At 42.7% G+C, this 71,667-nt stretch overlaps 3 protein-coding genes and 1 long non-coding RNA gene across 4 annotated transcripts; all 4 read left to right on the forward strand.

Moving 5' to 3' along the window:
* Positions 1 to 10,322: 10,322 nt before the first annotated feature.
* On the forward strand, positions 10,323 to 10,597 carry LOC130238892 (uncharacterized). Its single transcript, XR_008838654.1, has 2 exons — positions 10,323 to 10,408; positions 10,487 to 10,597. It is a non-coding gene; the product is annotated as an uncharacterized LOC130238892 (long non-coding RNA).
* A 672-nt stretch (positions 10,598 to 11,269) lies between these two features.
* On the forward strand, positions 11,270 to 19,668 carry LOC130238891 (procathepsin L-like). Its single transcript, XM_056470007.1, has 8 exons — positions 11,270 to 11,324; positions 17,534 to 17,669; positions 17,810 to 17,932; positions 18,255 to 18,407; positions 18,599 to 18,823; positions 19,022 to 19,190; positions 19,311 to 19,428; positions 19,515 to 19,668. Exons 2-8 carry the CDS (start codon positions 17,547 to 17,549, stop codon positions 19,612 to 19,614), a joined length of 1,011 nt encoding a protein of 336 aa, XP_056325982.1. The 5' UTR covers positions 11,270 to 11,324; positions 17,534 to 17,546; the 3' UTR covers positions 19,615 to 19,668.
* Positions 19,669 to 39,906: 20,238 nt separating this feature from the next.
* LOC130238411 (procathepsin L-like) lies at positions 39,907 to 42,012 on the forward strand. Its single transcript, XM_056469412.1, has 7 exons — positions 39,907 to 40,032; positions 40,150 to 40,272; positions 40,586 to 40,738; positions 40,943 to 41,167; positions 41,366 to 41,534; positions 41,655 to 41,772; positions 41,859 to 42,012. Exons 1-7 carry the CDS (start codon positions 39,910 to 39,912, stop codon positions 41,956 to 41,958), a joined length of 1,011 nt encoding a protein of 336 aa, XP_056325387.1. The 5' UTR covers positions 39,907 to 39,909; the 3' UTR covers positions 41,959 to 42,012.
* Positions 42,013 to 59,753: 17,741 nt separating this feature from the next.
* Positions 59,754 to 61,839, forward strand: LOC130238410 (procathepsin L-like). Its single transcript, XM_056469411.1, has 7 exons — positions 59,754 to 59,885; positions 60,032 to 60,154; positions 60,478 to 60,630; positions 60,822 to 61,046; positions 61,247 to 61,415; positions 61,536 to 61,653; positions 61,740 to 61,839. Exons 1-7 carry the CDS (start codon positions 59,763 to 59,765, stop codon positions 61,837 to 61,839), a joined length of 1,011 nt encoding a protein of 336 aa, XP_056325386.1. The 5' UTR covers positions 59,754 to 59,762.
* Positions 61,840 to 71,667: the final 9,828 nt, after the last annotated feature.

The raw sequence follows: 71,667 nt of genomic DNA on the forward strand, positions 1-71,667 counted from the left end.
TAAAAAAACGAGGGACTGCTTCCTTGTCTACATAAATTTTTGCTGGTGGTCCCTTTAATTCCCCCAACTCCTCTTTAAACAGTTTGTCATATTGACTGAGAACTTGATTTTTTCAATTCAGTTCACCTTTACTTGTATAGCGCTTATACAATGTAGATTGTGTCAAAGCAGCTTCACATAAAAGGTCATAGTAAATAGGAACAGTGTAGTTCAGTTTGTAGTGTTTAAGTTTAGTTTAGCTCAGTTCAGTGTGGTTTGAAATCACCACTGAGAGTCCAAATACTGAAGAGCAAAACCAACGATGCGCAGCTCTATAGATCCCGAACCATGCAAGCTAGTGGCGACAGCGGAGAGGGAAAAAACCTTCACTAATTGGCGAAAGTGAAGAAAAAAAACCTTGAGAAACCAGACTCAGTTGGGCACGACCATTTTAATTTCTCCGCTGGCCAAACGTCTTGTGCAGAGCTGCAGTCTCAGCGGCAGAGGCTGGAAGCTGGCCTCAGTGAAGACTTGTCTGTCTCTGGAGCGTCACAGGAATCAGTCTCATGTTCTCCACTCCTCCATGACCACCACAGTAGCTGCTCAGGATACGGCCTGGTCCAGGATATGGAAACCTGGATATGGAAACTTGAGGTAAAGTTACTTTTTCAATTGCTTGAATCCTATGCAGGGCCTCCCAATCCATACCCAATTCCTTGATCCATCCTCTGCCCAATAAATTTGGCCCTCCTCCCGGAACCACCACTAACGGTAGATCTTTCACAGTGTCATTGTATCTGACTTTCACTTGTGCAGAGCCCAACACAGTCAATTCCTGGCCAGTGTAAGTTTTTAACTTTAAAGAACAGGTCTTTAATACAGGAATGTGATCTTCCTTCCACAATTTAGAAAAAAATCGACCTATTCATTATAGTCACACCGCAGCCTGTATCCACTTCAAAGTTAGCATTTGACTCATTAATGGGCAGTGTGATGGTTAATGGTGCTACTTTGGCAATCTCTGTCTCTTGCAAACTGTACACTGTAAACATACCTTCTTCATCCAATATGGTCTCATGGTTTTCCTCTCTGCTTACATAATGTGTCTTCTCTCCATCTGTATATCTTCCTCTCCTTTGGACAGTTGTTTCCCCCACAGTAGGTTTTGTTCTACAAACTTTCATTAGATGTCCTTGTTTCCCACATTTGTGGCATTTTTCAGAAATAAATCTGCATTCATTAGCCAAATGTTGCAAACTGCCACATCTGTAACATGCTCTTTTCTTACCATTATCTTGCCTTACTGTTGTTTTATGCACTCTCAATGAACTGGAAGCTTCCATTCGCTGACTTTGCAAGTCTTTAACATATTTATTTGCAGTTTCTATAGCTAGGCCTATTTTCAATGCTTTCTCAAAGGTTAAATCCGTTTCTGCCAACAGCCTACGTTGACTACGGTCTTCGTTTATGCCACACACCAATCTATCTCGAAGCATTTCAGTTAATTTTTCTCCATAATTACAATCATGAGCCAATTTCCTCAAAACTGCCACATATTCCAGCAGTTTTTCCCTCCTCTCTTGATCTTAAATTAAATTTAAATCGTTGTACAATTTCACTGGGTTTTGGGTTAAAATGCTCTTTCAATAACTCCACCAACTTCCCAAAAGTCTTTGTCCCTGGTTTAACTGGGCTTAACAAATTCCTTAGTAGACTGTATGTCTGGCTTCCCACCGAACTCAGCAAAATGGATTTTTGCTTAAGTGCTTCAGTAATTTCATTTGCTTCAAAAAAATGTTGCAAAATTTCACAATATTCCTCCCAAGATTGTGACTGTACACAAACCCATTAGTCTGCCCTCTACAGGTCAACATGTAAAACCATCTGACATTACAACATCCCTTTCCCCCCAAGCTGACTACATAATTATTATTTATTGGTTTTTTATTTATTTATTTATTTATTTATTTATTTTTTCAGTTCAGTTTAGATCAGTTCATAATCTTTCAAGTAAGCAGGCATCTTCCTGGTTCTTTGAGATCTTCTCACAGTTACCACCGGACTTAAAGATTTTTCCATTCCAGTGGTAATCTCAGAGTTTTCAGAACCATCAACCAACACTTCAAGGCAGTTAGTTTGACTAGAAAGGTCCTCAGTACCCCAGCTAACTGTCTCTTTATGCTCTGCAAATGTCATATTTTCAGATATATCAAAATCTGGAAATTTAGAGTCCACTCTCTCCTCTGGTGTATCTGCAAGCGATTTCCCTCGGGAATGAATCTGATCCACATGTCTACGGACTACTCGCCCATCACCCAACATCACCTTATAAGAAAGTGGGCCAGTCGTAACGTTAGCGCTTCAACAGTTGTTTAAATTAAAATTTGGAATTACAGTTATTGCCAATTTCCAATGACCACAAAATACGGTTTGTTTATTTATTATAGATAAATAGCAATTTGTGTAAATGTTCAGTTACATTTCAGTGTGGTTTAGTAAGGTTTAAAATAAAAGTGGTCCCATTAGGCCTAACATGATAGTGGAAGCCAATAGAAAACAGTGTCTTATAATTGTAAAATGGACTAACAATATGGGTTTAACGTTTCTGTTTAATAGAGCTAAAACTCAACAACAAACATTTATAAATCAACAAATTTTTTTTGTCTAATGGTCATTTGATATGTAATGTAACTGACTTCAATAACCCGGTTTGACCAGCGTGGCGCTGTAACGGAGACAGTTTTCAGCTCTTCTGGGTTCAGTTCAAAAGAAGAAGAGACCTTTACTCTTATGAATAACACACTGGACAACAAAAACGACAGCACTTAATCATAGCGATGTGATAATGGCACGATGTAATCTCTGCAATCGTCACTTCAACCACAGTACGTTCATTTATAATAAATTTATACAATAGATTTAAAGCAAACTTAATTACAGTATTAATCCTAAAGAATTAAGAGTGAAAAGTTTAGAAGTTATTAAGCTGCTCAAATATAAATGGAAAAATAATATTATTGCATGTGTAGGTAGTTTGGTTTTCAAAGATTAACCTATGTTAGCCCTGTTTTGATCGTTTTAACAGTTAAAAGGAATGTTCACACAAAAATTTATTTGTCATCAATTGCTCTTCCTTCATTTGATTAATTTATTTCTTCTGTTGAACACAAAACAATATATTTTGAAGAAACCTGTAACAATTGACTTATATAGTATTAATTTTGCCTGCTATGTAAATCCGTGGTTACAGGTTTACAGCTTTCTTCAAAATATCACCTTTTGTGTTTAGCTGAGGAAGTAAAATAATTGATTGGAACAACAAAGCCTCATTTGGATGATGGTTGGTCTTTCCAGCCAGCTTTTGAAAAGACAATCAAGTCCATTTGGGGATCCAGTGGCACAGTTGGGTGAGTGAGAATTAGCGTGGCTGGTAGTGTCGGCGCTCGACGGGGTACTTGGTGAGACCAAGGCCCAAGCCCGCCAAGCCCTGGGGAAGGCGTAGAAATGTGGACTTAGGTTTTGGCGGCTTTGCGTTTGAACGAACCAGGGGTTCAATGGCCAGGCTGGCTTACCCAGGAACAGTGCCCCGACCCCGGGCGAGCTGGTGGGCGATCGTGGGCATGGGGAAACCCAGCCAAGGGGTTGAGACAATGCAGGCTTACCCAGGAACAGTGCCCCGACCCCGGGCGAGCTGGCGGGCGACCGTGGGCATGGGGAAACCCAGCCAAGGGGCTGAGACATTGCAGGCTTACCCAGGAACAGTGCCCCGACCCCGGGCGAGCTGGCGGGCGCCCGTGGGCATGGAGAAACTCAGCCAAGGGGTTGAGACATTGCAGGCTTACCCAGGAACAGTGCCCTGACCCCGGGCGAGCTGGTGTGCGCCCGTGGGCATGGAGAAACTCAGCCAAGGGGTTGAGACATTGCAGGCTTACCCAGGAACAGTGCCCCAACCCCGGGCGAGCACTGTTGGCTCTGGTGCGGCGAGGGGGTTCCAGGGGCACCAGTGACACAGTTGATTGAGCGAGAATTAGCGTGGCTAGTGTCAACGCTCACCGGAGTACTTGGTGAGACCCAGGCCCCAGCCCGCCAAGCCCTGCCCGACAGGAGACCCCTTTTCCGGGATGTCCCGCGCCTAGAGGTGCCTGTCCGGGGCTGATTGTCTCTGACCTGCCATCTGGAATTCGGGGAAGGCGTAGAAATGTGGACTTAGGTTTTGGCGGCTTTGCGTTTGAACGAACCAGGGGTTCAATGGCCAGGCTGGCTTACCCAGCAGGAACAGTGCCCCGACCCCGGGCGAGCTGGTGGGCGATCGTGGGCATGGGGAAACCCAGCCAAGGGGTTGAGACAATGCAGGCTTACCCAGGAACAGTGCCCCGACCCCGGGCGAGCTGGCGGGCGACCGTGGGCATGGGGAAACCCAGCCAAGGGGCTGAGACATTGCAGGCTTACCCAGGAACAGTGCCCCGACCCCGGGCGAGCTGGCGGGCGCCCGTGGGCATTAAGAAACTCAGCCAAGGGGTTGAGACATTGCAGGCTTACCCAGGAACAGTGCCCTGACCCCGGGCGAGCTGGTGTGCGCCCGTGGGCATGGAGAAACTCAGCCAAGGGGTTGAGACATTGCAGGCTTACCCAGGAACAGTGCCCCAACCCCGGGCGAGCACTGTTGGCTCTGGTGCGGCGAGGGGGTTCCAGGGGCACCAGTGACACAGTTGATTGAGCGAGAATTAGCGTGGCTAGTGTCAACGCTCACCGGAGTACTTGGTGAGACCCAGGCCCCAGCCCGCCAAGCCCTGCCCGACAGGAGACCCCTTTTCCGGGATGTCCCGCGCCTAGAGGTGCCTGTCCGGGGCTGATTGTCTGACCTGCCATCTGGAATTCGGGGAAGGCGTAGAAATGTGGACTTAGGTTTTGGCGGCTTTGCGTTTGAACGAACCAGGGGTTCAATGGCCAGGCTGGCTGCCCAGGAACAGTGTCCCAATCCCGGCCAGCGCCATTGGCATTGGGGGCATGGGGGTCCCGCCCCAACCAAGCGGTTCAGACATTGAAGTCAGGCCCAAAGACAGTGCCCCGATCCCGGCCATTGCCGCTGGCATTGGGGGGTGGGGGTCCCGCCCCAAACAAGCGGTTCAGACATTAAAGGCTTGCCCCGAGATAGTGCCCCGATCCCGGCCAGCGCCGCTGGCATTGGGGGGTGGGGATCCCGCCCCAAACAAGCGGGTCAGACATTAAAGGCTTGCCCGGAGATAGTGCCCCGATCCCGGCCAGCGCCGCTGGCATTGGGGGGTGGGGGTCCCGCCCCAACCAAGCGGTTCAGACATTAAAGGCTTGCCCAAAGACAGTGCCCCGATCCAGGCCAGCGCCGTTGGCCTTGGGGGGTGGGGGTCCCGCCCCAACCAAGCGGTTCAGACATTGAAGGCTTGCCCAAAGACAGTGCCCCGATCCAGGCAAGCGCCGTTGGCCTTGGGGGGTGGGGGTCCCGCCCCAACCAAGCGGTTCAGACATTAAGTCTGCCCAAAGACAGTGCCCCGAACCCGGCCAGTGCTGTTGGCCTTGGCCTTGGCCTTGGCCTTGGCCTTGACCTTGGCCTTGGCCTTGGCCTCGGCCTCGGCCGGGGCGAACGTCCGACACTGGAAGAAGGCAAACACAAAACTCCCATATTGCACGCCCCTGGAACTATGTGCTGCTGGTGCACCCCAGCCGCCTCAACAAATTGAGCACTGCGCCGGGTGGCGGTAGTGGGAAACGCTGGTGCCCCCGAGCTATCTCTGTACCACAGTACGGGCGAGGTGGTGGAGAGGGTGGTTCCCCACATCCAGATGGTTCACCAACGGCACGTCTGCGTAGCGAGTGCCACTAGCTAAGTCAATGTTCGTGGCTTAAGTGTGGGGTGCCCGGGGTCTGCTGGTGAGCAGGTGTCAAACTAGAAGACCCTTTGGGCCCGGTGCTTGCCCCGGAAAGGGTGTGGGCCCTGGGGGAAAGGGGGTGGCCTTGGGAGTCAGGGGCTCCAGCCCCTCTAACTTGGGCCCTTGCCCCCGGACAGGGTGTGGGCCCTGGGGTAAAGGGGGTGGCAGTGGTGGCCTTGGGAGTCAGGGGCTCCAGCCCCTCTCACGTGGGCGCCTGCCCCCGGACAGGGTGTGGGCCCTGGGGTACAGGGGGTGGGAGCGGTGGCCCTGGGTGTCAGCATCAGCATTTGGGATGATGGTTGGGTCTTTCCAGCAAGCTTTTGAAACCAAAGTCCATTTGGGGCCATGAGGAAGATGGTTGGTCTCGGGAACGGCCGGTGGCAAGGGCTTGGCGACGCTCACCGGGGTACTTTGAGACCCAGGCCCCAGCCCGCCAAGCCATGCCCGAAGGGAGACCCCTTTTTCGGGACGTCCCGCGCCTGGAGGTGCCTGTCCGGCGCCGATTGTCTCTGACCTCCCATCGAGAATTCGGCGACGGCGAAGAAATGTGGACTTAGGTTCTGACGGTTTGGCAGCTTTGAGAAAGTTGGACTTAGGATTTGACCATTTCGCGCCTGCACCAAGCACGCTGATCGATAGGAGCTTGTTTTGACGCCCCATGGGTTAGGCCCCTGCCCGGCACACCTGCCCCAACATGGGTGGGTCGGCCTCTATGGGTGTGGTTGGTTCCTCCCTGCCTCGGGCGTGCTGTGAGGGAGGCGTGGGGGGGTGTCCCTCCGCACACAACCCCCCCCTTTCCCGCCTCTATCTGTGGGAGGAAAAAAAACTCAAATGGCCCGTCTGGTTTTGACCAAGAGCATGTCCGGCGCTCAGCCCGCCCGCCTGACCCCCTGTGCTTTGTCCCCCCCCCTGCTGATTCTCAGTCCGCGCCGCCCTCGCCCTGGACAAGGGCTGGGGGTGGTAGGTGAGCTCGGTAGAGTCTCCAGCGTGGTGTGTCGAGCCCAGGGGCCGTGTGGGGTACGGGCTGGTGCTGGCTCCAGCCCCTGTGTGTGTGCGTGACCAGTGCTGCGTCTCCTGCCCGTCCGCAAGCACGCCCACCCCTTCGGATTTATCCTTGCCGGCCCTCGGCGGTCTCCCCTGCCCCACCTGACCCCCCCTACCCCTCTCCCCCGGAGGTGTGTGGGGGTGGCTGGTGGAGGCGGAGGGTGGCCGCTAGTAGTCTCTGGCGAGGTGAAACAAGCCGGGGTCAGTGGTGTCCGGGCTTACGGTCTGGCCCCTCCTTTTTGATGGTTGCGGTTCATGATGCGGTGAGCCCCGGAAAAGGTGCGTGTTCGATGGGGTTCTACGACACTGCTTTGAAAGTGGGGAAAAAGCCATGTATAAAGCCCCCGCGGCTGGTGCAGTCCAAGCTGCCCAAAACGTTGCGTGTTCGACCGGGCTCATGCCATCCCTTTGTGGGGGCAGAAAAGGGAACTATAAAAAGGCTTTTTCAAAAAGCCCCCCCGCGGGCTGGCGCAGTCCAAGCTGCCCAAAACTGTGCGTGTTTGGCCGGGCTCATGCCATCCCTTTGTGGGAGCAGAGAAGGGAACTATAAAAAGCTTTATGCAAAAAAGCCCCCTGCGGGCTGGCGCAGTACAAGCTGCCCAAAACGGTGCGTGTTCGGCGGGGCTCATGCCCATCCCTTTGTGTGGGAAAAGGGGAATAAATCAAAAAGCAGTGAAAGTCCCCGCTGCTGGCACGGTGAGGCTGCCTGAAATGGTGCGTTGTTCCTGGGACAAAAATCCACCAAAAGTCGTAACAACTGCTTCCATACAAGTTGGATCAAAGGGATCTCGTAGGTATCGGTCCTTCCCCTTTAAGAGGGGGAGGGGGGACTAGCGTCGCTGACGCAGAAGCGGACGCTTCGTCCGCCATCTTTTAAACCGCTCCACGCAGCATGTGGGTCTCTCTCCCTCCAGCCTTGGTCTTGGACGGTCATGGCCGAATGTGCGCTCTGCTTCAACGTCTACAGCCGCCTCTCGCCGCACCTGTCTGCGGTTCACAAGGTGTCGAACGCGGACGAGAAGAAGCTTTTGCTGGTGCTCGCCGCTGGGCGCGTGGACATACGGAAGACGGCGTGCCCGGTGCCCGGCTGCCGGAGGACGCCGGCCCGCCTAGACAGACACCTGAAGCAGCACGCCGAGCTCTCCGTCTCGGCCAGGAAGAAGGCTATGGGCCGAGCGAGGCGTCGGAAAGTGGCTCGAGAGTTGCGGTGGTTGCGGTCCACTCAACCGACGGTACCCGTGGTGTCTCGGCTGGCGTCGTCCTCCGAGGAGGAACGGGAACCAGACGGCCCGGAAGCCGAGCGTCCCTGCGCCGACCCCCGCTGCAGGCTCGCAACGGAGCGCATACAGGCCCAGCTCTCAGAGCTCCGCAAGCAGGTGGACAAGGTGAGGTCCGCCCAGCTCCAATTCGCCCGCCGCTATCGAGAGTTGAGGAGGGGGGAAGAGGGGAGGAAGAGCAGGCGGGCAAGGTCGTGTCCTGCCCCGCCGGCACCATCCCCCGACCCCGCTCCCGGTCGAGGGCCGGCCCCCGGGCGAGGGGCGGCCCGAGGTCTCCGGGCGGCCTCCGGGCCTGTGGAAGCCTACGATCCAACAAAGTACCCGTACCCGGACCACGCCCGCGCCTTGAGTTGAGTATGGTTATGGCACTTCTCTGTTGGGCTGGTGGTGGGTGTATGTCGTCTAGGCTGACTTTTGACTTTCGCCCCCGTTCTGCAGACTTGCTTTTGGCAGAGTTCGAGGGTTTCCAATTGGGGAGCGAGCCCACCGCCCGTCTGCGGAATAACGTGGCCTCCAAACTGGCGAGGGTCAAGGCCTTCCTAGGCTTCATGGCGACAGGCCACGCGGACCCAGAAACCTTGTCCTTCCTCAACCAACCGGCGCGCATCCGAGCCTGGTCTGCCCTGCTAGGCCAAACGGGCATGGCCGAGCCCACGAGGCAGCACTACCTGAAGAACGTGGCGCAGTTCCTGGATTATCTCTCCGAAACCCCGCCGGCCTCCTGCCGCCTCTCCAGTACCACCCTGGTGCTGATTCGCAGGGAGCTTCGAGCTCTCATTCGCGGCATACGCCGCCGCGTCGTGGTACACGAGGTTAGGACCAAGCAAGCCAAAGAAGGCAGACTCATCTCCAAAGCCACCCCTGCTACGCTGTCATCGGACGGCTGGGAGAAAAATACCTGCCCTTCTAGGTGAGTGTTTGGTCCCCGCCGGTCTGCGTTTCCACCAGTGGCGGTGGAAACGCTGACCTGCTCTCCGTTCTTCACTCTTCTGCTCCAGGGCACCAACGGCTCTCGGTCAAACCGAGCCACATCAGCGTACCCACCCCTTAACCCCCGAATGGGGGTTAAGGGGTGGGTACGCTGACGTGGCTCGATGCCCCAAGGCAAAAAGATAATGTCTGCTCCGGGTCGCCAGCGGCTCTCGGTCAAACCGAGCCACGTCAGCGTACCCACCCCTTAACCCCCGAATTCGGGGGTTAAGGGGTGGGTACGCTGACGTCGCTCGGTTTGACCGAGCCGCTGGCGCCCCGGAGCAGACTATCTTTTTGCCTTGGGGCACCAGCGGCTATTGCTAAGTTTAAACCGTTGGTGGTGTAAACATGGTTTGTTGGAAAAGTCTAACCCCTAACCTCCCTCCGTCAGACAGCCTCGAGTCCAGCCCAGACACCAGGCAGCAGTGGCGCTTCTATGGCTACCTGACCGGCTACCTGACCTGCATCACGGGCCATCGCTGTGGGGTCTTCCAGAACCTGACCATCCAGGAGGTCCAAGAGGCTTCCAGAAGCCCGGACGAGTCCGCCTATGTCATAAACGTGAGTGGGACGTTGCATGTGGGGGCCACCAGTGGTAGGGCTCACTCATCTTCTCTCTGATTTTCCCAGATCACCACGCACAAGACAAACCGAGCCTTCGGCGCGGCTTAGCTGTCTCTCAACAAGGAAGAATACAGCTGGTTCCGGAGGTTTTTGCAGCTGCGGGCTAGCCTCCCCGGGGGGAGCCAGGCCTCCTATTTTTTTTTTACTTCCAGACCCAGTCCCTGTCGAACCCTGAACAAATATTTTCAATCTGCATGGACCAGCATGGGGCTTCCCGGCAAGCCCACCTTCACTGACGTCCGAACTGCCATCGCGACCCACGTGAGTATCTATGCCAGTGCCCCCCCGCTGACCCCCATGACTGCCAGCGGCTTTGACCACAAAAAGTCTCTGTCTGTCTGTCTGTCTCTGACGCAGGCAAAGAATTCACATTCTTCCGAGGATCGCAGGAAGGTGGCCCAATTCATGTGCCACGATACCTCAACCTCAGACAAGTTCTACGCGCTTCACCTAGGCCCTCTCCAAGCACGTGAGCACCGCAGACTCTTCGAGAGGGCCTTGGTGGAGGAGGAGGAGGAGGAGGAGGAGGAGGAGGAGGAGGAGGCAGCGGGCAGAGAACGCCACTCAAGGAAGGGGCGCCAGAGGGCAGAGAGTCCCGGGTCACCCATGGTAAATCAGTTCCTTTTTGGCATGGACCTCAACAGAGGGACGTGTGGTGTTAGGTAACTGGCCTTTTCTCTTTTTCAGGAGGGAACTAGCAGGAGGACGCTGCCATGGCCGCCTTCGAAGGGGAAACGCCCCCTCGAAGCAACCGAAGACTCTGAATCTTCCTAAATAAAAATTGAACAATAAAGGTCATATGGTGTTCAGTGTCTTTATTATTCCTCTATCTGTGTGATAAAACATAGCTTCGAATGGGACAAATGATCCCTATCTCCTCTGTTAGAAGTGTCGCGTGGGACGCCCGCGTCCAGGTTCAGCCTTTGCTAAGCCCCAATTGGGACAAATGATCCCTGTCTCCTGTGGTAAAAGTGTCGCGTGGGACGCCCGCGTCCAGGTTCAGCCTTGGTTGAAAGCCCATCGGGACAAATGATCCCTTTTTAAACACAAAGAGGTGCCAGGCTGGACGAGACTGTCCAGGTCTGCGCCGGCGTTGAACGGCCATATGGCCCATGGTCCAACTCTGGGTATTTGCAGGTGTCTCCCGGGACGGCTCGGTCCTTTGGGCTGCATAAAGAGGTCGGAAGAGGGCTGCCCAAAAGCGGGGGTTAACTTCTGTGAGGAAGTCAAAATGGTGGGTCTTTTTTGCTGTCTGAAAAAAAAAAAAAAAAAAAAAAACACCCTCATTTAGGGGGTTGGTAGGTCTTTCTAGCAAGCTTTTGAAATGCTGTCCGTTTGGGGGATGGTGGGTCTTTCTAGCGAGCATCTGGAACAAGCAAAGGTCCAGTGGGTAGATGGGTGGTCTCTGGAACGGCCGGTGGTGACGGCGACCACGCTCACCGAGGGAGTTGATTAGACCCAGGTCCAAGACCGCCAAGCAATGCCCGACTGAAGACCACCTTTAAGGGACGTCCCGCGGCTGGAGGTACGTGCCTGTTACCAATTGTCTCTGACCTGCCATCATCCTTTCGGCGAAGGCGTGAAATTGTGGACTTAAAGAGCCCATATTATGGGTTTTTGAAAATGCTCTTCCATATAGTGTGTAACACAGCTCTAAGTGAAGTGAAATGTCCAGCTAAGGCTTAAATCTGTAAGTGTAGTGTAAAACTGTTGATTCATCTATAAAAGAGTCGACTCATAGTGCTTCAAACGAGTCATCTTGATAACGAGTCATTAGGTGTTTCGTGATGACGCGGCTACGAAACACAAGTAGTTGCGCGCGCAAACCCGGGACATTTGAAACCTGCGGCCCCGCCCACTAACAGAAAAAAAGCCACACACACATGTCGCGGTTGAAATTGAAGACCGGGGGGGTATTCGCGGATATAACTGAGGACGCGGGTGGTGAGGGAGGTGTCGCCGACGCCGCCCTCTCTTTTCTGCCGCCCTAGGTCGCTTCTAGGACGCGCCGGCCCTGTGTGTGTGTGTCTGAAAAGAGCAGGTATACTGTGATGGGCTAGGAGATCTCCATGCCAGTTCTTGGACTTTTTGCTTAATAAAATAGTTAGTCGTCTGTATTTTCTAGTCCATCGTCTGTATTTACATTAACCCACTGGCAGCCAAAATCCACTATGAAGCGTGTATGCACTGTGACTACTTTTATATTGTTGATTAGCAGCTGGCCGTTTCACTCTGTCTCGCGCTGAAGCCTGTCAGTGTCGTCGACCTGTCGCAGCAGGCTGTCATCGGTCCAATCAGTGCAGATTAGCTTTACACTGAGGAGGGGTTTGGGAACAAATGAATTGCTAAACGATTCATATGGGAGTCGCTGGGATAATTAGGTAAAAATAAATTCAGATTACAAGACCATGAAAGTGTTTTTTGACCTTGCATGCATATTAGACTGTTGTTGGAGACCCTTACAACCAAAATATGACCCTATTTCATGTATAATAGGGGCTCTTTAAGTTTTGCCGGCTGTGCAGGTCAACGAACCACATGCTCTGAGGCCAGGCTTAAACCCGATCAGGTGCGTCCGTTTCCCGCGGGCCCTTGGCCGCGCGTCCTTGGCTCTAAGGAAGAGAGAACCAGGGGGTCTTTGGCCAAGCCGTCAGCCCAAGCTGGTGCGTTTGTTTTCTGCGGGCCCTTGGCCGCGTGTCCTGCATGGTTGAGAAAGAACCAAGGGGTCTGTATGTAAACTAGCTGCCCCAGCAAACACGTCCGAACCTCCGCTACTGGAGGAAGGCAAACATGAAACCTACATATTATCTGTTGCTAGAGCTACGTGCCGCTGGTGCACCCCAGCCACCTTGTAATATGAGCACTGGTCCTGGTGGTGGAACTGGGAAGGGCTGGTGCACCCATGCTTGTACTTTTGTTTTTAAAATGGCCATTGTTGATTATTAAAACTGATATTCAGCAAAAGAGGTGTATGTTTCGTATTTTCAATGAGAATGAAAGGAGGCAGTAATGTAATAGGCTTCGTTTTGTTATAAATATGCATGCAGTAAAGTGCAGTTTCATGCACTGCATGAAATCTGGTCGGGTCCCGCGACAATGCACAGGTACAGCCGCAGGAATGCATACAGCCGAGAGGTAAAGAGAGGGGATAAAAAGTCATGCCAGCAGGAGAGAGGAATAGTCATGCCAGCAGATGAAATGGGCCACCGTGAGAGAGAGAGAGAGAGAGAGAAATGGAGTACTTTCATTCCCTCAATCGCAGAGAAATAGGGGCTTCTACTGTAATTGTCAATGAAAGACTGTACAGAAATCACACACACACAGTGAAATTGTGCACAGTTGGCGCCAGGAGTGTTGTAAATACCCGTGCTCACCTCCCTCGCGACAGAGCGCATAAGAGCTAAATGACGTCAGTACATAATAACCGTTTATGATTATTGCTGAACCGATACTGAATTGTCCGCGTCTGCATCGCGGTGCACCGAAGAAACAATTATTTTGACACCCCTAGTGTATTATGTTAAGCGCATTTGAGCGTCACATATTATTTGCACATTTATTGAATGGAAATGTTACTGATTCATCCAAATTCGTGTTCAGATGGCGCCTTTATTGCAATGTGCATGCAGTCGATCGCTCCGGTGATCGCTGCAAATTGCGCTTTAATGTTTGGCTGGTCAACTGCATGGTATGGAAACCTTATAAATCTGCTAGACATGCAGATGATCCCATCCCATACAGCTGCCACTGCACGGCTCAAAGATACTTTGTAGTGTGCAAATTAACATAATTGCCTAGGAGTCGCCAATGAAAATAAAACAAACACACACAAGAAATGCACGTATGCCAGACATGAAGTTGGCGTGAATCAACGCACATTCTCATGTTATCTCTATGATGATCACGCATGGTCGGATCGATAAGATGTCTGTACAGTCGTACTGTTTCAGACAAAATCACTTCAAAGTGTTTCATATTCAACTCATATCAAACGCGGCGCCGCATAAACTGTTCACCTGACATCCTGTTGCGCGCACCCAAAGTGAACCTCCGCAAACACAGTGATAAAATCACATTCACTGCACGCACAGTTCAATAACAGAAAGCTGATTGGCTATTGAATGTTGGTCTCATTTGTAGTTATAATACTGCAAATTACATTAGGACTAGTGAAATAAAGAACTACATCACCACGAAAACTAAGCAACAGCAACAAAAAATAATTTAAATCAGCATTAGATGTAGCGTTATACATGAACATCGGAAAAATAAGACCTGTGCAAAAATATTTAAGACCTAGAACAGCGAATTTAAGACCTTTTTAAGACCTAAAATTTAGGTTTTTAAATTTTAGACTTTTTAAGACCCCGTAGAATCCTTGTGTAAGCCGGATGGCGCAACAGAGGGCAGGTTTCCAGCCACTTAATTTATGCGCTTTTTGTATATGCACATAAAAAAACGGTTGATGGAAACGCCATGGTGCGCATACATTTTGAAAATGTGTGTGAATGTGTGTGTGAATGGACAAACCAGCAGGCTGAGCACATTGTAAAATATCTAAAGTGTTGTTTTAGTCATTCTTAAACGCCTTAACCATTTCAGTATAAGTGTTATTATATTTTATTACCTCCAGAATTGTCAAAAGCGTCTGCACTCCATGTCTTACACCTTCAAACGCCAGCGCGCATCCACTGCGTGTCAGGACTACCTTCTGAGGTGCAAGTCATTTATTAAATAAAGAAAATGCTCACACAGCTTCTCCTACCGCAGCAAATTCAGTTTTTACTTTTGATATTTGTCGCCAGTTAATCAGGAAGTGGCGATTTTGTTCTCTTTGACTTTTGAGTTTTGGGCAAACATTTAAATAGCATGTTTAGATGATAACATAGCTATTCACACTGCATCAGAACAGCTGTCCCCTTTCTTCCCTATGTACCTGTAGGTGAACAGCTCCTCCGGGTGTGGTCATGGGCATTCATCCTCTGCTATTTCTTTGTCATTTCTACATTCTTCAGATTCAATTATTGCTGTCTTCTCTATATGTCAATCAATACCTTTATGACTGGTTCAAATAACGTACCAGGCTTTTCATAGGTCTGTTAAGATGAGATTTTTTTTATTAATTGCCGAAGTGAGTGGTTGAAATATTGATGAAATTACAGTACTCTGAACAAATTGTGATTTTAAAAGTAACAAAGTAAAATACTCAGCTTAATTTGTACTCCAGTACAAGTAAAATTACTGTCTTAAAATGATGCTCATGAAAGTACAAATACCCCAAAAATGTACTTAATTACAGTAACGTGAGTAGTTGTAATTCGTTACCTCCACCACTGTCAATCACTCATTCATTTTCTTTCGGCTTAGTCATCAGGGGTTGCCACAGCAGAATGAATTGATAACTTATCCAGCATACAGTATGGCCCAATTCCAATTCTTCCCCTTAACCCTTCCCCTTTCTGTCCTAATTCTCTTTAGCTTGAAGGTGTAGGGCTAAGGGGAAGGGGTAGAGACTTTTCAGGACCACATTCGAAACCAAGGGGTAAGAAAAATTTTAAGCCCTTCCCCTTCACACTCGGTTTTAAGGGCCATGGGGAAGGGATAGTGGTAGGGCTTCAAAAATAGAATAGGGCCTATGGTTTTACACAGCGGATGCTCTTTCAGCTGCACCCCAGTACTGGGAAACATCCATACACACTCATTTACACACATACACTATGGATAATTAAGTTTATTCAATTTACCTATACCACATGTCTTTGGACTGTGGGGGAAACCAGAGCCCCCAGAGGAAACCCACGCGAACATGCAAACTCCACACAGAAATGCCGACTGACCCCGCCAGGACCAACAACCTTCTTGCTGTGAGGCGACAGTGCTAACCACTGAGCCACCGAATTGCCCCACTGTATATATTTACACAGATGTATATTTTTTTTCTAAATTGTCAATTTCATTTTGCATAGAAAGTCTGCATGCAAAGATTTAGATTTTTTGTTGTCTTTACAAAAGTGAGGAACATTACGTTTCTGAAATGTGTTTGGACTGCAGCAGAAAGGCATATGCATTCCAACAGTGGTGTTTTAAAACACTTTTAAGCAAATGCTTACCGGCAACCGAGCTGTTTTCTTTATTTTTACTTAAAGCGGGCAGCACGGTGGCGCAGTGGGTAGCACAATCGCCTCACAGCAGAAGATCCATGTTTCAAAGCCTGGCTGGGTCAGTTTTTCTGTGTGGAATTTGCATGCTCTCCCTGTGTTCACATGGGTTTCCTCCGGGTGCCCCGGTTTCCCCAACAAGTCCAAAAACAAGTGGGATAGGTGAATAGGCTAAGCTAAATTGTTTGTAGTGTATAAGTGTGAATGAGTGTGTATGGATGTTTCCTTGTGATGGGATGCAGCTGGAAAGGAATCCGCTGTCTAAAACATATGCTGCATAAGTTGGCGGTTCATTCTGCTGTGGCAACCTCTGATTAGTAATGGGACTAAGCCGAAAAGAAAATTAATGAATTTATTAATAATATTTATTAATAAAACATCAGAAAAGACAAGCAATGCTAAAAAAAAGTTAATGGGGATAATAATCTTCTCAGGGAAAATAATCTGAAATCCCAGTTTATTATTTAAGAAAATGAGATTTTGTTAGAAATATGATTTGAAACAAGAACAATCTGTGAAATTTAAAGTTCACTTAGGAAAGTACTGTAACTTAACACCAACTATCATTTTAACTCTAAAAGTTTTTATTAGCCTAAAAGTATAAAGATTTTTATTTATTTACTGCTTTATGTTTAAATAAAGTAAGATGAATAAAGGATAAAATGGTAATTAAACAATTATCACTGTAGGGCAAACACACACATTTTTAAATGTGCAAAGATGTTCTCTCTCCTGCAGCCAGAACAGGATATATAAAGAACATATTAGTACTGGAAGTATTGTGTCTACTAATTTAGTCAGTCTAAATTATTAATAATAATTCGTATGTAGAGTGAAAATAATTAGCATTTAGTGTGAGCACAAAACAGAAGCCACTGATGCCATTTAAAAATGCTTAGTTTTCTAAATGGACTTTGTGTTTTCTCTTGGATTATTTTCTGTCTAAGCATGTGGGATTTGTCAAACACACCCTTATGTGACGAGCACAAACAATGATTAAAACAAACCTAACAAACAGACTGTAACAACCCCCCCAAAAATCTCTACATCACCCAATCAAGTGTAGCATGTTTTATTAAGCTTTCCACTTGTGTATTGTAAATGTTGATTTTATAAACTGTGGAAATAACAAAACATTTCTGATTACCTTAATCTTGTTACAGTAGACTAATAATATAAAGAATCGCCATAGTCCATCGATGAATACTCCATCTTGTGACGCTAGATCACATGACAAGATGAAGTTCTTGCTAGACCTGATTGGCTGTAAATACTTGTTTCATCATCACCGTCAGCCAATGAGAGACCACCTCTATGTTCAGACAGGCTTTAAAACACACTCAGTTGTAGGCAATCACAGTCAAAAATTTGGTTTGCTTGTGAAAGGTAAGAGTAAATCTTTCTTTTTCCCTCCTTCATAGGAGTCAATACTTGCATTATATTAACGTGACATTTAGCTCCACTAATTGTGCTGTGACTTTATTAAATGTTTTGTAAATGTTTTCTTTACATTGCATCAAATTGAGCTTTTTTTTACTATTATTATTTATTACTATTATTGTTTTTCCTCTTACAGTCTTCCAGGCAGGATGATGTTTGCTTTGCTCGTCACGCTGTGCATAAGTGCAGTGTTTGCTGCTCCAACTATAGACATGCAGTTAGATGACCATTGGAACTCCTGGAAGAGCCAGCATGGAAAAACCTATTATGAGGTGAGAAGACTAATAATAATTTATAATGATAACAATAATTTCTAGCCATATATCAGCTTAACATAAATGAATGATGCAATGCATGTGTTTATGCTGAACTGGTTCTTTGCAATGTCTGATATATCTACTTTCTACTCCAGGACGTAGAGGTTGGGAGGAGAATGATTTGGGAGGAGAACTTGAGAAAAATTGAGCTACACAACTTTGAGTACTCCATGGGAAACCACACATTTAAACTGGGAATGAATCAATTTGGTGACATGGTGAGCAGTTTAGTACTACAGTCAAGTTATTTATTTCTCCTATCTATATTGCTTTATACATTCTAAATTGTCAAAAAAATAAATAAACTATCAAAATGCAAGGATTATTCATTAGTGTGAAACCACATCAGAATGATGTTGTTTCTTTATTAAATGATTCAATTACAGTCAACAACATCCTGGATTGGAGATATAAGCTATGCGTGTTTTAATGAATCTTTAGCAAAATGACTTTAATTCCCAATCTGAGGTGCTATTGATACTTTCTAAAGTACTATTTGTAAGGCTGTATTTTAAAACTTTTCACAACATTCCCTTTTAGACAAATGAGGAGTTCAGACAGGCAATGAATGGTTATAAGCATGACCCCAACCGAAAGTCAAAGGGCGCATTGTTCATGGAACCCAGCTTTTTTGCAGCCCCTCAACAGATTGACTGGAGACAGAGGGGCTATGTTACTCCTGTCAAAGACCAGGTGAGTTTAAAGTAACTGAAAACTGCAAATCTTTTATGCTAAATTCGATAGTAGTTGCATATTTTACAATTAATCTATTTCCAGTTGAACAGGTAAACCCAGTTTGTGCTAAAATATAAATGGCTTTTAAATTTCAGTATGTGTATCTGTAGCTTTACTGTTTGGTGACTCTTCTGTTTTGTGATTTTTAGAAACAATGTGGATCTTGCTGGTCTTTCAGTTCAACTGGTGCCTTGGAGGGTCAGCTCTTCCGTAAAACTGGAAGGCTGGTTTCTCTAAGTGAGCAAAACTTGGTGGACTGTTCCAGACCACAGGGCAATCAAGGCTGTAATGGAGGCCTCATGGACCAGGCCTTCCTGTATGTTAAAGAGAACAACGGGCTAGATTCTGAGCAGTCCTACCCTTATCTCGCAAGGGTAAGAATCATACTGTGACAGTTTCTGAGCAAAAAAAATAAAAAATTCTTTTGAAGACATGGGGTTGAACTGCTGTATTTGCAGATTGTGAAAAAAAAAAATTAGTTTTTTTTAATGTCTTTAAATGAAGATCACTGAATATTTTGAGACTCCAATGTAGCATTTTTTTTTTTTATTATTTTAACTTTGCGTTTGCAGGATGATCTGCCATGCCGTTATGACCCCCGTTTTAATGTCGCTAAAGACACCGGATTCGTGGACATTCCCAGTGGTAATGAGCTTGCTCTGATGAATGCTGTTGCTGCTGTGGGTCCTGTATCTGTTGCTATTGATGCAGGACATCAATCCATACAGTTCTATCAGTCTGGTAGGTGTCTGATATCCATCAGTTTTAATTGTATATTTACTAAAATGGTGGTTTATGCATCTATTAAATTATTACTGAACTTACTTTGCCTTAATTCCTTTCTAATATTCTGAACTTTAGGCATTTATTATGAGCCGACGTGCAGCAGTAGTCAACTTGATCATGGAGTCTTGGTGGTTGGCTATGGTTATCAGGGTGCTGATGTTGCTGGGAATAGATACTGGATTGTGAAGAACAGGTATGATGCCAATAATTTTTAGTTTTGCAGGCACAAGCTTGATTGCATGTTTTCATATTTTATTATTTCTTTCAACCCTTTTTCAGCTGGACTGACAAATGGGGTAACAAAGGCTACATCTACATGGCTAAAGACAAAAACAATCACTGTGGCATTGCAACATCGGCCAGCTATCCCCTAATGTAAGGCCACTGGAGCCTTCTCTGCATTCTGAAACTGACAAGTTTATAGTTTCTCTGTTTTAATGTGTTTTTAAATCTTCTATTTAATCAAATTGTTCTGCTGTTAGGGCTGTGTTGTGTAGTAGTCTTTATGGAAAAATCTGCTCTCTTTCTTTTGTTTTATATATTCTTGTTTATCCAAGAATGAAAAAAATCTGTTCTTCATCTATTTGACCTGCAAATGGATAAATATTAAATTCTGGCATGGAAATCTTAAGTCTGTACTGTATTTATTTGCACGCCCTGTAGGAAATCCCATAATAATAATAAAAAAAAAAAAAGTTTTTAAAATTGTTTCTTACAGTAGGTCTGTGTTGAACTTAATTGTGCAAATTAAGATTAAGCTATTCTGATTATGCAATAAAATTCTGTATAACCGGACACAAAAATATTTGATATGCATTAATGGCAAATGTTTAATGCTAATTAAGTGTAATTTGTAGGTTAACCTATGCAGTTTATCTGAAAATGTTTTCTATAAAGAAAGGCTGGATGAGATTAAATTATTAAGCATTTGTTTTTCTTGAAGTAGAGCTGTTTACCCTCTTCATATTTGGTTAGAGGACAAAATTGTTGAGACCTTTACTGTGTGTACTGTAGTTTCAAATGGGGATATAAAGAGATTTTAGTTGCCCTTGAAGTCCGATTCAATGAAAAATTCAGCCTGTAGTTTATTACATTTCAGTATTTCCTCTAGGATTTTTTCCAGCTGTGGTGGCAGACTCTGTTGGGCATTTTACACAGACCTACCAACTACATGTGGCGTTATTTCATTGACAAATGTTGTGAGCGCAGTATTAAGTCGAGATCACATTCTTGTAATAACCTACGAGCATGTCAATCTCTGTGCTCAAGCTCTGATTTCCTCTTCTCGTGCACAAAACTTCTTGCGTGCCCTCCAATAAATGCTGCTGAAGTGCGATTTTAGTGCGTTTATGTAATGAGTATGTCTCCAGCATTTATTAGATTTGCTAGGAATATTTATGAATATCTCTAACAGACCTACATAGTGGCATTAATGCATCCTGAAGTAAAATGAAATGGCTATAGATAAGATAAAATGATTGTATGCAGAACCACAGTCCTTTATCTATAAATATAGTATAATTATGGAAACTGTGTTCATCATAACTGAAAGCTACGTCGTGTTTGCTGGCCTCACACACCTGTCTGTCTGTCAGTCAGTCTGTGAGCACGTCACCTTAAAGGGTTAAACAAAGAACGCACAGCACTACTGTTACAGAAGTTTGCGCTTTCATAATTTACTTACCTTTTAATACATTTTCGGTGCGATTATAACCTGCTTTAAAAAAAAAAAACAATATAAATAAATTTTGGTGTGGCACCCCGCCATGGACGAATGAATGTAGCGGAAACCATGCATTTTACAGGCTAATTCCTTTAAAACCATTTATAATGTAGGGTATAATATGTTGAGCATTATTAGGTGTGTAGTTATTTTCAGATAAACGCAGCTTAGTTGAAGGTAGATTTTGACCAGTAGTTCCAGGCAGACAAGTAGTTCCAGGCAGATTTAGACCAGATTACCATTCTATCACTACTCATTCTATAATTTTACCAGCTATTGGCCAAATCACCACCTCTGTTGTGCTTTTATTTTCTAAAAACTTAAACAGCACATCGTCTGATTAATACTCTATTAAGGCCCAATCCCAATTTTACCCCTTAGCCCTTCCCCTTACCCCTTGTTTTGCGTGATCCCGTGAAGGCTTAGGGGTGTCCCAAGGAAAGTGGTGAATAGCACCTTCGAATGAAAATTTTTCAGGACCATACTCGAAACCAAGGGGTAAGAAAATTTCCCGGAATACACCAGCCACAACAGCAGTATCGCAGCACTGTTCTGACTGCACTGTTCTTGTCGGTCAGACTTATTTGTGTTATTTATGTTAAGGTCTGTGCCAGTTCTGGATGCATATGGACGATAGATGTTTATTTTTTAAATCTACTTTGTGTACCATTTACCATTTTTACCTAATCACTTTTTTTTCTTAGGCTCTGCCTGAAACTATGTATTTTCATGTTTAAAATTAATATGCACACACTCCACAGTAATGCATAGAAATTTGCCTCAAGAGAGACAGTGCAGGGAGGGTTAAATTAGTTAGTTGGAATGTAAAAGGGATGAATAATAATGTAAAAAGTGTAAAGGTTTTTTCCAAACTGACGACGCTAAAGGCTAACATGTTTTCTGCAGGAAACTCACCTTAAGAACTCTTGCTATAAAAGTCTGAAGAGATCTTGGGTAGGTGTTCCATTCGGGATTCAACTGCAAAGCTAGAGGCGCAGCTATCTTATAAGAATACTCCATTTAACCCTTCTGAAGTTGTCTCTGACCCCAACGGTAGATATGTGATCGTGTCAGGCACTCTTTATGATAGTCAAGTGGTATTAGTTAGTGTTTACGTGCCCAACTGGGAAAACCCAGACTTTTTTTACCAAACTTTTTTCTAAATTCCCAGACTTAAATTCTTACCAATATTTCTTAGGAGGTGATTTAAACTGCATCCTAAATACTATTTTAGACAGATCATCCCCTAAACCAGCTACTCTATCTCAGTCTTCTAAAATCATGAACTCCTTCATGGAAGGATACAGAATGGTTGACATTTGGCGGTTAATAAATCCCTCCTCTAGAACCTTTTCTTTCTTTTCCGCTGTTCACCATACTTACTCACATATTGATTATTTTATCACTGACAACAAACTTATTGCCCGAGTACAATCTTCTCTTTATGACAGTATAACCATCTCTGACCATGCTCCAGTAATTCTAGAATTGACTCTCTCTGGATATGGAAGAGGCTCTCATATTTGGAGTATGAATGTCTTACTTCTTTCAGATGGTTATTTTGTTGATTTAGTTTCTGAAAAAAATCCTTTTTTTGAGACAAATGTTACAGAAGAAGGCGACGCAGTGGTGCAGTAGGTAGTGCTGTCACCTCACAGCAAGAAGGCTGCTGGGTTGCTGGTTCGAGCCTCTGCTTAGTTGGCGTTTCTGTGTGGAGTTTGCATGTTCTCCCTGCGTTCGTGTGGGTTTCCTCCGGGTGCTCCGGTTTCCCCCACAGTCCAAAGGCATGCGGTACAGGTGAATTGGGTAGGCTAAATTGTCCGTAGTGTATGTGTGAATGAGTTTGTGTGGATGTTTCCCAGAGATAGGTTGCGGCTGGAAGGGCATCCGCTGCATAAAAACGTGCTGGATAAGTTGGCGTTTCATTCTGCTGTGGCGACCCCGGATTAATAAAGGGACTAAGCCGAAAAGCAAATGAATTAATTTTACAGAAGGAATGTCTGCTTCTATTCTTTGGCAAACCCTCAAAGTTTATTTGCGTGGAGAAATAATTTTTTGTTCTGCTTATATAAAAAAAAAATTCACTGCAAAAACCTGAGCGATCTTTCTGGACCAATAGGCAAAATAGATCAGAAATATGCAGAACGTCCAACCTCATCCCTATATAATGAAAAGGCTCTCTTACAATCTGAATATAATCTTCTTTCTTCTAACCAAGCGGAGGAAGTTCCACTCAAGGTCTCCGTGACGTCTGACCTAGTTTGGTGGCTCCTGAAAAAGTTACACAGAGACAGGCAAATGGACTGAACATTCTTACATAAAACAGTTTGTTAACTTATTCATTAGTTAAAATCATTTCAAAGTTAAATGCTCATTTAAATAATCAAATAATCATATTTAATAAAGATAATGAGAAACAGGATGATGTGAAAAGGATAAACGTTGATCCATGATGAGACGGATTGGAAGGCCGAAATCCGAATCCTTCATTCCCCTTTGGCATCTGTGAAAATAAATGGTATTAATTCAGAATATTTTTCACTTTATCGTGGGACAAGACAGGATTGTTCCCTGTCCCCACTTTTATTCGCTATAGCTATAGAACCCCTTGCAATAGCTTTTCGTTCCAACCACAACATAACTGGTAATTTTAGAGCAAATAAAGAGCAAAAAATCTCTCTCTATGCCGATGATGTTGTTCTGTATATCGCAAACCCAGAAACCAGTTTCCCCTATATTTTGGACATTTTGAAACAGTTCAGTAGCATCTCAGGCTATAAATTAAATTTAAATTAGAGCGAGCTCTTCCCAATTAATTCAGCTGCAAGGGCTCTTCCATTATTAGCGTTCCCATTTTAGCTAGCCTCACATCAGTTTCGTTACTTTCGTTACTAAACAGTAACAAGGAAATATATAGATCTTTTCAAGCATAATTTTATTCTAATTCTGGATCAAACGAAGCAAGATCTAGCTAGGTGGACGACTCTTCCATTATCGCTTGGAGGCAGAATTAATACCATAAAAATTAACATTTTGCCTAAATTTCTTTTCTTATTTCAAAACATTCCAGTGATTATACCCAAATCTTTTTTTAAGACTTTAGATCGAATATTTGCAGAATTTATTCGGAATGGAGGCCCAGCAAGGATTCAGAAATTATTTCTCCAGCAACCCAAAAGATTAGGTGGATTTGCTTTTTCCAATATCTTACTTTATTACTGGGCAGCAAACATTTATAGCATCTTATATTGGAGCCAGTCCCACTACGGTCTTTGCCAGTAGGTTCCAGCATGGGTTGTAATGGAATGTGACTCTTGTAGCAGAGTTTCTTTACATTTCTTGTTATGCACATCATTGTCTATTAAATATTCTTGTTTTTTTTTTTTCTAACCCTGTAGTCTTACATAGTCTAAGAATTTGGAAACAATTTAGAAAACATTTAGGTTTTCAGGCAATGTTGTGTTTGTCTCCTACATATAAAAATCCTTCTTTTTTGCCTTCTATGTCAGATGGAGCATTTGCATTATGGTTTAGAAGAGGTATTGTAAATATTAATGATCTCTTTCACGAGAACACTTTTGTAACCTTTCCATATCTTTTAGAAAAAGTCAAGCCCTCAAAAACTCACTTCTTTAGGTATTTGCAGACTCGTGAATTTATAAGAAATACATTTTCTCACTTCCCCATACACCTCTTGTTATGTGCTACATGTTTCCAGCCAACCTGTATATGTGTCTCCTCATGATACGCTATAATTTCTTAAATGTCCCCCAGAACACAATCAAAATGAAAGCATGTGACGGCAATCCTAACTGATACTCCTGAGAAGCAGAAAATTAAAAAAGCTTATAAAGAAAGACAAAAAACTAGCAAGGAAAAGCAAAAGAATAGCAACCCAACAGTAAAACATAGTTAGCAGCTCTGAGAAAAGTCTTAGTTGATAATGTGTCTGACTATGGGTGCTCTGAGGATGAGAGTAGTGATCCAAGAAACACAGATCTGTCTGTGGGAGACTTTGTCATAGTTAACTTTGCAAACGAAAACACAAGCATTCTTTACATTGGCATGGTTAAGAAAGTTGTGGATGACGAGATATGCACGTCATGATTTTGCCAAGTGTAAAGTGATCCTGGATTAACATCTATGTTGATGCTGGAACATCATTTGTGAACATCGAATGTAATCCATACCTAATCCCTACCTCTAACCCCAACCATAACTGTAAATTACTGCCAAAATCAGAGGGGAGTAATAGTTGATAACAATCATGTAGAAGTGCAACCTAACCGTAAGCCTAAACTTCACATAAATGATAAACGTATCCCTTATTTCTGATTGGCTGATTGAAATGATGTTCAAGACATTTGGGTGAAATTAGGTTGGCGAGGAGGTATGTGCACAATTTCAAAGAAGAATCCAGGGAAACACAAAAGAGTCGGAGTTGTAGAGTATGACAGTAGGCTAATGTTCTAATCCAGGTAGGTCTAGTCTTGTGTTCCGAGTCCCAAGCTGTTTTATCTGGTTCTGATTGTCCTTTTCTCTGACCCCCAGACACTATAGCTGGCTCTAAGGGTAGTGTGTTCTGATCCCCAGATTGTGGTCTAATTTAACTGGTTCTATCTGTCATTAAAATGTAAATTCAAATAGTTTGAATTAGATTGCTGTATTTGGTTTTGTACAGAGTATTTAGAAGGTTTAGAAAAACAAATGTGCTTAATTGACCAATCCCCAATTCATAATTGACCAGTTCTGAAATGTGTGGTTGTCAAACTAGCTGTCAGGATACAAACGTTTACAACATGTGTTGTTATGGTAGTTTTAAAGTGGAAAAGTAAGAGGATCAGTTTACCCCTGGCTGGTTCACTTCACCCCTTTGATTTTTCTGGTCTGTCTCAGTTTACCCCAAAGCTGGGGTAAATTGAGACACAAAACTACTTTTTTTTAAAACAATCATATTTTCACTGGCTTTTATCCTGAATACAGCCTGATGAATTCAACTGCTAGAAAACAGTCTGAATTAGTGATGGGTCATTCTTGAATGATTCGTTTATTTTGAATAAATCTTCAATATGACTCGGGAACTACGAGTCCTCTCATTTCAAGTCTTTTAAGTCGTTCATCGCAGAAAAGCAGAAGCCAATAGCTGCGTCCCAAATCTCCTAATGCACTATTCTACGACATTTTGTAGTATAAATTGTGTAAGAAATATGTTCACACTGAAAACTCTAAAAATAATAAGTGCACTTTAATTACCCGCATGATGCACTCATTCAGCCGATAAAATGAAGTGTGTAATGATGGTCACTTCACGCACTCAACGACCGCAGCTTTGCTCACGTAGCGGAAGGGGCGGAGCTATCGGGCGTACGTGTTAGATAACTTTATTTATTTTGGATGGTGAAAGCAAAATTTTCCTACGAGAGTGATTATAGCACCTCCCAATGGTGAACGCGGTTCTACTCATGGCAAGTATTATTTGACAGTTAGGTCATTTATTTCACTGATTTGGCAACCATCAAACGTCATCAGGAAAACGGTTAGAATTTCCGCTTAATAAAAAAACATTAGTGCTCCATTTGGGATGACAATACATACATATACTATGCTGTTGAGTGTGTAAGTGCATAAGTACATAGTGCATAAGTGCATAGTGTATAGTATGCCATTTAAGACGCAGCTAATTATTTGCGTTTAGAGCCAGAAAGAGATTCGAATTGTTCGCCTCTCGAGTCCGCTATCGGGTTTGAGTCATTCGTTTCTCACGGGCCAATCATATGCATTTAGAGCCGGAAAGAGATTTGATGCGTTCACCTCTCGAGTCCTCGAGTTTGAGTCATTCTATCACGTGATGAACGAACGACTCAAGAACCAGAAGACTCGAAAGGTGAACTAATCATCATAGCTCCTATCGGCTCAAACTGTGTACATTGCTTAAGATTATATGTGACTGTCAGTGTAACGTGAACGAACCACTGACACTTGAAGACATGAAGAGGTGAGCTGAGCAAAGAGATAAAAATACCTTCATAGACAAAAGAGCAGGTAAACATTGAATTATTTTCTCCTTCTTTGTCGTGTAATCAAACTTTTGGGCTCGTTGTAGATGTGTTTTGAAGCAATTCGTAACATTTTAATAATATTTTGGCAAATAGAACCAAATGAACGAAATGACTCGAAAAAAGATTCATTCATCTCGATGAATGAGACTCAAAGATTCGAGTCAGTAAAATGATCCGAACTTCCCATCACTAGTCTGAATTAATGAGAAATGTGTAAATTTTACTAATATATAATTTCAGCTTGCTTACAGGGGAGAAAATGTAAAAAATGTCTCACTTTACCCCACTCTCCCCTACAGTTACGATCTTATTGCCGCATTAGATCATTTTGATAACATAATATATGCCTTCAGTGATTTCCTGAAGATAAATACAAAAAAATAACACAACTGGAACAACTACAGCAGTCGCGATCGTCTGATCTCATATGAAGCAGGAGATTGCAATGACATATGATGAAGTGTGCAGGTGCTGTAGTGCTGTCCCAATAGACTATATGCACGCATTACTTCCGCGTTTGTCTAAGGCTGCGCTCCAACTTCCGGCCCGGGTGATTTTAAGTGGAGGTAAACAGTATTATGAAGGAGTCGTCAATATTTACTCGCTGTTTGCAGGAATTATGGTTAACGATGTGCAAATGATTAACCGGATGTGTACTACAACACCACAGAGCAAACTTGAGAAAGGTTTCAAGTTTTATGCATCTTCGTACCTGTGCAATTATGAAGGTAAGTTCAGCTAGCCTGTAGGCTAATGTTAATACTCTTACAATCCATCTATCTGCAGCTTTATCTCGTTAGTAAAAAAATGTCATATGTGTAACTTACGTAATTCTGTATCAAAGTGTCAGGTAAAAACGGGGCAGGAATAAGATCTCAGTGAGAGCTCATTACTACCGAAATCTATGAAGAAATCGGAGTCTCCTCACCAGCTGAGAGTAGGATAGCATAAATGATAGTGGTAAAGTTGGTTTCATATTCGCACATTTGTTCATTTAGAAGTCCCTATATTGTTTACCATGTTACTTTAAATATTCGATTATATAAGATAAGATAATATAATAATATAAGATATTATATTATTAAGGAGAATGTCTGAATATCAGAATATAAAACATCCTGGTTACGTATGTAACCCACGTTCCCCAAATAAGGAACGGAGACGTGTGTCTGTATAAACAGACTTTGGGAGTGCTTTAGATGACCAATTACTTCTGAAGATAAGAAAACGGGCCAATGAAATGCCAATTGAATTGGCGGAGCTTAGCTCCACAGCTGAAACTGATGAGCCAATTAGGGCTATATCAGTCGGCTGCTGGAGCCAGCTCATCAGAATTTGCCTGCTGAAGAGCCGATCGCTCAGCTCCCAGCTGGAGACTCAGGTGCTGTGGCAGTGGAGACACACGTCTCCGTTCCCTATTCGGGGAACGTGGGTTACGTACGTAACCAGGACGTTCCCCTTCATAAGGGAACTTCTACGTGTGTCTGTATAAACAGACTTTGGGAGACTGTATGGAAAACGCCACAGCAGCTAAGCCCGTAGCACTCCTGATGTGTAGTTTGCCAAGCCAAAGCGTAAGCGCACTGACATCACCAAGAGCGCAACCTTCCAATGTCCCCTAGGCCCAACATATTACCATTACATGGGAATAAAAGTTTTAAATTGGGGGTCGTAAGTGTGCTTTTACCTAGCTAATATAGACTAAGGATTTTGGAAATACGACAGTACGTTGGGAAAGCGTGCCAATCCCCAAAGGGGGAGGACGCAGCGGAGACCACCTGCTACCCTAAAAGGGGAGACCTGATGGTAAGGAGACATATGGACTAGCATTAATGAGTGGGAGTGCTACATATGATAAGCTGGTTAGCGATTTAGGGAAGACAGCATGGTAATAATGCATATGGCATCACCAAATGGGGATGCACATAGCTGGCACCGATCCTCAATATGCGTGTAGACCAAATGGGCATACCAACCGCACACTGAGCCATGCACTCGACTCCTCCACTGAGTCGATGCTGGGGGCCTCGGAGGAATTCTCTAGGGTTCGCCTGGGATGGGGAACTTACTAGTAGAGTAGGAAAAGCGCACGCATCTCCGGGTTAGGGAGCCTGGCGCAGCAAGCGTTTGTGACACCGAGCTTAATTCCCCCCGGATTGTTTGGGGTTACCCAATAACCGGGAGGAAACTGGCTCCACTCGAAGGTTATAGAACCTCGCAAATGTGTTGGGTGTCGCCCAACCCGCAGCTCTGCAGATATCTGTGAGAGAAGCGCCGCGTGCTAACGCCCATGAGGAAGCGACACCTCTAGTAGATTGCATTGATAAGCAAGGGCGATGGCATCAACTAACCAGTGGGCCAACCTGTTTTGACACGGCACTTCCCTTCTGCCGACCACCATAACAGATAAAGAGCTGTTCACATGATCTTACATTTTGCGTTCGTTTGACGTAAAGGCGCAAAGCGCGAACGGGACAAAGCAGTGAGTGGGCTGGGCATGCCACCTCTGCAGGCAGCGCTTGCAGGTTCACCACCTGATCTTTAAATGGGGTGGTAGGAACCTTGGGCACATAACCAGGTCAGGGTCTCAGGACAACGTGAGAGTAACCCAGCCCGAATTCAAGGCACGATTCGCTGACCGAAAATGCCTCCAGATCCCCAACTCTCTTGAATGACGCCAATGCGATCAGCAGAGCTGTCTTAAATGACAGAATTCTAAGAGATACCGAATCGAGTGGCTCGAACGGATCTCTCTGCAGACCCGCCAGGACTATAGAGAGATCCCAAGAGGGCATGAGAGGGGGGCGGGATGGATTTAATCGCTGTGTGACTCTGAGGAATCGGATGATTAGATCATGCTTCCCGAGCATGTTGCCATCCACCGTGTCATGATGAGCGGAGATGCAGCCACGTAAACCTTCAGTGTGGAGAGTGACAGCCTACGTTCCAGCTTATCCTAAAGGAAGAATAACATAATGCTAATCTGGCAAGTTCGGGGGTCTTCTCGGCGAGAAGCGCACCACTCAGAGAATAGACTCCACTTCAGGGTGTAGGCATGCCTCGTAGAGGGTGCTCTAGCCTGAGTGATGGTGTTAAGTACCACAGGCGGTAAGTCACCTAAGTCCTCCGCGCTCCGTCTATGGACCACACGTGGAGGTTCCAGAGATCTGGGCGTGGGTGCCAGATGGTGCCCCGTCCCTGAGAGAGGAGGTCCTCCTTTAGGGGAATGCGCCAAGGAGGGGCCGCCGCGAGGAGTGTGAGCTCAGAAACCCAGGTCCGGTTGGGCCAGAGGGGCGCAACAAACAAGACCTGCTCCTCGTCCTCCCTGACTTTGCACAAAGTTTGTGCGATTAGGCTCACTGGGGGAAACACATATTTGCGCGTGCCCAATGGCCAGCTGTGAGCCAGTGCATCCATGCTGAGGGTGGAAGCAAACAGATCAATCTAGGCTTCCCCAAAGCGTGCCCATATCAGCTGTCCGAATCGGGGTGGAGTCTCCACTCTCCTCGGGACACTAGCTGCCGTGAGAGCACATCGGCTGCACAATGGAGCTCGCCCAGGTCTCGGAGAGGCGCGCAACCATGGTGACTGAATCCAGCTCCAGTCCGAGATAAGAGATCCTCTGCACAGGGCAAAGTTTGCTCTTCTCTTGGTTGACCTGAAACCCCAACTGGTCGAGGTGCCGAAGCACTTTGTCTCTGTGCATCATCAACTGATCGCAAGAAGAGGCTAGAATGAGCCAGTCGCCGAGATAGTTGAGTATGCGGATACCTGCGTAAACCCACGGAGACAGAGAGAGCCCGAAGGGGAGGACTTTGTACTGCCACGCTCGTCCTTCGAACACAAACCGGAGAAAGCGGTGGTGGCATGGAAAAATAAAGACATGAAAATACCCGTCCTTCAGGTTTATGGCTGCAAACCAATCTTGTGGACGTTCGTTCTGAAGCAAGCGTTTCTGTGTGAGCATTCTGAAAGGCATTTTGTGTAAATGACAGTTCAGTCTGCGCAGATCTAGGATTGGTCTTAACCCCCCGCTCTTTTTGGGCACGAAGAAATATGGGCCGGAGGCCGGCAGTGATGAGTTTAAAGTCGTTGTTATGGACTGATGTGATGATCCTTGGCCCCCCACCGAGGAAAGAGCAGATCCCCTCTTCTCTGGATGGCCCGTTTTAGGGACGCTTCGCGGTCCGTTTACTGGACTTAGTGGCGTCCTGGGGCGGGGGCGTCGCAGTCCCGCGGGAGGCTCGGCATTGAGCTTGGCCGGTGGAGCGGGCAGCGGAAGCGGAGCAGATGTTGAAGCCGCCGGTGGACGCCCTCGCCTTGGACTGCTCTTTCACCACGGAGAATTCCTGGGTGAATTCCCCAACGGTGTCGCCGAACAGTCCAGCCTGGGATATGGGAGCATTAAGAAAGCGAGCTTTGTCAATGTCTCTCATATCAGCCAAGCTCAGCCAGAGGTGGCGTTCCTGGACCACTAATGTGGCCATCGTCTTCCCCAGGGCACGAGCAGCCGATTTGGTGGTAATGAGAGCATAATCGGTTGCCGTGCGGAGCTCATGCAGCAAGCCCGGGGGAGAACCGCCCTCCTGCATCTCGGCCAGCTTCTCGGCTTGGTAGCGTTGATAGGTGGCCATAGCGTGCAGAGCGGAGGCGGCCTGGCCCGCAGCAGTGCTCTGGCCATGAGAGACTCAGATAACCTGCACGCTTTGGAAGGGAGTTTGGGTGGACCTCTCCAAGTGGAGTGGCTCTGCGGACAGAGATTGACCGCGATAGAACGCTCCACCTGGGGAATCGCCTCATAACCCCTGGCCGCTCTGTCATCGAGGGAGGTGAGAGCGGGAGTGCACGAGGACTGGGCAGAAAAAGGTGCCCACCATGCCTGCGTGAGCTCTCTGTGTACCTCCGGGAAGAAGGGGATGGGGGGTCTAGAAGGCTTCGCCTTCTTCTTCACCCCCACGTAACATCCATCTAAGCGGTCAGGCCGCGGTTCTGGGGGACAAGCCATCTCCAGTCCCACGGCCGAAGCAGCCCGGGATAACACGACTAACATGTCCGACTCCAGATCCGAAACCTCACTGACAACCCCGGAGGGTGGCAGGGGGTCCTGATCTTCATTGGAGCATGTCAACCCGCCCTCCGATGCAGGGATGGACATCACGTCCCCGGTGTCATCTAATGAAAGCACGGCCAACCCGGAGGATGGACCAGTGCTCGCATTTGAAGCAGAAACAGTGCGCACCGATGAGGAGCGAGGGGTCCGCGGGCCCAAAGGCAATGGATTAGCCCCCACTGTAACCCTCAGGCCTGCCCGAGTGCTAACTGCCTGGCGGGGAGCAGCAGAGGTGACTTGCCCTAATAAAAGAGCTCAAAAAGAGTCAAGCCATCGCAATGCGGGCAAGAACTGTCCGCGAGCACCTCATCAACATGTTGGACCCCCAAGCATCTGATGCAGTACTCGTGCCTGTCATCCGGGGCGAGGAAACCACCGCATCCAGAAACGCACGGTCGAAACGACATCTTTAAAAAGACGTGCTGCACGACCGTGTGCTCTCTTAGGGAATTCTACTCTTTCAGAAAACTGCTCTTTCAGGTCACCAGCGAAACACCAAGGGGATGGGAAACCCAGCTCGACTGCCGCTAGAACGTCTTCCCCCGCACTGGTGAGGATAATGCTTTCTTCAATGTTGGAAGTCAGCTCAGCAGAAGGGTTCTTCAGTCTCAGATTGGGTCTGAAGCAACAATTCTGATGAGCTGGCTCCAGCAGCCGACTGATATAGCCCTAATTTGCTCATCTGTTTCAGCTGTGGAGCTAAGCTCCGCCAATTCAATTAACATTTCATTGGCCCGTTTTGCTTATCTTCAGAAGTGATTGGTCGTCTAAAGCACTCCCGAAGTCTGTTTATACAGACACACGTAGAAGTTCCCTTATGAAGGGGAACCAACATTACCTCTATGCGTAAATGTGAAGTTCTGTCCCGTTCATATTTTTACTGTTCTAAAGTCACCACCACTGTTCAGTTCAGATAATCACAGAAACACAGATGTTATCTTAGCCTGTAAGCATGATTATTGAGCAATAATATATTAGCACTGTGTTATTGCTGAGAATTCTTGCTGAAACGGTGGCAATACAGATGCAGTGTAACAGTGTAGATGACATGCTTTCTATTTAGTCTATAACATTGTAATTAAATAGGAGGGTGACTTAAAACAATATCGTGTTATTAGGTAATTTCACATCAACAATTTGTCTATTGCAATATTTTATTAGTTTTTTACGTTAATGAACAAATGCTTATTCATTGTGCTTGTTAACTCACAAAGTAATAGCTAATGTTAACAAACATGACTGGATTTTTATTCATTAGTAAATTAGTTTAAATATGATTAAGTGCTGTACAAGTTTTGTTTATTATTAGTTCATGTGAGCAAATACATTAACTAATGAAACCTTATTTTAAAGTGTGACTAAGGGGTGTTTTTTTTATTATTTAAAATAATGATTTACAGTGTAGTTTAACCTGATGATAATGGTGCAGATGCAGAACGCATTTCAAAAGAAGATAGTTTGAAGAAAGCTGAAAACCTGTAACCATCGACTTCCATAGTAGGAAAAAGAACTATTATGAATATCACTGGTTGCAAATTTCCAGATTTCTTCAATATATCTTTTTCTGTGTGTTTTAAACAGCAGAACAAAACTCAAACAGGTTTGGAACAAGTGAAGGATGAGTAAATAGAATTTTCAGTTTTTGGTGAACTGCCTTTAATGACTCTCTTTAAAAACCCATTAATATTCTTGTTTCTGTTTTCTAGGTAACATTATGAGATTCAGAGCTAGAAAATTTTGTGTAACTCCATCCTGGAGCGGACATCCATCAGAAAGTCCATGTCATCATCTGCTAGTTGTTGACTCCTGCTCTTGTGTGGCTAAGAGTGGGATATGCAAACATTTGGTTGCCTTGCTTTTCCAGACAGCTCATTATTCTGAAATGTGTAATGTCTTTTGTCCCTCCTGCACCTAAATGGAACAGAAGTTGCATAAAACATGAACAATAGTTTGGAATGGATCGATTAGGTGTTAAGTTCCATGAAACAGAGGGGTGATTTATTTATTTATTTAATACGTATCAGCCCAAGTACCTCTCTATGAACAAGTAACAGAAGAAGCACCTTGCTGAGAAAACAACTGATTCAATGTTATTATTTTTGTTCATCTGAATACAATATTTTTTCAAAATGTTACATTTTTTGACAATTTATTTTTTAAATTACATACAGTGAATAACATTTAATATGTACAGTGAATAAAATAAAGGTCTTTATTCTGAATTTAAAAAAATAGAAAGTAGCTTAGGAAATATTTATGTATATTATTGTTCATTTTTTTTCAATTTAAAGGCAATGAAAATAAACTATTATTTGCCATAAAAGCTCCTTCCTTTAAATGTCTGCATCTGGTTGGCACTTGAGCCTCTATCAGGTTGCTAGACTGGAAGTGTCTGCTATACTCTTGTCTTTTCTGTTTCTGTAAAATTCTCATGTTTAATCTTAACAACTCACCTCTTCTGCACGACTTTGTCTTCTGGAAAGATGTGAAAACTAAGGTTTTTCTGATGCTGTACGTTGCTGAATATGGCAGTGGTAGCTAGAAAACTGTTGTCATGTCTTTGAAATGACACTTTTAAACGTTTAGATGTCGTATTTATGTAGGTCACATGAACATGTATAAGTGGGCTATGATGGCATGAAACATTAAGACAACTAGTTGTTTTGATCAGTAGTGCTCCTGTTGTAGCACTGTACTGTACGATCAGCGGAAGTTGGCCCGGGGTCTTACATTTTACCGGAAATGCGTCACGCGCCGCCATGCATATACCCCATTCTTAGGGGTAAATTTTAAAGCCCTTCCCCATCAGCTAAGGGGTAGGGGTACAAAAATAGAGTTGGGATTGGGCCTAACTTTCAGCACCTAAAGGGATTTACTCATAGATGACAATAATTAAATTAAAAATATATATTTTTTGTAAAATTAGTGGATAAATGCTGATTTTTGCTTATGATTTTTTGTAAAAATTCAATGCTTAAGCGAGTGCATGCACAGACCTGCTGTGGGGCAGGGGCAGAGGGTCCAAAAAGGTCACTTATATACATTTTTAATACCAGTTATTTTTTTATGCAATAATTTAATTAATTTATTATCTGTCTTAAAAACACATTTGGTTATTTTTATTTTCCCCACTTTTTTATCAGCATGTTTTTTAGTAATTTTTGCCCTACTGAAAAATCCAGCTTAAACCAGCCTATGCTGGTTGGCTGGTTTTAGCTGGTTGACCAGCCTGGTTTTAGAGGGGTTTTGGCCATTTCCAGCCTGGTCTTAGCTGGTCAGGCTGGAAAATGACCAGCTAAAACCAGCTTGGGTTAAGCAGGACATAGCGGGTTTGGCTGAGCTCCCAGCCTGGCTAGGCTGATCAAGCTGGTTTTAGCTGGTCATCTCCCAGCCTGACCAGCAAAGACCAGGCTGGAAATAGCTGGAAATAGTCTGGAAAGGGCCAAACCCCCTCTAAAACCAGGCTGGTCGACCAGTTAAAACCAGCCAACCAGCCTAGTCTGGTTTAAGTTGTTTTTTTCAGTAGGGCTGGAGGAGTTGATGAACTTACAGAGCTGGGTGCATCAACACTGATAATCCTGAGAAGGGCCTGCCTTGCTATGGGCATTTACAATTAAGCTCAAATACCTGTGGAGATAGACAAAGGCCGGGAGTCTGATACAATTATTAAAAACATTTATTGACATTGGTGCCAATAGCCTAGTGGTTAGTGCATTGACACATACTGTAGCACTGAGGTGCTTGTGGCGACTGATTTCGACTCCCAGCTCGAGGTCCTTTGTTGATGCTTCCCCTATCTCTGCTCCCCACACTTTCCTGTATGTACATCTCCACTGTCCTATTAATAAAGGTGAAAACCCCTGAAACACAATTATATATATATATATATATATATATATATATATATATATATATATATATATATATATATATATATATATATATATATACATTTACTGAAGAAAACAGTTTGCAGTTTCATTATTAAGCCAGCATCAAGACACATACAGAATGCGTAGGCTTCTCTGCTCAAACAATTGTAGGAATGGGTTTTAAAACCACAGCGGTTCGAACTGTAGTTCTGACGAATGACTAAAAAGTTATCAGTATATAAGGGCAGTATTAATAGCTATAAATGTGGGAGAGCGTTGATATTATGTGATTGTATTATATTGCAATATGGAACAATTAAGTGTTGATGTTAAATCAAAAGTAATTCACAAATACTTGAAAATTAAAGGATTTAATGACAATAATTCTCTATGGTTACAACTGAATTAATTACAAAACAACTGTATAAAATGATAAAATATGGAATGATAAAATATATGATATAAATTGTACCCAGCTTAAATGTAAAATTAAAGTTACCAGAGGTAGAAGGAGAGACAGGGGGAGGGAGAGAGAGACAAAGAGAGCAGGCCCAGAAGTTAGCCTGATTGCAGTAGAGTCAGAAAAGATAGACTCCACAGGAGGAGAGGAGCAGAGGAGGAAAGCAGACCAGGAAAACACAGGCCAGGTAAAGAGAAGAGCCAGAGCAGCGTTTCACCAACTATTTTGTATCTTTCTTGACCATGTGACTTAAGCCCAAATACTGAGACATTCAAACTGACCAATCAACATGTGACCAAATCGTAAAACCCCCTAAAGTCCACATACCAGGCCCTGATCTTATCAGTATCTGCCTTTGGAGTCAGTATGGACCTTCTTTGGTGAAGGACAAGTTTTTCAATATAAATAAATGGATATGATAATTTTCATTCCTACACAATCTCATATCAACATCAAGCATACTCTAACAGATTGTCACAGACTACGTTGCACAACATAGGTAGAAAGACTTTGGTTGGTTGAAATATAGATACATTTAGACAATCTCCACAAGTGTATGTAAAACTCAGGGCAAAATCTCAAAAGAAACAGGTACAAACACTAAACTAAGGCAAAGGCAAGGACTAGACTAAATACAGCAAGCTCTAACAAAAACTCATTAGACAAATCACATCCAAAACAAGCCAACCAAGATTAGATGTTTGCAAACAAAGGACAGGTGTGAAGTAAACATCGAGTAAATGAGGATAGAACCATAGTCACTCTAGAGTTTGTGTTTACAAAATTCAGTCGTTCTGCAAGAGGGTGTGATAACAATACACACGGAGGCAGGGAGCACATGGCCAACACAAACAAAGACAAAGCCATGTGCTCAGGCACAAAACAAACCAAGACACATTAAGCAAAGACAATACTGACTGTCCAGACATAAAAAAGACAAGACTGTGACCCTGATAAAAAAATAAAAAATCAATAACTTGTTATTCTTTGTGGTTAAAGGCAAACAAAACCTTCTTATTTTTTTTGCAATTAGTGGAATATCTGAGCTCAGCAATCAAATTATTTACCCTAATCTGAATAAGGCAGTAAAATGATTAAGGTGTTTAGATGAGTTTTCCCGTTTTATATGTTAGTTATATAGTATAATTAGTTATATTATGTTAGAATATAGCTGAAAATATCAGAAAAAAACTTTTATGTTGATGCACCTTCTAACTTAATTTATTTTTTTTAAAAATGGAATATTAGTTCACTCTATATGCTGTATATATACACACATGCATATTTTTTATACATGTATATTTTTATTTTGTCAGTTTTAGTACTGTTTAATTTACTTAAAATAAACTTTAACATCAGAAAAGATTATGCAATGATGAAAAAAGTTCAAGCCAGGCTCATTCTGATTATGTACTTCTATATACATTTCTGGAGACCGCCAAATACGTCCTAGGAGCTACGTTTTTTGCAGTTTTTGTTTTCACGAATCCACCAGAGGCCGCTGTGTACACTTTTTGAGATCCTAAATTTTTCTCGCGGGTTTCATTCGCACCGACGTTTCTCGGGTAAATCCACCAGAGGCCACTGTCTACTGACTGTTTGACTGACTGACCGTTCGACTGACATGCCCAAACACTTCCCTAAAAGCAACCGACACTTTTAAAAGCAGTCCAGAAAAAGAAAAGCATTCACCTAATTTTTACCACATTTTCAGATTTTACCTCATTCTCACTCTGATATGTACTTGTTTATTTAATTTTTTGGATTCTGTTTTTGTCTTACCCACTTTCTAGAACCGTTCCTCATCAGACTCGAACCCCATCATCATGGTCAACTCCTCTCTGCATCTCAAGTTCACCAACGTACATGGCACGCTAACAGGACAGAGTGGTAACAGCCAGAAAGCTGTACATATGGAGGTAAGCAGTTCGCTTGTAAGCGCGAAAAGGAGCGCCCAATAGCGTTCGCTTTAAAAACTAAATACAGCCATACATACTTCTGGCAAAATAATTGAAAAAGTTCATGGGGATGATAAACTGCTCAGGGAAAATAATCTGAAATACCAGTTTATAATTAAGAAAATGAGATTGTGTTAGAAATATGATTTAAAATAAAAACAATCTGTGAAATTTTAAGTTTACTAGGGAAAATACTGTAATCATCAACTATCATCTGACCTTAAACACTCTTATTAGCCTGAAAGTATAATGATAACATCTAATAACTTTTAATAATTATTTTGTTTTTATGTCTGATTTTGCTTTAAAATGTTTAGTAAGTGAGTGAGTAACCAACTTGTTACTTTTATTTATTTACTGCTTTATGTTTAAATAAAGTAAGATGAATAAAAGATAAAATGGTAATTAAACCCTGCGTTCGCGTGGGTTTCCTCCGGGTGCTCCGGTTTCCCCCACAGTCCAAAGACATGCGGTACAGGTGAATTGGGAAGGCTAAATTGCCCATAGTGAATGTGTGTGAATGAGTGTGTATGGGTGTTTTCCAGAGATGGGTTGCGGCTGGAAGGGCATCCGCTGTGTAAAACATGTGCTGGATAAGTTAGCGGTTCTTTCCGCTGTGGTGACCCTGTATTAATAAAGGGACTAAGCCGAAAAGAAAATGGATGCTAATTAAACAATTATCACTGTAGGGCAAACACACATTCTTAAATGTGCAAAGATGTTCTCTCTCCTGCAGCCAGAACAGGATATAAAAAGTACTGGAATATATTAGTACTGGAAGTATCGTGTCTGCTAATTTTAGTCAGTCTAAATTATTAATAATAATTAGTAATTAGAAAGAAAGTAATTAGCATTTAGTGTGAGTACAAAACAGGAGCCACTGATGCCATTTAAAAATGCTTAGTTTTCTTAATGGACTTTGTGTTTTCTCTTGGATTATTTTCTGTCTAAGCTTGTGGGATTTGTCAAACACACCCTTATGTGACGAGCACAAACAATGATTACAACAAACCTAACAAACAGAGTGCAAAAAAACAAAACAAAAAAAATCTCTAAATCCCCCAATCAAGTGTAGCATATTTTATTAAGCTTTCCCCTTGTGTATTGTAAATGTTGATTTTATAAACTGTGGAAATAACAAAACATTTCTGATGACCTTAATCTTGTTACAGTAGACTAATAATATAAAGAATCTTGTGACGCTATATCACATGACAAGATGAAGTTCTTGCTAGACCTGATTGGCTGTAAATACTTGTCTCATCATCACAGTCAGCCAATGAGAGACCGCCTTTATGTTCAGACAGGCTTTAAAACACACTCGGTTGTAGGCAATCACAGTCAATAATTTGGTTTGCTTGTGAAAGGTAAGAGTAAATCTTTTTTTTTCCCCTCCTTCATAGGACTCAATACTTGCATTATATTAATGTGACATTTAGCTCTACTATAGCTTTAATATTATTGTTTTTCCTCCGTCAGTCTTCCAGGCAGGATGATGTTTGCTTTGCTTGTCACGCTGTGCATAAGTGCAGTGTTTGCTACTCCAACTATAGATATGCAGTTAGATGACCACTGGAACTCCTGGAAGAGCCAGCATGGAAAAACCTATTATGAGGTGGGAAGACTATAATTTCTAGCCATATATCAGCTTAACATGAATGAATGATGCAATGCATGTGTTTATGCTGAACTGGTTCTTTGCAATGTCTGATATATCTACTTTCTACTCCAGGATGTGGAAGTCGGGAGGAGAATGATTTGGGAGGAGAACTTGAGAAAAATTGAGCTACATAACCTTGAGTACTCCATGGGAAACCACACATTTAAACTGGGAATGAATCAATTTGGTGACATGGTAAGTAGTTTAGTACTACAGTCAAGTTATTTATTTCTCCTATCTATATTGCTTTATACATTCCAAATTGTCAAAAAGATTAAAAAACAATCAAAATGCAAGGATGATTCATTAGTGTGAAACCAGATCAGAATGCTGTTGTTTCTTTATTAAATGATTCAATTACAATCAACAACATCCTGGATTGGAGATTTAAGCCCTGCGTGTTTTAATGAATCTTCAGCAAAATGACTTTAGTTCTCAATCTATCGATTACATTCTAAAGTACTATTTGTAAGGCTGTTTTATTAAAACTTTTCACATTTCCTTTTAGACAAATGAGGAGTTCAGACAGGCAATGAATGGTTATAAGCATGACCCAGACCGGAAGTCAAAGGGCGCATTGTTCATGGAACCCAGCTTTTTTGCAGCCCCTCAACAGATTGACTGGAGACAGAGGGGCTATGTTACTCCTGTCAAAGACCAGGTGAGTTTAAAGTAAAAGAAAAACTGCTTTTATGCTAAATTCGGTAGTAGTTGCATATTTTACAATTAATCTATTTACAGTTGAACAGGTAAACCCAGTTTGTGCTAAAATATAAATGGCTTTTAAATTTAAGTACTGTATGTGTATCTGTAGTTTTACTGTTTGGTGACTCTTCTGTTGTGTTTTTTTTTTTTTTTTTGTTAGAAACAATGTGGATCTTGCTGGTCTTTCAGTTCAACTGGTGCCTTGGAGGGTCAGCTCTTCCGTCAAACTGGAAGGCTGGTTTCTCTGAGTGAGCAAAACTTGGTGGACTGTTCCAGACCACAGGGCAATCAAGGCTGTAACGGAGGCCTCATGGACCAGGCCTTCCTGTATGTTAAAGAGAACAATGGGCTGGATTCTGAGCAGTCATACCCTTATCTTGCAAGGGTAAGAATCATATTGTGACAGTTTCTGAGCAAAAAAAAAAAATATTCTTTTGAAGACATGGGGTTGAACTGCTGTATTTGAAGATTGTGAAAATTTTATTTTGGTTTTCTTAATGTCTTTAAATGAAGATCGCTGATTATTTTGAGACTCCAATGTACCATTTATTTATTTTTTCTTATTTTAACTTTGCGTTTGCAGGATGATCTGCCATGCCGGTATGACCCCCGTTTTAATGTCGCTAAAGACACCGGATTCGTGGACATTCCCAGTGGTAATGAGCTTGCTCTGATGAATGCTGTTGCTGCTGTGGGTCCTGTATCTGTTGCTATTGATGCAGGACATCAATCCATACAGTTCTATCAGTCTGGTAGGTGTCTGATATCCATCAGTTTTAATTATATATTTATTAAAATGGTGGTTTATGCAGATATTAAATTATTACTGAACTTACTTTGCCTTAATTCATTTCTAATATTCTGAACTTTAGGCATTTATTATGAGCCGACGTGCAGCAGTAGTCAACTTGATCATGGAGTCTTGGTGGTTGGCTATGGTTATCAGGGTGCTGATGTTGCTGGGAATAGATACTGGATTGTGAAGAACAGGTATGATGCCAACAATCTTTAGTTTTGCAGGCACAAGCTTGATTGCATGTTTTCATATTTTATTATTTCTTTCAACCCTTTTTCAGCTGGACTGACAAATGGGGTAACAAAGGCTACATCTACATGGCTAAAGACAAAAACAATCACTGTGGCATTGCAACATCGGCCAGCTATCCCCTAATGTAAAGCCACTGGAGCCTTCTCTGCATTCTGAAACTGACAAGTTTATGGTTTCTCTGTTTTAATAAGTTTTTTAAATCTTCTATTTAATCAAATTGTTCTGCTGTTAGGGCTATGTTGTGTAGTAGTCTTTATGGATATGAATTTTATATATTCTTGTTTATCCAAGAATGAAAAAAATCTGTTCTTCATCTATTTGACCTGCAAATGGATAAATATTAAATTCTGGCATGGAAATCTCAAGTCTGTACTGTATTTATTTGCATGCCCTGTAGGAATCTCATAATTAAAAAAAAGTTTTTAAAAGTGTTTCTTACAGTAGGTCTGTGTTGAACTTAATTGTGCAGATTAAGACTAAGCTATTCTGATTATGCAATAAAATTCTGTATAACCGGACACAAAAATATTTGATATGCATTAATGGCAAATGTTTAATGCTGATTAAGGTTAACCCTCATAGGTTAACCCATGCAAAAACAGTTTATCTTAAAATATTTTCTAGAAATCAAGGCTGGATGAGATTAAATGATTAAGCATTTGTTTTACTTGAAGTAGAGCTGTTTAACCTCTTCATATTTAGTTAGAGGACATAATTGTTGAGACCTTTACTGTGTATACTGTAGTTTCAAATGGGGATATAAAGAGATTTAGTTGCCCTTGAAGTCTAATTCAATGAAAATTCAGCCTGTAGCTTATTACATTTTACAGGCTAATTCCATTTAAAACCATTTATAATATGGGGAGTTGAACATTTATTAGGTGTGTAGTTATTTTCAGATAAACGCAGCTTAGTTCAAGGCAGAGTTTGACCAGTAGTTCCAGGCAGACAAGTAGTTCCAGGCAGATTTTGACTAGATTAACATTTTATCACTATTACAGTTGTACCAGCTACTGGCCAAATCACCACCTCTGTTGTGCTTTATTTTCTAAAAACTTAAACAGCCCGTCATCTAATTACTCTATTAAGGCCCAATCCTAATTCTACCCCTTAGCCCTTCCCCTTACCCCAACCCCTCATTTTGTGTTCCCGTGAAGGGTTAGGGGTGTCCCAAGTAAAGTTATGAATAGCACCTTTGAATGAAGATTTTTCAGGATCATACTCAAAATCAAAGGGGTAAGAAAATTCCCCAGAATACACCAGCCACAACAGCAGTATCGCAGCACTGTTCTGACTGCACTGTTCTTGTCGGTCAGACATATTTGTGTTATTTATGTTAAGTTCTGTGCCAGTTCTGGATGCATATGGACAATAGATGTTTATTTTTTAAATCTACTTTGTGTACCATTTACCATTTTTACCTAATCACTTTTTTTTTCTCACCCTCCACCTGAAACTATGTATTTTCATGTTTAACATTAATATGCACACACTCCACAGTAATGCATAGAAATTTGCCTCAAGAGAGACAGGGCAGGGTTAAATTAGTTAGTTGGAATGTAAAAGGGATGAATAATAATGTAAAAAGGGTAAAGGTTTTTTTCCAAACTCATGACGCTAAAGACTAATATATGTTTTCTGCAGGAAACTCACCTTAAGAACTCTTGCCATAAAAGTCTGAAGAGATCTTGGGTAGGGCAGGTGTTCCATTCGGGATTCAACTGCAAAGCTAGAGGCGCAGCTATCTTAATTAATAAGAATACTCCATTTAACCCTTCTGAAGTTGTCACTGACCCCAACGGTAGATATGTGATCGTGTCAGGCACTCTTTATGATAGTCAAGTGGTTTTAGTAAGTGTTTACGTGCCCAACTGGGAAAACCCAGACTTTTTTACCAAAATTTTCTAAATTCCTAGACTTAAATTCTTACCAATTGATTTGAGGAGGTGATTTAAATTGCGTCCTAAATACTATTTTAGACAGATCATCCCCTAAACCAGCTACTCTATCTCAGTCTTCTAAAATCATGAACTCCTTCATGGAAGGATACAGAATGGTTGACATTTGGCTGTTTTTAAATCTCTCCTCTATAACCTTTTCTATCTTTTCCGCTGTTCACCATACTTACTCACATATTGATTATTTTATCACTGACAACAAACTTATTCCCCGAGTAAAATTCTCTCTTTATGACAGTATAACCATCTCTGACCATGCTCCAGTAATTCTAGAATTTGACCCTCTCTGGATATGGAAGAGGCTCTCATATTTGGAGTATGAATGTCTTACTTCTCTTAGATGGTTATTTTGTTGATTTCGTTTCTGAAAAAAATGTCCTTTTTTTGAGACAAATGTTACAGAAGGAATGTCTGCTTCTATTCTTTGGGAAACCCTCAAAGTTTATTTGCGTGGAGAAATAATTTATCGTTCTGCTTATATAAAAAATGCGCAGCAAAATGCTGAGCAAACTTTCTGGACATATTGGCAAAATAAATCATAAATATGCAGAACATCCAACCCCATCCCTATATAATGAAAAGGCACTCTTACAATCTGAATATAATCTTCTTTCCTCTAACCAAGCGGATCAGCTCTTACTTAAGTCACGACATCGTTTTTATGAATTTGGTGATAAATCAGGCAAAGCTCTTGCACTGCAACTTCAAACAGTAAAAAGCTTTATTGCTCAAATTCAAGACCCAGTTGGAAATATTGTATCACACCCTCAAGACATTAATAACCAGTTTAAATTATTTTATTCTTCTTTGTACCAGTCTGATTCTCTTAAACACACAAAAATTATAAATATGTTTTATAATTTTTCAACTAATCAAAAACCAAATTAGATGACCCTATTAGTTTAACTGAAATTCTACATGCGATTTCATAAATGCAGAGTGGAAAATCCCCAGGCTCAGATGGGTTTCCAACCGAGTTTTTTAAAAAGTTTTCTCTTCAGCTTTCTCCATTAGTTCTTTCGGTTTTTGAAGAATCTTTTAATAACGGTAGTTTGCCCTTATCCATGCGTCGAGCCATAATTTCATTGATCTTGAAACCCACTTGACTGTGGGTCTTATCGTCCCCTTAATGTTGACGTGAAAATTTTGGCCAAGGTCCTTTCTATAGCATTAGAAACTATTGTGCAAACATCATACACCCTGACCAAACATGTTTTATATAAAACAGGCAGGGTTTTTTCAAATTTAGAAGATTGATGAACATAATTTATACCTCGTCAGACTCATAAATACCGGAGGTCTTAGTCTCTCTCGATGCGGAAAAGGCCTTTGAATGAATCGAGTGGGACTATCTCTTTCATACATTAAAAAAGTTTGGATTTGGAAAGAGATTTGTGGGTTAGGTAAAACTATAATATTCTTCCTGTAAGGATTGATATACAGTTTAACCCAAAAAACGACCAGTCTGTCAGATGAAGGAGAGCCGGAGTCAGAGATTCAAATAAATAAATACATTTTACTGAAGATAGTTTGCAGTTTCATCAGCAGAAGCCAGCTTCAACACTCGCAGTTCCTAGGCCACTCTGCTTACAATCACAAATCAATAACAATTATACTCTCACATAACGTCATTAACTGCGTCACACATATAGGTGTTCTAACCTGATTGGTTAAAACACAGATAGACTAGGAACATTTCCAAGTGGGTGCATGCGTATAATTCTGAACAATGTCTTTAGCATAAACGTCAGACATCCACTAGACTGTTTAGAGCTGACTCCAGACCTGTGAAACGGATCCACAATCAAATATAGAGCACATACACTTAAAGTACAATCTGTTTCTTATCCAAGGCTGAGTGTACTCTCAGCCGTCTTTATCAAAACTGGTTAAAAACCGGTATAATCTACATTCAGACAGTTATAAAATCCTTACTACACAAAGTCTATCTTGAATAAAAAGTAGAATCACTTTAAAAGAATTAACCGTAAAAATAGCAAAATTACTTTTGGATAGTATTAACTCATAGAAATAACAATCGAAACAGTTGCTTCCAGTCCTTAGCCCTCAGTTCCATTCAAGGTCTCTGTGACCTCTGACCTAGTTTGGTGGCTCCTGAAAAAGTTACACAGAGACAGGCAAATGGACTGAACATTCTTACATAAAGCAGTGTGTTAACTTATTCATTAGTTAAAATCATTTCAAAGTTAAATACTCATTTAAATAATCAAATAATTATATTTAAGATAATGAGAAACAGGATGATGTGAAAGGATAAACGTTGATCCATGATGAGACGGATTGGAAGGCCGAAATCCGAATCCTTCATTCCCCTTTGGCATCTGAAAACAAATGGTATAAATTCGGAATATTTTTCACTTTCCACAAAGACAGTATTGTCCCGTCCCCACTTTTATTCGTTATAGCTATAGAACCCCTTGCAATAGCTTTCGTTCCAACCACAACATAACTGGTAATTTTAGAGCAAATAAAGAACAAAAAATCTCTCTCTATGCCGACGATGTTGTTCTGTATATCGCAAACCCAGAAACCAGTTTCCTCTATATTTTGGACATTTTGAAACAGTTCAGTAGCATCTCAGGCTATAAATTAAATTTAAATTAGAGCGAGCTCTTCCCAATTAATTCAGCTGCAAGGGCTCTTCCATTATTAGCGTTCCCATTTTAGCTAGCCTCACATCAGTTTCGTTACTTTCGTTACTAAACAGTAACAAGGAAATATATAGATCTTTTCAAGCATAATTTTATTCTAATTCTGGATCAAACGAAGCAAGATCTAGCTAGGTGGACGACTCTTCCATTATCGCTTGGAGGCAAAATTAATACCATAAAAATGAACATTTTGCCTAAATTTCTTTTCTTATTTCAAAACATTCCAGTGATTATACCCAAATCTTTTTTTAAGACTTTAGGAATATTTTAAGAATTAATTTGGAATGGAGTCCCAGCAAGGATTCAGAAATTATTTCTCCAGCAACCCAAAATATTAGGTGGATTTGCTTTTTCCAATATCTTATTTTATTACTGGGCAACAAACATTCATAGTATCTTATATTAGAGCCAGTCCCACTACGGTCTTTGCCAATGGGTTCCAGCATGGGTTGAAAGGAATGTGACTCTTGTAGCAGAGTTTCTTTACAAACCTTGTTATGCTCATCATTGTCTATTAAATATTCTTGTTTTTCTTCTAACCCCCTAGTCTTACATAGTCTAAGAATTAGGAAACAATTTAGAAAACATTTCGGTTTTCAGGCAATGTTGTGTTTGTCTCCTATATATAAAAATCCTTCTTTTTTGCCTTTTATGTCAGATGGAGCATTTGCATTATGGTTTAGAAGAGGTATTGTAAATATTAATGATCTCTTTCACGAGAACACTTTTTTTTAACCTTTCCATATTTTTTAGAAAAATTCAGGCTCCCAAAAACTCACTTCTTTAGGTATTTGCAGACTCATGAATTTATAAGAAATACATTTTCTCACTTCCCCCATACACCTCTTAAACAAGAGATTGATCAGATCTTGGAAATAAAAGTCTCTAAGGGTGCTATCTCCAACATATATAAAACAATTTTCTCATTCAATATAATGTCAGATTCTTCATCTTTGTCTAAAATAAAATTAGACTGGCAATTAGATGTCAACCATGTTTTTTCAGACGATCAATGATCAAAAGTTCTTCATTGTGTACAAACTAATTCTATCTGTGCTTGCCATTCACTGATACAGTTTAAACTAGTACATATAATTTATTGGAAAAAAGTTAAACTATCTAAAATAAACCCAGAAATTGATCCTATTTGTCATAGATCGGCATCTATAGATCGGCAATTAGCTCCAGCTACCCTCTACCATACCTTTTGGCATTGTCCAGAGTTAATCTCTTTTTAGACATCAATATTTAAATCAATATCTGATATTTTTCTTCAAAAAATTTAACCGTGTCCTTTAGTGGCACTGTTTGGCCTTAATCCTACAAGTGTATCACTATCATCTTTGCAGTCAAATGTATTAGCCTTTTGCTTAATAATTGCTAAAAGAATTATCCTATTGAACTGGAAAAAAACTTCTGCGCCAAACTACTTTCATTGGATCTATGACCTGTTGCAGTTCATTTAAATAGAGAAAATTACATATACAATTAATGGCAAAACAGAGGATTTCTGTACATCAACCTTTTCTGTTGTATTTAAAAAAAATAGCTTTATATATTCCGTTTTCATATTTAACCCTGTCTGTATCTGTCTTTCCGCTTCGGATGGAGAACTTCAATGCTATAAGTGGATTTAATCCACGTATGGGGGATTTTGTTCAGAAAGCTAATTGTCTGAAAGAGTATGTAAACGAGAGCGGTCTCCCGGTCCAGAGTGTGTACACGCGGTGGCAGATGGTCAAGCTGGGCTTCTCCCTTGCCTGGCGTTCTTTGGGTCCGGTCCTCCAGAGTGGTGCGTATAAAGTTGCAAATTTCTTAAAAGAGCAACACAGTCGTGCAGCATGTCCTTTTCTGGATGGCACTCCGACTGTGCGTTTCTGGATGCAGTGGTTTCCTGTCCCTGGATGATGGGCATGAGCACTGCATTGCATGTCTGGGGGTCCGGCATGTTAATGCGGTGCTCGCGGGCAGTTCATGTCATCATTGCGATGCCATGTCTGTTGCGCAGTTAAGATCGTGGCTAGCTCTTGCAAAAGGGCGAACCACCCCAGCTGTCCCCTGCACTGTAGCGGGCACTTGGGCAGGTCTGAGGGTTCCAGTGGGAGATTATCTGTCGCCTCCGGGCCTGCGGACCTCCCGCCCCTCCAAGCACTCCATCCAGGATATGAGTGGAGAAAACGATGCGTCTAACCAGATGGTAACCCTTACGCTCTATGACACCGGGGACCAGATGTCCACTGCTGCATCGGAGGGTGGGCTTTCATTGTCCTACGAGGAACCAGACCCACTTGCCCCCTACGGGCAGGTGTGCGCTGTCAAAACGGATTTGTGAAACGGACATGTTAGCCGTGCTTTCCCGGGCTGCTTCAGCCATTGGTGATGGAGATGGTTTATCCCCCTGCTCCGCAGCCGGACTGACTAGATAGGTGCTACGTAGAGGACAAGTGGGCCAAGCCTTCGAAGCCTCTCGTCCCCTTCTGTGCAGGTGCACAGTAGGCTCACGCAGTCCTGGAGGGCACGAAGCGATTCCTCTGGTCGAGCGCACCATTGCAGTCAATCTTTGTCCGAGTGGCACCTCTTCTTGGCGGGGTCTGCCTCGTCTCTCGTCCAAAGCCTGTAGGTTATCTGCCTCCCTCGGAGCTAGAGCTTACAAGGCTGCGGGCCAGGCTGCTTCTGCCTTGCACGCTACGGCCACCTACCAGCGCTACCAAGCGCAGGCACTGGCCCAGCTGCACAAGGGTGGGTCTGACCCAAGCTTGCTACACGAGCTCCGCACCGCAACCGACTATGCTCTTCAGACCACTAAGTCCACTGCGTGTGCGTTGGGGAGGACGATCTCCATATTAGTGGTCCAGGAGTGCCACCTCTGGCTAAACCTGGCTGATATGCGCGAAGTCGACAAAGTCTACTTTCTTGACTCCCCCATATCCCAGGCTTGCCTGTTCGGCGACACCGTCGGTGAATTCACCCAGGAATTCAAGGCGGTGAGAGAGCAGTCTGATGTGATGGGTAATGTCATCTATCGGCCGGACAGTAAGCCCGCTCCGCCCGCCGAGCCATCCACATCTGTTGCTCCTCGCCGAGGGCGCCTGCCTACAGGCGCATCGAGCACCACGAAAGCAGGCAGCCCCCCCTGCCCAGTGCGCCGTTAAGTCCGGTAAACGGACCGCAAAGCGTCCCTGAGACAGTTCATCCAGAGAAAAGGGAATTTGCTTTTTCCCCGCTGGAGGGCCGGGCCCCATTTCCAACGGCACTTTTCACGCAAACATCAATGAAAGAGCACTTTTCCACTTCCCTGGATGTGACAGCCCGAACTCTGCCAGTCTGGGATGCTATGCCTTCCAGCTCGCAGGTTCTGTGCATTTCACCAGTGGCTCACAGGCGCTGGGAGGACGGTCTCATTTCTCCCACCCCTCGAGCCCCTCTCCGGAGCTTTGGTGCGAGATGAGAGTGAATCCGCTTCCTGGATCAGCACACACACTCTGCGCTGCCCCACTGCTGGTATGTCAGCGATTGTAGCGATTGTAGCGATTGTAGCGATGAGTCCATTAGCGAGGGCTCTGCCTGCCTGGTTAGCACGGGCCAGCCCTTTGCGGTGGCTCATACGCACAATCTGCCGTTCAGAATGCTAACGCAGAAGCGCATCCTCCGGTGCGTTCGTCCTCAGGATTGGTTTGCAGCGATAGACCTGAAGGACGCGTATTTCCTTGTCTCTATTCTTCCATGCCACTGTCAATTTCTGTGGTTTGCATTCGAAGGTCGAGCTTGGCAATACAAAGTCCTCCTCTTCGGGCTCTCTCTCTCTCCGCCGGTTTTTTCACCAAGCTCGCGAAGGGCGCCTTAGTGCCCCTTCGGCTCGCGGGCATCCGCATACTCAATTATCTCAACGACTGGCTGATTTTAGCCCACTCTCAGGAGCAATTGATTATGCACAGAGACAAGGTGCTCCAGCACCTCCACCTGTTGGGGCTTCAGGTCAACCGAGAAAAGAGCAAACTCGCCCCTGTGCAGAGGATCTCTTTTTTGGGGCTGGAGCTGGACTCGGTCACCATGACAGCGCGCCTCTCCGGAGAGCGCACTCAGCTAATGCTGAACCGTCTGAGAGAGTTCGACAGCAAAATAGTGGTCCAACAGAAAATATTTCAGAGGCTCCTGGGGCATATGGCATCCGCTGTCACGCCTCTCGGATTACTCCATATGAGACCACTTCAGCACTGGCTTCACGATCGGCTGAAATCACTGCGCACAATTCACATTCCCGGCGAGCTCAACCGTGCTTCTGACACGCTCTCACGGCAGCCTTTACGTTCCGGAGAATGGAGACTTCACCCCGAGTCTGTTCAGCTGATATGGGCGCGATTCGGGGAAGCCGAGATCGATCTGTTTGCTTCCCCCGAGAACGCTTATTGCCAGTTGTTTTTTTTTCCCTGACCGAGGGTAGTGTGTTCTGACCCCTAGATTGTGGTCTAATCTAACTGGTTCTATCTGTCATTAAAATGTAAATTCAAATAGTTTGAATTAGATTGCTGTATTTGATTTTGTTCAGAGTATTTAGAAGGTTTAGAAAAACAAATGTGCTTAATTGACCAATCCCCAATTCATAATTGACCAGTTCTGAAATGTGTGGTTGTTAAACTAGCTGTCAGGATACAAACTTTTACAACATGTGTTGTTATGGTAGTTTTAAAGTGGAAAAGTAAGAGGATCAGTTTACCCCTGGCTGGTTCATTTCACCCCTTTGATTTTTCTGGTCTGTCTCAGTTTACCCCAAAGCTGGGGTAAATTGAGACACAAAACAACTTTTTTTAAAACAATCATATTTTCACTGGCTTTTATCCTAAATACTGCCTGATATATTCAACTGCTAGAAAACAGTCTGAATTAATGAGAAATGTGTAAATTTTACTATTATATAATTTTAGCTCGCTTAGAGGGGAGAAAATGTAAAAAATGTCTCACTTTACCCCACTCTCCCCTACAGTTATGATCTTATTGCCACATCAGATCGTTATGATAACATAATTTATGCCTTCAGTGATTTCCTGAAGATAAATACCAAAAAATAACACAACTGGAATAACTACAGCAGTCGCAATCGTCTGATCTCATATAAAGCAGGAGATTGCAATGACATATGACGTGTGCAGGTGCTGTAGTGCTGTCACAATTCTTAGGGATAAATTTTAAAGCCCTTCCTCATCAGCTAAGGGGTAGGGGTACAAAAATAGAATTGGGATTGGGCCTAACTTTCAGCACCAAAAGGGATTTACTCATAGATGACAATAATTAAATAAAAAATATTTTATTTTGTAAAATTAGTGGATAAATGCAGATTTTTGCTTATGAATTTTTGTAAATATTCAATGCTTAAGCGAGTGCATGCACAGACCTGCTGTGGGGCAGGGGCAGAGGGACCAAAAAGGTCACTTGTGTACATTTTTAATACCAGTTATTTTTTTATGCAGTAATTTAATTAATTTATTATCTGTCCTAAAACACATTTGGTTATTTTTATTTTCCCCACTTTTTTATCAGCATGTTTTTTTTTTAATTTTTCAACAGTTTATATTCATATTTCAATGACATGGTTGAATGAAATGTTCACACAATAGAGAGTAGCAGTGTGTAAACTACATATGATGAGTAAATTTAACAGAATTATCAATTTTGGTGAATAATTTAAAGAGCTAAACACAGCAAAAAGGCAGAAAACAACTCAAACACGATGAAACAGAGCCTGTCACAATTACCACAGTATGGTGAGTGAGCCGATTGTGCTGTTTTTGCTATTCTACTCGCAGCAAATCTGACAAGATGCCCACCAAACTGGTAAATATTCTGCTGTATAGAGATCCATCAATGCCAAGTTACTGTACAAAAATTACCTGATTTAATGTCCAAAAACCGGGACTCGTGTTGTGTGATTGAAGCATCCTCATTTATAGTTGTGTGCACTGTGCAGCTGTGGCGACTGAAGTGGTTATGAATTATGTAGTTCAATATACTATGAAAAATGCAGTGCTTACTGCTTCTTGAAGTGCAGTTGGATCACAGAGAGTTGGAACAGATATTTTAATCCTGGTTTCTTTGCAAATTCTGTCTTGTTTATAAGAAATAATACCTACATTTTTAGATTAGATTAGATTCAACTTTATTGTCATTACACATGTACAAGTACAAGGCAACGAAATGCAGTTTAGGTCTAACCAGCAGTGCAATAGCAGCAAGTGCAGGATACAGGTATAAGTTATAAAGTGCAGTTATAGAAAAACTATGGTAATATTTACAGATGGATGTGCTATGAACATTATATACAGGTTGTATTACCTATGAACAGATTTACAATAAATGAATATATGTACAGGATACTATTAATAGCAGAAGTGTGCAGATAGATAAACATAATTACAAATGTCCATGTGCAGTGGGTATGTACAGTTCAGATAAGTGAATCAGTGCAATGAATATGAATATGTGCAAACTTTAAATGTGCAAATGTTAAATAGTGCAGTGATTGTGAGGAGTATAAGTTAGAGGAGTGTGGGGGGTGTATTGGGGGGGGGGGGGGGGGGGGGGCAAAAGAGTCAGTGAGGGGCAGAGTTCAAAAGGAAGACAGCTCTGGGGAAAAAGCTGTTCCTCAGTCTGCTGGTTTTTGTCCGGGGGAGCCTGAAGCGCCTGCCGGAAGGCAGGAGAGAAAACAGTCTGTGAGCAGGGTGAGAGGTGTCCTTAAGAATACTGCATGCTCGGCGCAGACAGTGTTTCTTCTGGATGTCCTCTATGGCTGGCAGTGTAGTCCCTGTGATGCGTTGGGCAGTTTTCACCATCCGCTGCAGTGCCTTACGCTCAGCAACAGAGTAGCTTCCATACCAGACTGTGACACAGTTGGTCAGGATGCTTTCTATTGTGCATCGGTAGAAGTTCACCAAGACGGCTGATGAAAGCTGGTTTTTCTTTAGTTGCCTCAAGAAGAATAGTCGCTGGTGAGCCTTCTTGACCAGGCTGGAGGTGTTGGTGGTCCAGGAAAGGTCCTTAGAGATGTGGGTCCCCAGGAACTTGAAGGATGAGACAGGCTCAACGGCCATCCCATTAATGTGGATGGGATCATGCGAGCCTGTTCGTCCCTTCCTGAAGTCCACAATGAGCTCCTTGGTCTTGCTGGTGTTAAGTAGCAGATTATTGTCGGTGCATCAAGTGGCCAGATGCTGTATCTCCTCCCTGTAGGCAGTCTCATCATTATTGCTGATTAGACCAATCACTGTGGTGTCATCTGCAAATTTGATGATGGTGTTGGATCTGTTCACAGGCCTACAGTCGATGGTAAAAAGGGAGTAGAGGAAGGGGCTCAGCACGCAGCCCTGTGTTACACCAGTGTTGAGTGTGACGGTGGTGGAGCAGATGTGGCCTGATCTAACATTCTGAGGTCTGTTAGTCAGAAAGTCCATAACCCAGTTGCAGAGAGACGCGTTGATATCCAGGTCTCTGAGTTTGATCAGTAACTTAGAGGGTATGACAGTATTGAATGCTGAGCTGAAGTCAACAAACAGCATTCGTGCATAAGTGTTTTTATTGTCCAGGTGTGTGAGGACAGAGTGCAGTGCTATGGAGACGGCATCTTCTGTGCTCCTGTTGCCACGGTAGGTAAACTGATGTGGGTCCAGTGTGGATGGCAGAGAGTCTTTCAGATGTGCCAGGACCAACCGCTCGAAGCACTTCATAATGATGGGTGTGAGTGCTACAGGGCGGTAGTCATTCAGGCATGTTGGGCTGGAGTGTTTCGGCACTGGCACAATAGAGGTGGTTTTAAAGCATGTTGGCACAGTTGCTAGGTTAAGCGACAGGTTGAAAATGTCTGTGAATACCCCAGCGAGCTGTTCTGCACATGCTTTGAGGACGCGCCCAGGAATACCGTCTGGTCCAGCAGCCTTACGCACATTGATCCGACTCAGTGCAGTGTAGACTTCTGAGGAGGTGAGTGTGATAGGTGAGTGGTCGGTTGAGGTAGTGTTCCTGGTGTAGGGTTCTGTATTGTCTCTTTCAAAGCGGGCATAAAAGTCATTTAGCTCGTTCAGGAAGGAGACATTTGTGGCTGTGGGGGTGGACTGGCTGGGTTTGTAGTTGCTGATGGCCTGGATGCCCTGCCACATGCGCCGAGGATCAGAGTTGGAAAAGTGTTCCTCTAGCTTTAGCTTGTAGCAGTGCTTGGCCTTTTTGATGCCCCTCTTCAGATTAGCCCTTGAAGTGCTGTAGGCCTGTGCATCCCCTGATCTGAAGGCAGTGTTGCGTGCCTTCAGCAGGAGGCGCACCTCCTTGTTCATTTATGGCTTTTGATTTGGGTATGTGGTGATCTGTTTCTGGGTTGTAACACTGTCTATGGTGGTGTTGATATATTCCAGAACAGAGGAAGTGTAACTGTCAATGTCTGTGTGAGAGCCGCATGTGGCCTGGGAAGCAAACATACTCCAGTCTGTGTGTTCAAACCTGTCCTGGAGTGTGGAGTCCACCCCCGCTGGCCACACTTTGATGGTCCTTACTGATGGCTTCACACGGTTGACGATGGGTGAGTACTTGGGGGTGAGAAACAAAGAAAGGCGATCTGATTGACCCAAATGGGGGAGGGGGGTCACAGCATATGCTTCAGCCATGTTTAAGTAAACTTGGTCTAAAGTTTTGTTTCCCCTTGTGTGGCAGAAAATGTTTTGATGGAATTTGGGGAGCACTGTCTTTAAGTTTGAGTGATTAAAATCCCCCGCAACAATAAAAGCAGCCTCCGGGTGAGCAGTCTGTTGTTTGCTGATGGCTGCATGAAGATGCTAAAGAGAGCCGGTGTGGTGTTAGCTTTAGCTTAGCTCTTAGCCCACCGCGCTTCCCCCGTCTTTGTTTACGTTCTCTGCGCCGCCTCCGAGCACTTCCGCCCGGCCGGGTAGGTCTCTCAGGCCCGGGTGTTCTGGCGATCTCAGGGATGAGTCGAAGATTGTTAATAAAACTGTCCGGAATGCACAATCCAATATCCAAGATGTCCTGTCAGGTGTACGATGTAAAGGCACTGCTGTTCTGCACGAACAGACCCGAAATGAGCAGGGATAATACTGCAAAATTGCAGAAACTAGAGAGAGACACTGAGCCTCGCGAACCGAACGCGCCGCCATCTTGTCTCTATATCATCACATCACTCTATACATCACTCCATTATGACTGTGGACAGTTTTTGGGCTTAGTTTAGTTTAGAAGCACCGCTGAAAGCTTCCATCATTCATGTACAGTTTCTGGAGAAGTTGATGAACTTACAGAGCTGCGTGCATCAACACTGATGATCCTGAGAAGGGCCTGCCTTGCTATGGGCATTAACAGTTAAACTCAAATACCTGTGGAGATAGACAAAGGCCGGGAGTCTGATACAATTCTTAAAAACATTTATTGACGTTGGCGCCAATGGCCTAGTGGTTAGTGCGTTGACACATAGCACTGAGGTGCTTGTGGCGACTGATTTCGATTCCCAGCTCGAAGTCCTTTGTTGATGCTTCCCCTATTTCTGCTCCCCACACTTACCTGTCTGTACATCTCCACTGTCCTATTAATAAAGGTGAAAACCCCTTAAACAAAATTATATATATATATATATATATATATATATATATATATATATATATAGAGAGAGAGAGAGAGAGAGAGAGAGAGAGAGAGAGAGAGAGAGAGAGAGAGAGAGAGAGTTTGCAGTTACATTATTAAGCCAGCATCAAGACACATACAGAGTGAGTAGGCTTCTCTGCTCAAACAATCTCAAATCAACATCAAGCATACTCTAAAAGAATGTCACAGACTACGTTGCACATCTTAGGTAAAAAGACTTTGGTTGGTTGAAATATAGATACATTTAGACAATCTCCACATGTGTATGTAAAATTCAGAGCAAAATCTCAAAAGAAACTGGTACAAACACTAAACTAAGGCAAAGGCAAGGACTAGACTAAATACAGCAAGCTCTAACAAGGAGACATTAGACAAATCACATCCAAAACAAGCCAACCAAGATTAGATGTTTGCAAACAAAGGACAGGTGTGAAGTAAACGTCGAGTAAATGAGGATAGAACCATAGTCACTCTAGAGTTTGTGTTTACAAAATTCAGTCGTTCTGCAAGAGGGTGTGATAACAATACACACAGAGGCAGGGAGCACATGGCCAACACAAACAAAGACAAAGCCATGTGCTCAGGCACAAAACAAACCAAGACACATTAAGCAAAGACAATACTGACTGTCCAGACATAAAAAGACAAGACTGGGACCTTGATAAAAAATTCAATAACGTTATTCTTTGTGGTTAAAGGCAAACAAAACCTTCTTTTTTTTGCAATTAGTGGAATATCTGAGCTCAGTAATCAAATTATTTACCCTAATCTGAATAAGGCAGTAAAATGATTAAGGTGCTTAGATGAGTTGCTTTTAGAATGTTCCTCCTTTCGTGTTCCCGTTTTATATGTTAGTTCATAGATCTATTAATGTCATCACATCACCACAGTATGCTCCAGAGTTTCATGTAATTATGGGGGTTTCATTTTTATTTATTTTTTTTACTTCAACTACAGTTCATCAGTTTCACTTTTATAAAGCCACATTTCCTTAATTCCCTCATGACAAACTCTGAGGAATGAGTATAAAGTAAGGGCTAGTGGGAGAGAGTGGAATTTTAAATGGAATTTAATACTGCAAACCAAATTTAAAGAAACTTTCTGCATTTTCCAGACAGCATTTGTGTTGATGTGATGTGTGATGAGTCTCCAGGGGTTCACTGTGTGAATACTGTGTGCCCTTGGAGATGTGGGTGTCTGTGGTCATGTACTGACTAAATAGGTGCAGAGAATATAGCTGAAAATATCAGAAAAAAAACTTTTATGTTGATGCACCTTCTAACCTAATAAAAAAAAAAATTTAAATGGAATATTAGTTCACTCTATATGCTGTATATATATATACACACACACACACACACGTATATTTTTATACATGTATATTTTTATTTTGTCAGTTTTAGTACTGTTCATTTTGCTTACTTAAAAATTTATTTAAAATAATTTTAACGTCAGAAAAGATTATGCAATGATGAAAAAAGTTCAAGCCAGGCTCATTCTGATTATGTACTTCTTAATACATTTCTGGAGACCGCCAAATACATCCTAGGAGCTACGTTTCTTGCAGTTTTTGCTTTCTCCAATCCACCAGAGGCCGCTGTGTACACTTTTTCAATTCAATTCAATTCACCTTTATTTGTATAGCGCTTTTAAAATGTAGATTGTGTCAAAGCAGCTTCATATAAAAGGTCATAGTAAATAGGAACAGTGTAGTTCAGTTTGTAGTGTTTAAGTTCAGTTCAGTTTAGCTCAGTTCAGTGTGGTTTAATAATTAGTACTGAGAGTCCAAACACTGAAGAGCAATCCAACGATGCGCAGCTCTACAGATCCCAAACCATGCAAGCCAGTGGCGACAGCGGAGAGGGAAAAAAAACTTCACTAATTGGCGAAAGTGAAGAAAAATAAACCTTGAGAGAAACCAGACTTAGTAGGGCATGACCATTTTAATTTCTCCGCTGGCCAAACGTCTTGTGCAGAGCTGCAGTCTCAGCGGCGGAGGCTGGAAGCTGGCCTCAGCGAAGACTCTTCTGTCCCTGGAGCGCTTGGCGAGTTAAAAGGACAGAGTAGTAACAGCCGGAAAGCTGTCCATATGGAGGTAAGCAGTTAGGTTGTAAGCGCGAAGAGGAGCATCATACTGCCCCATAGCGTTCGCTTTAAAAACTAAATACATACTAAAGCCATACATACTTCTGGCAACATAATTCGCGGTCTCCAGAACGTATAGAGCTACAGTACATTTTCAGAATGAGCCTATGTTGAAAAAGTTCATGGGGATGATAAACTGCTCAGGGAAAATAATCTGAAATACCAGTTTATAATTAAGAAAATGAGATTGTGTTAGAAATATGATTTAAAATAAGAACAATCTGTGAAATTTTAAGTTTACTAGGGAAAATACTGTAATCATCAACTATCATCTGACCTTAAACTCTCTTATTAGCCTGAAAGTATAATGATAACATCTAATAACTTCTAATAATTATTTTGTGTTTATGTCTGATTTTGCTTAAAAATTATTAGTAAGTGAGTGAGTAACCAACTTGTTACTTTTATTTATTTACTGCTTTATGTTTAAATAAAGTAAGATGAATAAAAGAGAAAATGGTAATTAAACCCAGCATTCGCGTGGGTTTCCTCCGGGTGCTCCGGTTTCCCCCCCAGTCCAAAGACATGCGGTACAGGTGAATTGGGACGGCTAAATTGCCCATAGTGAATGTGTGTGAATGAGTGTGTATGGGTGTTTCCCAGAGATGGGTTGGGGCTGGAAGTGCGTCCGCTGCGTAAAACATGTACTGGATAAGTTAGCGGTTCATTCCGCTGTGGTGACCCTGTATTAAAAAAGGGACTAAGCCGAAAAGAAAATGAATTAAACAATTATCACTGTAGGGCAAACACACATTCTTAAATGTGCAAAGATATTCTCTCTCCTGCAGCCAGAACAGGATATACAGGATAACATATTAGTACTGGAAGTATCGTGTCTGCTAATTTTAGTCAGTCAAATTATTAATAATAATTAGTAATTAGAAAGAAAGTAATTAGCATTTAGTGTGAGCACAAAACAGAAGCCACTGATGCCATTTAAAAATGCTTGGTTTTCTAAATGGACTTTGTGTTTTTTTTTGGGATTATTTTCTGTCTAAGCTTGTGGGATTTGTCAAACACACCCTTATGTGACAAGCACAAACAATGATTAAAACAAACCTAACAAACAGATTGCAAAAAAAAAAACTAAAAAAAAAAATCTCTACATCATCCAATCAAGTGTAGCATATTTTATAAACTGCGGAAATAACAAAACATTTCTGATTACCTTAATCTTGTTACAGTAGACTAATAATATAAAGAATCGCCATTGTCCATCGATGAATACTCCATCTTGTGACGCTGGATTACATGACAAGATAAAGTTCTTGCTAGACCTGATTGGCTGTAAATACTTGTCTCATCATCACAGTCAGCCAATGAGAGACCGCCTTTATGTTCTGACAGGCTTTAAAACACACTCGTTTGTAGGCAATCACAGTCAATAATTTGGTTTGCTTGTGAAAGGTAAGAGTAAATCTTTCTTTTCCCTCCTTCATAGGACTCAATACTTGCATTATATTAATGTGACATTTAGCTCTACTATAGCTTTAATATTATTGTTTTTCCTCCGTCAGTCTTCCAGGCAGGATGATGTTTGCTTTGCTTGTCACGCTGTGCATAAGTGCAGTGTTTGCTACTCCAACTATAGACATGCAGTTAGATGACCACTGGAACTCCTGGAAGAGCCAGCATGGAAAAACCTATTATGAGGTGGGAAGACTAATAATAATTTATATTAATAATAATAATAATAATTTCTAGCCATATATCAGCTTAACATGAATGAATGATGCAATGCATGTGTTTATGCTGAACTGGTTCTTTGCAATGTCTGACATATCTACTTTCTACTCCAGGATGTGGAAGTCGGGAGGAGAATGATTTGGGAGGAGAACTTGAGAAAAATTGAGCAACACAACTTTGAGTATTCCATGGGAAACCACACATTTAAACTGGGAATGAATCAATTCGGTGACATGGTGAGCAGTTTAGTACTACAGTCAAGTTATTTATTTCTCCTATCTATATTGCTTTATACATTCCAAATTGTCAAAAAGATTAAAAAACAATCAAAATGCAAGGATGATTCATTAGTGTGAAACCAGATCAGAATGCTGTTGTTTCTTTATTAAATGATTCAATTACAATCAACAACATCCTGGATTGGAGATTTAAGCCCTGCGTGTTTTAATGAATCTTCAGCAAAATGACTTTAATTCTCAATCTGAGGTGCTATCGATACCTTTTAAAGTACTATTTGTAAGGCTGTTTTATTAAAACTTTTCACAACATTCCCTTTAAGACAAATGAGGAGTTCAGACAGGCAATGAATGGTTATAAGCATGACCCCAACCGGAAGTCAAAGGGCGCATTGTTCATGGAACCCAGCTTTTTTGCAGCCCCTCAACAGATTGACTGGAGGCAGAGGGGCTATGTTACTCCTGTCAAAGACCAGGTGAGTTTAAAGTAACTGAAAACTGCAAATCTTTTATGCTAAACTCAGTAGTAGTTGCATATTTTACAATAAATCTATTTCCAGTTGAACAGGTAAACCCAGTTTGTGCTAAAATATAAATGGCTTTTAAATTTCAGTATGTGTATCTGTAGCTTTACTGTTTGGTGACTCCTCTGTTTTGTGATTTTTAGAAACAATGTGGATCTTGCTGGTCTTTCAGTTCAACTGGTGCCTTGGAGGGTCAGCTCTTCCGTAAAACTGGAAAGCTGGTTTCTCTGAGTGAGCAAAACTTGGTGGACTGTTCCAGACCACAGGGCAATCAAGGCTGTAATGGAGGCCTCATGGACCAGGCCTTCCTGTATGTTAAAGAGAACAACGGGCTGGATTCTGAGCAGTCCTACCCTTATCTTGCAAGGGTAAGAATCATATTGTGACTAATTCTGTGCAAAAAAAATAAATTATTTTGAAAGCATGGGGTTGAACTGCTGTATTTGAAGATTGTGAAATTTATTTTGTTTTTCTTAATGTCTTTAAATGAAAATCACTGAATATTTTGAGACTCCAATGTACCATTTTTTTTTTTTTTTTTTTCTTATTTTAACTTTTGCGTTTGCAGGATGATCTGCCATGCCGGTATGACCCCCGTTTTAATGTCGCTAAAGACACCGGATTCGTGGACATTCCCAGTGGTAATGAGCTTGCTCTGATGAATGCTGTTGCTGCTGTGGGTCCTGTATCTGTTGCTATTGATGCAGGACATCAATCAATACAGTTCTATCAGTCTGGTAGGTGTCTGATATCCATCAGTTTTAATTGTATATTTACTAAAATGGTGGTTTGTGCAGCTATTAAATTATTACTGAACTTACTTTGCCTTAATTCATTTCTAATATTCTGAACTTTAGGCATTTATTATGAGCCGACGTGCAGCAGTAGTCAACTTGATCATGGAGTCTTGGTGGTTGGCTATGGTTATCAGGGTGCTGATGTTGCTGGGAATAGATACTGGATTGTGAAGAACAGGTATGATGCCAACAATCTTTAGTTTTGCGGGCACAAGCTTGATTGCATGTTTTCATATTTTATTATTTCTTTCCACCCTTTTTTAGCTGGACTGACAAATGGGGTAACAAAGGCTACATCTACATGGCTAAAGACAAAAACAATCACTGTGGCATTGCAACATCGGCCAGCTATCCCCTAATGTAAGGCCACTGGAGCCTTCTCTGCATTCTGAAACTGACAAGTTTATGGTTTCTCTGTTTTAATGTATTTTTAAATCTTATATTTAATCAAATTGTTCTGCTGTTAGGGCTATGTTGTGTAGTAGTCTTTATGGAAAATCTGTTCTCTTTCTTTTGTTTTATATATTCTTATCCAATAATGAAAAAAAATCTATTTGACCTGCAAATGGATAAATATTAAATTCTGGCATGGAAATCTCAAGTCTGTACTGTATTTATTTGCACGCCCTGTAGGAAATCTCATAATAAAAAAAAAAGTTTTTAAAAGTGTTTCTTACAGTAGGTCTGTGTTGAACTTAATTGTGCAGATTAAGACTAAGCTATTCTGATTATGCAATAAAATTCTGTATAACCGGACACAAAAATATTTGATATGCATTAATGGCAAATGTTTAATGCTAATTAAGTGTAATTTGTAGGTTAACCCATGCAAAAACAGTTTATCTGACAATATTTTCTATAAATCAAGGGTGGATGAAATTAAATGATTAAGCATTTGTTTTACTTAAAGTAGAGCTGTTTACCCTCTTCATACTTGGTTAGACGACATAATTGTTGAGACCTTTTACTGTGTGTACTGTAGTTTCAAATGGGGATATAAAGAGATTTTAGTTGCCCTTGAAGTCTGATTCAATGAAAATTCAGCCTGTAGCTTATTACATTTTACAGGCTAATTCCATTTCAAGAGTTCACACTTAGCTGATGATTCATCAAAAGCTTGTTTGGCATGCTGTCCCGGGAGAGAGCCCCGAGCTCAAGGGATCCTCGAGCCCGGGGCTTCCTCCCGTTTGCAGAGCGAGAGGGGAGCCTGAGCTCGGTGGATCTCAGAACTCCCCATCTGCAGTAGCTAAGGGAACATGTGAGGAAAAAAGGGGGCTAGACAAATGCTTGATTGTTATGCATGATGTATATATATATTTGAATGGTGGGAGGAAACCGGAAAACCAATGCGGACACGGGGAGAATATACAAACTCCTCACAGAAACACCTACCTACCTGGCAGGACCAGGGCTGGCAGTGTTCTTGCTGTGGGGCTAACAGTGCTAACCACTGTGCCTCTGTGCCACCCGATCTATAGGGAAGGACGAGAATGGGGAGGAAGGGGGGTTTCTTCCAAACGAAGATAAAGTGGACTGAAAACTGTGGTTATTTATAGTTGCTTATGGCTCATATGATTGGATGATACTGATTAGCTTAATACGAGACAGGCTGTGATAAATCATAAGCACGTGATCCTCTCGAAATTAGTTTATGAATAAACCTCACTTAAAACCATTTATAATTTGGGGAGTTGAACATTATTAGGTGTGTAGTTATTTTCAGATAAACGCAGCTTAGTTCAAGGCAGACTTTGACCAGTAGTTCCAGGCAGACAAGTAGTTCCAGGCAGATTTTGACTAGATTAACATTTTATCATTATTACAGTTGTACCAGCTACTGGCCAAATCACCACCTCTGTTGTGCTTTATTTTCTAAAAAAGCCCGTCATCTAATTATTACTTTATTAAGGCCCAATCCCAATTTTACCCATTAGCCCTTCCCCTTTACCCCAAGCCCTCGTTTTGTGTTCCCGTGAAGGGTTAGGGGTGTCCCAAGGAAAGTGGTGAATAGCACCTTTGAATGAAGATTTTTCAGGACCATACTCGAAACCAAGGGGTAAGAACATTTCCCAGAATACACCAGCCACAACAGCAGTATCGTAGCACTGTTCTGACTGCACTTTTCTTGTCGGTCCTGTGTTATTTATGTTAAGTTCTGGATGCATATGGACAATAGATGTTTATTTTTTAAATCTACTTTGTGTACCATTTACCATTTTTACCTAATCACTTTTTTTTTCTCACCCTCCACCTGAAACTATGTATTTTCATGTTTAACATTAATATGCACACACTCCACTGTAATGCATAGAAATTTGCCTCAAGAGAGACAGGGCAGGGTTAAATTAGTTAGTTGGAATGTAAAAGGAATGAATAATAAATGTAAAAAGTGTAAAGGTTTTTTCCAAACTCACAACGCTAAAGGCTAATATATGTTTTCTGCAGGAAACTCACCGTAAGAACTCTTGCTATAAAAGTCTGAAGAGATCTTGGGTAGGTGTTCCACTCGGAATTCAACTGCAAAGCTAGAGGCGCAGCTATCTTAACAAGAATACTCCATTTAACCCTTCTGAAGTTGTCTCTGACCCCAACGGTAGATATGTGATCGTGTCAGGCACTCTTTATGATAGTCAAGTGGTTTTAGTTAGTGTTTACGCGCCCAACTGGCATAACTCAGACTTTTTTACCAAAATTTTCTAAATTCCCAGACTTAAATTCTTACCAATTGATCTTAGGTGATTTAAATTGCGTCCTAAATACTATTTTAGACAGATCATCCCCTAAACCAGCTACTCTATCTCAGTCTTCTAAAATCATGAACTCCTTGGAAGGATACAGAATGGTTGACATTTGGCTGTTTTTAAATCTCTCCTCTATAACCTTTTCTATCTTTTCCGCTGTTCACCATACTTACTCGCATATTGATTATTTTATCACTGACAACAAACTTATTCCCCGAGTAAAATTCTCTCTTTATGACAGTATAACCATCTCTGACCATGCTCCAGTAATTCTAGAATTTGACCCTCTCTGGATATGGAAGAGGCTCTCATATTTGGAGTATGAATGTCTTACTTCTTTAGTTTAACTGAAATTCTACATGCGATTTCATAAATGCAGAGTGGAAAATCCCCAGGCCCAGATGGGTTTCTAACCGAGTTTAAAACGTTTTCTCTTCAGCTTTCTCCATTACTTCTTTCGGTTTTTGAAGAATCTTTTAATAACGGTACTTTGCCCTTATCCATGCTTCTAGCCTTAATTTCATTGACTTATTCATTAGTTAAAATCATTTTAAAGTTAAATACTCATTTAAATAATCAAATAATCATATTTAATAAAGATAATGAGAAACAGGATGATGTGAAAAGGACAAACATTGATCCATGAGACGGTTTGGAAGGCCGAAATCCGAATCCTTCATTCCCCTTTGGCTTCTGTGAAAATAAATGGTATAAATTCGGAATATTTTTCACTTTATCGTGGGAAAAGACAGGGTTGTCCCCTGTCCCCACTATTATTCGTTATAGCTATATGTGACGAGGGTATGGATACGAGTTAGAACTATCTTTGAATCAAAATGACCGACTACGCCGGATTGAGGTTCCCACTGACTGGATACAAGCAGACTGACTTTTACCCCAGCACACGCACACCACAGTGCACTCAATTTACACTATCAAGCACTCAGTGTCCCACAGCACACGGGAAAGCACCACCACCATTTGGAAAAGGACCAGTCATCCACCGGGAAAAACCTCAGTTCCTGAAATAAAATCAAAATTAAAGTAAATAAACTGAAAATAACTTAAACACATCAATAAGTGGGTCAATCAGGTTAACAAACCTACTCTATGATCTGGTTGAGAGACAGCTACAGCTGGTATAACAACATCTCATATACACACTCTGAATCAAACAATTGACACTCAAAATAATAATAATAATAATAATAATCTCACAAAAAGAAAAAGCTAAGTAACAAAAACAAAATAAATACTCTGCATAACTAAACCAAACGAAAAAGACTAAAAATAAGATGTCACACAACAAAAATCAGAGCACCACTAATGTTAACACAAATCAATACATCCAAAACAACCGAATGAATGAAGGGGAGCACAAAGCGGCACACTGATCAAAATGGGCAGTCCCCTTTAAACAGCTGCGTTGGTGGCGTCTGTACGATGGCCAACGACACCGGCGTTAGCATTAGCAGCATGGTATAAACAGCAGTAGCACACGCCCAGACGACCTCCAATAACCATAGCAATAGCGAGGAATAAGAGCTAATAAAGCGAATTAGACATCGAGAGGAAAAGGGATCAAGAGAAAGGGAGAATCCTAAAGAGAGGCACAAACAAAACCATTAAAAATAGTCTTTTAAATGATAACACCAATCATAACAGTGCCTCACTTACCAATGGGACGCTTTGAGCACTTGTTGGTCAGGTATGTAAATACAGCGAGGTGCAGGACTTAATATCTCTACTACATGAGAAATGCCAACACAATCTCATGGCAATTCGTAACTTTTTGATTTAGTGGCTAATTCGTATGAATTTGTACGATTTAATTCGTACAATTTAGTACGATTTGCTCATCCCCCAATGACGGTTGGGTTTAGGGGTGGGGTTAGGTGCCACGCCTCCTTTTTAAATTCGTATAATTTCGTACGACTGAACTCGTATGAATTTGTACGAATTAGCCACTAAAGTGACAAAACGTAAAATACTTACGTTTTCTCGTGAGATCAGGCTGGAAATGCAGGTTAAATGCTGCCAAATCCCATTACCCAGCCAATTAAACGCTATCACGTACCTGCAACGATGAACAGTTGTCCAGCCACCCCAGCCCAGAAAAATGCCACAGCCACACAATGCACTAGAACAATGCCAAAAGTAGATGACCCTATTAGTTTAACTGAAATTCTACATGCGATTTCATAAATGCAGAGTGGAAAATCCCCAGGCCCAGATGAGTTTTTACCGAGTTTTAAAAGTTTTCTCTTCAGCTTTCTCCATTACTTCTTTCGGTTTTTGAAGAATCTTTTAATAACGGTAGTTTGCCCTTATCCATGCTTCTAGCCTTAATTTCATTGACTTATTCATTAGTTAAAATCATTTTAAAGTTAAATACTCATTTAAATAATCAAATATTAATATTTAATAAAGATAATGAGAAACAGGATGATGTAAAAAGGACAAACGACACCGGCATTAGCATTAGCAGCGTGGTATAAACAGCAGTAGCACACGCTCAGACGACCTCCAATAACCATGGCAATAGCGAGGAATAAGAGCTAATAAAGCGAATTAGACATCGAGAGGAAAAGGGATCAAGAGAAAGGGAGAATCCTAAAGAGAGGCACAAACAAAACCAATAAAAATAATCCTTTAATTGATAACACCAATCATAACAGTGCCTCACTTACCAATGGGACGCTTTGAGCACTTGTTGGTCAGGTATGTCGTCCAGCCAACCCAGCCCAGAAAAAAGCCACAGCCACACAATGCACTAGAACAATGCCAAAAGTAAAACTTAACGTTGGGCCATTCAAACAAATGAAAAATCATTATCAGAACACAATGCCTCTACCTGTAGCTGCGAAGATGGACACCCAAACAAAGTGCGTCGGACGTGACGCATCCCAAGGGACAACCAATCAGGCTTTAAAAAGGCGGCGCTACGTGCCGATTGGATGATGTCAATGTCAATCAGCTGCGCAACACCATCACATTTGGATTGATGCCAATTTCAAATCAGCTGCACTACATCACATATAGAACCCCTTGCAATAGCTTTTCGTTTCAACCACAACATAACTGGTAATTTTAGAGCAAATATAGAACAAAAAATCTCTCTCTACACCGACGAAGTTGTTCTGTATATTGCAAACCCAGAAACCAGTTTCCTCTATATTTTGGACATTTTGAAACAGTTCAGTAGCATCTCAGGCTATAAATTAAATTTAAATTAGAGCGAGCTCTTCCCAATTAATTCAGCTGCAAGGGCTCTTCCATTATTAGTGTTCCCATTTTATCTAGCCTCACATCAGTTTCGTTACTTTCGTTACTAAACAGTAACAAGGAAATATATAGATCTTTTCAAGCATAATTTTATTCTAATTCTGGATCAAACGAAGCAAGATCTAGCTAGGTGGACGACTCTTCCATTATCGCTTGGAGGCAAAATTAATACCATAAAAATGAACATTTTGCCTGAATTTCTTTTCTTATTTCAAAACATTCCAGTGATTATACCCAAATCTTTTTTAAGACTTTAGGAATATTTTAAGAATTAATTTGGAATGGAGTCCCAGCAAGGATTCAGAAATTATTTCTCCAGCAACGCAAAAGATTAGGTGGATTTGCTTTTTCCAATATCTTACTTTATTACTGGGCAACAAACATTCATAGTATCTTATATTAGAGCCAGTCCCACTACGGTCTTTGCCAATGGGTTCCAGCATGGGTTGAAAGGAATGTGACTCTTGTAGCAGAGTTTCTTTACAAACCTTGTTATGCTCATCATTGTCTATTAAATATTTTTGTTTTTCTTCTAACCCCCTAGTCTTACATAGTCTAAGAATTAGGAAACAATTTAGAAAACATTTCGGTTTTCAGGCAATGTTGTGTTTGTCTCCTATATATAAAAATCCTTCTTTTTTGCCTTTTATGTCAGATGGAGCATTTGCATTATGGTTTAGAAGAGGTATTGTAAATATTAATGATCTCTTTCACGAGAACACTTTTTTTTAACCTTTCCATATTTTTTAGAAAAATTCAGGCTCCCAAAAACTCACTTCTTTAGGTATTTGCAGACTCATGAATTTATAAGAAATACATTTTCTCACTTCCCCCATACACCTCTTTAACAAGAGATTGATCAGATCTTGGAAAAAAAGTCTCCAAGGGTGCTATCTCCAACATATATAAAACAATTTTCTTATTCAATATAATGTCAGATTCTTCATCTTTGTTTAAAATAAAATTAGACTGGCAATCAGATGTCAACCATGTTTTTTCAGACGATCAATGATCAAAAGTTCTTCGTCGTGTACATACTACTTCTATCTGTGCTCGCCATTCACTGCTGCGGTTTATACTAGTACATAGAATTTATTGGACAAAAGTTAAACTATCTAATATAAACCCAGAAATTGATCCCATTTGTCATAGATCTGCATCTATAGATCGGCAATTAGCTCCAGCTACCCTCTACCATACCCTTTGGCTTTGTCCAGAGTTAATCTCTTTTTGGACATTAATATTTAAATCAATATCTGATATTTTTCTTCTAAAAATTTAACCATGTCCTTTAGTGGCACTGTTTGGCATTAATCTTACAAGTGTGTCACTATCATCTTTGCAGTCAAATGTATTAGCCTTTTGCTTAATAATTGCTAAAAGAATTATCCTATTGAACTGGAAAAAACCTTCTCCACCAAACAACTTTAATTGGATCTATGACCTGTTGCAGTTCATTTAAATAGAGAAAATTACATATACAATTAATGGCAAAACAGAGGATTTCTATCCAGCAACCTTTCCTGTTGTATTTAAAAAAATAGCTTTATATATACTGTCTTCATATTTAACCCTGTCTGTATCTGTCTTTCCCCTTCGGATGGAGAACTTCAATGCTATAAGTGGATTTAATCCACGTATGGGGGATTTTGTTCAGAAAGCCAATCGTCTGAAAGAGTATGTAAATGGGCCAATGAAATGCCAAATGAATTGGCAGCATCAGCTTGCGCACCTGATGCTTGTTGCAATCAATTTAGCATAAAAGCACAGTGAAAGCAAGAAGACACATCCTTTTCGCTTCAGTGACTTCTACAGCCTTCTGAGAGAGTCGATGAGGGTTCCCCCTGCTGATATCCAGCGATTTCGAGCGAATGAGAGCAGTCTCCCAGTCCAGAGTGTATACACGCGGTGGCAGACGGTCGAGCTGGGCTTCTCCCTTGCCTGGCGTTCTTTGGGTCCGGTCCTCCAGAGTGGTGCGTATAAAGTTGCAAATTTCCTTTTCTGGATGGCGCTCCGACTGTGCATTTCTGGATGTGGTGGTTTCCTGTCCCTGGATGATGGGCATGAGCACTGCGTTGCATGTCTGGGGGTCCAGCATGTTAATGCGGTGCTCGCGGGCAGTTCATGTCATCATTGCAATGCCATGTCTGTTGCGCTAGGTCTTGCAAAAGGGAGAACCACCCAAGCTGTCCCCTGCACTGCATCGGGCACTTGGGCAGTTCTGAGGGTTCCAGTGGGAGATTATCCGTCACCTCCGGGCCCGCGGAGCTCCCGCTTCTCCAAGCATTCCATCCAAGCTTTGAGTGGAGAAATCGATCCATCTAACCAGATGGTAGCCCTTACGCTCGATGACACCGGGGACCAGATGTCCACTGCTGCATCGGAGGGTGGGCTTTCATTGTCCGACGAGGATCCAGACCCGCTCGCACCCTCCAGGTGAACGCTGTCAAAACGGATCCTGAAACGGACATGTTAGCCGTGCTTTCCCAGGCTGCTTCAGCCATGGTGTTGGAGGTGGTTTTTCCCCAGCTCTGCGGCCGGACCGACTAGATGGGTGATACGTAGAGGACAAGAGGGCCAAGCCTTCGAAGCCTCTTGTCCCCTTCTTCCCGGAGGTGCACAGTAGGCTCACGCAGTCCTGGAGGGCACCTTTTTCTGCCCGTGCTGCGTGTCCCTCCGCTCTCACCACTCTTGATGGTTGAGCAGCCAGGGGGTACGAGGCGATTCCTCTGGTCGAGCGCGCCATTGCGGTCAATCTTTGTCTGCGTGGTGCCTCTTTTTGGCGGGGGCGCCTCGTCTCTCGTCCAAAGCCTGTAGGTTGTCTGCCTCCCTCAGAGCTAGAGCTTATAAGGCTGTGGGCCAGGCTGCTTCCGCGTTGCACGCTATGTCCACCAACCAGCGCTACCAAGCGCAGGCGCTGGCCCAGCTGCACGAGGGTGGGTCTGACCCAAGCTTGCTACACGAGCTCCGCACCGCTAGCGACTATGCTCTTGGGACCACTAAGTCCACTGCGTGTGCGTTGCGGAGGACGATCTCCACATTAGTGGTCCAGGAGCGCCACCTCTGGCTAAACCTGGCTGATATGCGCAAAGTCGACCGAGTCCACTTTCTTGACTTCCCCATATTCCAGGCTGGCCTGTTCGGCAACACCGTCGGTGAATTCTCCCAGGAATTCAAGGCGGTGAGAAAGCAGTCTGATGGAGATGGAGAGCTGGTTTTACAGCCCGTACTTCATCGTGCCCAAAAAGAGCGGTGGGTAACGGCCAATCCTAGATCTGCGCATTTTGAACCGCTGTCTGCACAAGCTGCCGTTCAGAATGCTCAAGCAGAAGCGCATCCTCCGGTGCATTCGTCCTCAGGATTGGTTTGCAACGATAGACCTGAAGGACGCGTATTTCCATGTCTCCATTCTTCCACGCCACCGTCAGTTTCTGTGGTTTGCGTTCGAAGGTCGAGCTTGGCAATACAAAGTCCTCACCTTCAGGCTCTCTCTGTCTCCGCGGGTTTTCACCAAGCTCGCGGAGGGTGCCTTAGCGCCCCTTTGGCTCACGGGCATCCGCATACTCAATTATCTCGACGACTGGCTAGTTTTAGCCCCCTCTTGGGAGCAATTGATTATGCACAGAGACAAGGTGCTCCGGCACCTCCACCTGTTGGGGCTTCAGGTCAACCGAGAAAAGAGCAAACTCGCCCCTGTGCAGAGGATCTCTTATTTTGGGCTGGAGCTGGACTCAGTCACCATGACAGCGCGGCTCTCCGGAGAGCGCGCTCAGCTAATGCTGAACTGTCTGAGAGAGATCGACAGCAAAATAGTGGTCCCACTGAAATTATTTCAGAGGCTCCTGGGGCATATGGCATCCACAGCCGCTGTCACGCCGCTCGGATTACTTCATATGAGACCACTTCAGCACTGGCTTCACGATCGAGTCCCCAGACGTGCATGGCAAGCGGGCACACACCAAGTCACTATTACGGAGCTGTGTCGCCGCGCCCCCAGCCCACCCCTCTTTCCTACAGGTCGGAGTGCCTCTAGGACAGGCGTCCAGTCATGTTGATGTTTCAACAGATGCTTTCAGCATGGGCTGGGGGACTGTGTGTTGCGGGCATGCAGCTGTGGAAAGGAACCCAGTTGCATTGGCATATCAATCGCCTAGAGCTGTTGGCAG

The sequence above is a fragment of the Danio aesculapii genome, chromosome 12 (assembly GCF_903798145.1).
Source record: "Danio aesculapii chromosome 12, fDanAes4.1, whole genome shotgun sequence".
Classification (NCBI taxonomy): domain Eukaryota; kingdom Metazoa; phylum Chordata; class Actinopteri; order Cypriniformes; family Danionidae; genus Danio; species Danio aesculapii.

Coding starts and splice junctions, on each gene's coding strand:
- LOC130238410 (XM_056469411.1), top strand. CDS start 59,763: ATGATGTTTGCTTTGCTTGTCACGCTGTGCATAAGTGCAGTGTTTGCT. Junction 61,047..61,246: donor CCTACCCTTATCTTGCAAGG/GTAAGAATCATA, acceptor TTGCGTTTGCAG/GATGATCTGCCATGCCGGTA. Junction 61,654..61,739: donor TACTGGATTGTGAAGAACAG/GTATGATGCCAA, acceptor ACCCTTTTTTAG/CTGGACTGACAAATGGGGTA.
- LOC130238891 (XM_056470007.1), top strand. CDS start 17,547: ATGATGTTTGCTTTGCTCGTCACGCTGTGCATAAGTGCAGTGTTTGCT. Junction 18,824..19,021: donor CCTACCCTTATCTCGCAAGG/GTAAGAATCATA, acceptor TTGCGTTTGCAG/GATGATCTGCCATGCCGTTA. Junction 19,191..19,310: donor CATACAGTTCTATCAGTCTG/GTAGGTGTCTGA, acceptor TCTGAACTTTAG/GCATTTATTATGAGCCGACG.
- LOC130238411 (XM_056469412.1), top strand. CDS start 39,910: ATGATGTTTGCTTTGCTTGTCACGCTGTGCATAAGTGCAGTGTTTGCT. Junction 40,739..40,942: donor TTACTCCTGTCAAAGACCAG/GTGAGTTTAAAG, acceptor TTTTTTTGTTAG/AAACAATGTGGATCTTGCTG. Junction 41,535..41,654: donor CATACAGTTCTATCAGTCTG/GTAGGTGTCTGA, acceptor TCTGAACTTTAG/GCATTTATTATGAGCCGACG.